This window comes from Myotis myotis, unplaced genomic scaffold (genome assembly GCF_014108235.1).
Source record: "Myotis myotis isolate mMyoMyo1 unplaced genomic scaffold, mMyoMyo1.p scaffold_m19_p_9, whole genome shotgun sequence".
Lineage (NCBI taxonomy): Eukaryota > Metazoa > Chordata > Mammalia > Chiroptera > Vespertilionidae > Myotis > Myotis myotis.
This window is the reverse complement of record NW_023416401.1, coordinates 86,771,396-86,843,148: the sequence shown is the minus strand read 5'-3', so window position 1 is coordinate 86,843,148 and position 71,753 is coordinate 86,771,396. Positions and strand designations below refer to the sequence as shown.

Below are 71,753 nucleotides of genomic sequence, written 5' to 3'. Positions count from 1 at the left end.
CTTGTGAACCATTAATCTGCAAGGGATGCCCTGTCTCCAGGCCACTGCCTCACAAACCGAGTTCAGCAAGGGCTGCCAGGGCATGCTCAGTTCTTCTTTGGATGGAACCATGGCGGCTGGTCTGTTTGATGAGAAAGTGCATTGGTTGGGGGCGTGTGTGAGAGCGAACTCCTGAGACTGGAAGGGCTGTCGAGTCTCTCTCTGCTACTGATGCGCTCCAGGCAAGCGCTCGACACCAGTGTCCCCGGCACTATCGCGTGGCCCTTTCCAGGGGTCTGGCTGAACTCGGTTTGTGAGGCAGTGACCTGGAGACAGGGCATCTCTTGCAGATTAATGGTTCACAAGGGTCATTACAGGTGCAGAGGCAGCTGCAGGGCACTGACTCCTCGCTCCATTGTTAGCCTGCACTGTCCACTGCCCGATGCCTCGTGCACACCAGGGTCTCCCCCAGCAGGCGGGCCATGCGCACTATTTGTTTTCTAGGCCATAGGTTAGTGGCTTGGGCTCTTTCTATTACGATGATAAGATGATGCTGATGGTAATATTGAAAGCACTTAACATTGTCATGGTGAATGACACTGATAGAGTCCCGATAATATGTGTCATCCTAGGTCAGTGATGGTGAACTTATGACACGCGTGTCAGAAGTGACAGGCGAACTCATCTTTTTTGGTTGATTTTTCTTTGTTAAATGGCATTTAAATATATAAAATAAATATCAAAAATATAAGTCTTTGTTTTACTATGGTTGCAAATATCAAAAAATTTCTATATGTGACACGGCACCAGAGTTAAGTTAGGGTTTTACAAAATGCTGACACTCCAAGCTCAAAAGGTTCGCCATCGCTGTCCTAGGTGCTTTGCATAAATTACCTTATTTGATCTTCATGACATTCTCAAGAGGTTGGTACTGTTGCTGGCCCCATTATATATTAAGAGAGGTTGTTACATAATTTGTTTGACTTGTTCAGACAGGCAAACGGAGTGGGTGGGGCTGAAATTCAAATATAAGTCCCTGCGACCCCAAGGTCTCAGTGTTTTTTGCTAACACTCACCAGAAGATATTTTTTTCCATTGATATTTTAGAGAGAGTAGAATGGAGGGAGGGAGTGGGAGAGAAACATTGATTTGAGAGAGACACGTTGATTGGTTGCCTTCCATACGCACCCCAACTGGGGCCAGGGGTCAAACCTGCAACCTAGGTACATGCTCTTGACTGGGAGTCGAACCCCTGACCCTCCAGTGCTCGGGCATGCTCTAAGCCAGGGGTGGGGAATGGCCAGCCTGCAGGCCATATAGGGCCCACAAAATTATTTGGTCTGGATCAGCCAAGGCAGGAGGGGTGACTTAATTAAACGTTTGACCACCTACAACAGGCTAACTTTTAAGCTGGTAATTTTGTATGGCCCTAGAACAGCTGTGGGCAAACTACAGCCCGAGGGCTAGATTCGGCCCGTTTGAAATGAATAAAACTAAGAAAAAAAAAGACCGTACCCTTTTATGTAATGATGTTTACTTTGAATTTATATTAGTTCACACAAACACTCCATCCATGCTTTAGTTCCAGCCCTCCAGTCCAGTTTAAGAACCCATTGTGGCCCTCGAGTCAAAAAGTTTGCCCACCCCTGCCCTAGAATGATGTTAAATACCCAAATGGCCCGTGGCAGAAAAAAGGTTCCCCACCCCTGCTCTAAACACCGGCGAGGCAAGTCTTGGCTGTTAATAATATGTTATAGTAGCTTTCAGTGTCACAAACGGAAGAGCCTTCAATCAATCAATCCTTTCCTTCCATGTTTTTCTTTTTTCTTGCTCCCTTTCTTTCTTCTTTCCTCTCTCCTTTTAACTGCAGAAACAATGAAAAATATCCTTTAATACCATCCTTGCCATTTTTATTTTTTTACCTGACTTTCCAAGTCTGCTTCTTTGTTTTTATCGTCCATGCCATCCGCATTCCCTGGTGTTTACTCTGTGCCAGGTGCCAGGGTGAATGACACCGATAAGAGTCCCGATAATTGTGTAGCAGCACGTCCTCACGCATTCTCGTTCTCTGGTATCCATTCACCAGGAATCATTTCCCCATCACTGTACTTTTCATAATGATCATTTTTAATGTCCTCATAATATTCCATCATATTAATGAACCATAATTACCTTCACTATTCCATTGTATTGAGCAATGAGGTCGTCTTCAATTATTTTCTGTTAGCGATAACAAGCACCTTTAGTCCTTTTCCAAAAAATAGCATAAATGTAAATGATTCTTCAAGGAATGTATTTATGCCTATAGGGTTATCCCTTTGTTACTTTTACTTGGGAAAAAAATTCCCTAGAGTTCAATTACTGGGGAAAAGGGAAAGTACATTTCCATTATTTCTCAGAAGTGTTAATAATGAAACGTTAGTATGTGCAGGTACTTTACACAAATATCTCAGGTAATTGATAGGGGGACTTATAATCTGGTAGATAGCGCACCTGAATTAATCTGAAAAATAATCATATTGTTTTAAATCTTAGAATACACATACTTATGTGAATAGGGGGTTAAATTTTTCTTAAGTTGTCTTTCAAGGCATGTGCAAAGCAATTGAGGAGGTGACTCAGCTGTGAATCCAGCAAGCAGAACTGATAAGCATGGTCAGACTGACCCGCCAGGAGTCAAAACATCATCTCATCGCTTGATGACTAAGTACAATAGCTGATATCTATGGACCTCCAGGGCTGCACGTAGCTGCATTCCGTTCCCAGCCTCACCCCCTCACCCTAGCCCCTTCCCCTTTATAATCCTGTCCCCTGCACTTTGCTGTAAGACAAGATTTGAATGCTTGTAAGCTCCCTGCCTTCTTGGTTGGCTGGTCTTCTCAATAAACACTTTATATGATTCAGCCTGCTTTCGTTATTGGACACAGTGACAGGCAGCCCAAGCCCACCTGGGAGTTTTCCCAGTAAACATAATCTTCACAAGAAACTTGAAGGGAAAGTAATTATCCCATAGTCATGATCTGGTACATAGAAGAGGCATCTTTTTCAAGGTTCAAAAGAGCCAAAATCCATTTTTTTAAAAAAAGTTATCTTTATTTTGGAGAGTATTACAGGTGTCCTCCATTTTCCCCCATTGTCCCTCTCCTCCCACTCCCACTCCCTCCCCAGGCCTTTAGGGCACTATAGTCTGAGTCCATGGGTTATGCATATCCTATCTAATAAAAGGATAATATGCAAATTAACCATTACTCTCTCACAAAGATGGCGATGCCCATAGCCACAAGATGGCAGCACCCAGTCCCCTCAGCCCTGCCACTGGATGTCTGGTCCCGCTGGGGGGGAGTGGCAGCCAAGTGGCGTGGCTGGATCCGCCCTTAGGCAATGAGCTCCAGCATCCCATGTGCCCCAGCCTGTGGAGGGGGGAGGGTGGGCAGGCAGACCTCTGGCCAGAGGCTGGCTGGGGCACAGTATGGTGGCATTGTTGCAGGCCAAGCAGAGGGAACCCTCCCTCCTATGCATGAATTTCATGCACCGGGCCTCTAGTCTTTAATAATAATAAAAGCATAATATGCTAATTAGATTGGACATCCTTCTGGACATCCTTCCGGATAAAGCTGGGGCTATGAGGGAAGTCTGGGTCCTGGGTGCCAAAGGGAAGCCAGTGCCGGCAGCTGGGACAAGGAAGGCCTACTCTTGCATGAATTTTGTGTGTTGGGCCTCTAATATGCATATTAAGTTCTTTGGTTAATTTCTTCTGATCTCCCTCCCCTCTGCCCTCTGAGATTTGTCAGTCTGTTACATGTTTCCATGTCTCTGGATTTATTTTATTCATCAATTGATTTTGTTCATTAGATTGCCCAGAAAAGGGAGATCATGTGCTATTTGTCTTTCTCTGACTGGCTTATTTTGCTTAGCATAGTATTCTCCAGGTCTCTCCATGCTGTCTCAAAGGATGAGAGTTCCTTCTTTTTCACAGGTGCATAGTATTCCAGTGTGTAAAGTACAAGCTTGACACAGTATCCAACCAGCTTATGTTTCTGGCATCACTCACTCATTTTCTTTATGAGCCAAGGGTAGAATTTCTTTAAACTGATGTTGGGAAGCAAGGCAGAATGTCTGCCTCAGAGATGTTTCTAACTCTATGTTCACCAGTTCATGCCTTCTGTGGTTGAACTAGTGTAATGGTTATAGGAGGTAATCCATGAGAACAATTTAAACACTCAATAAATGGTAGTCATTCATCATCATCATAACCATTATTGATTTGCTGTGATATTAAGGTCTCCATTCCTTACTTTGGTCTTTTTACTGGACATTGTGGTGAACCAGACACTTTGGGAACAGATTTGATGGAGTTACCAAGGGGTAAGACTGATCTCTCTCTCTCTCTCTCTCTCTCTCTCTCTCTCTCTCTCTCTCTCTCTCTCATTAAATGCCTTCTGAGAGTTGATGCAAGTTTATAGAATGTTCTAGGGATCACAAGAATCTGGGGTGCAATCAGGAAGTATGCTACATAGCATTTCTGATATTGCTAAAGAGGTCTTAGAATAAAGGGTTGTGAATCTCTCAGTCTCCAGAAAATTATTGTTAATTTCTTTTGTCAACCAAAGTAAATACTCACTTTTGTCTCCAATTTTGTATTTAAAATTTTGTCTTCCTTATTTTAAAAAAGGGCACTCAGTTGAATAAATTTCTGGCTCCCACAAAATTCATATTCTCTCCTGGAGTCCCGTATTGGGAAATGGACAAAACAAATCTCATTTGTCTCACCAATAAAACGGGGATAAAACTAGGACCTCCCTGAGAGGTTGCTCTGAACATGAACTAAGAAGGTACATGGGAAGCACTGAGGAGATAGTAGGCATTTGTAAAATGGTCACTTTCACTATTTGCTCATAATGTTGTAGGACAACTTCCTCACGCATAGTTTAGCTCAGCTGAGTTGCCAGGAAGATCTAGAGATTTTGGATTTAGGTAAAAAAATTTAATTACTTACTTAGTTAATGTATTTAGTCATTAATTTACTGCATATTTCCTGAGCACCGTATATGTTGGCCATGCACTGGGTCCTGGGATAAAGTAGTGAGCAAAGGGTCCCTGTACCGAACATTGAGGTGCCCGTTGGAAAGAAGGCTTACGAATGGCCTCCTCCTCTGGGTCACCTGGCTGAATGGGAACTGAGGTGTCACTGGGACTGGGTTTGGTGACTCCAGATGGCCCTGGGTGATTAACCTCAGGGACCAGTTGGGGCCCACAGGGCACTTTGAATTTCCTTGGTACTGAATGTTCATGAGTGTTCAGGATAACTCCAACTGATTTATGAGAATTATTTTGTTTGTTTGTTTTGTTTTGATGAGATTATTTAGGTCCTTCTCCACTAAATGAACATGAGTCTGCCATAATTATAGCCCCAAATGTTTTCAGTGTTAACTCTTCCTGCCAGGACGCTAGGGCTGGAAAACAGCCCGTTAAACGTTGGGACCCGGACAGAAGTGCTCAGTCTGACGGTGTCCCAGCTCCTCCTGTTTCTCAGATGACTTCCCAAGAGGTCAATTTATTCTGTTGTTTATAACAGCACCAGGGGCACCACTCTAAGGGAATATAGCTTGCATTGCGGAAAACCTACATGCTTGAATATACCTGCCATAGGAAAACAGTACAATGATTTTCTTTTGTCATTTCAGGAACAGTTTGTGGAACAGCCTGGCTTGGATTCCTTGGGGTGTTTGTGGGGACTTCAGCTTTTTTTTTTTTTAAATATATTTTTATTGATTTTTTACAGAGAGGAAGGGAGAGGGATAGAGAGTTAGAAACATTGATGAGAGAGAAACATCGATCAGCTGCCTCCTGCACACCTCCCACTGGGGATGTGCCTGCAACCAAGGTACATGCCCTTGACCGGAATCAAACCCGGGACCCTTCAGTCCACAGGCCGATGCTCTATCCACTGAGCCAAACCGGTTAGGGCAGCTTTTTTTTTTTTTTTTTAAAGTATATTTTATTGATTTTTTTTACAGAGAGAAAGGGAGAGGGATATAGAGTTAGAACCATCGATCAGCTGCCTCTTGCACACTCCCTACTGGGTATGTGCCCGCAACCAAGGTACGTACCCTTGGCTGGAATCTAACCTGGGACTCTTGAGTCCACAGGCCGACACTCTATCCACTGAGCCAAACTGATTAGGGTGGGATTTTAGCTGTTATCTGACAGTTCAGGGGAGCCCATGCAAGCACGGCTGTGAACTTGGCAATGAGGTTTCCCAGTTCCTGGTACCTGCCTGGCAATGTAACTGTTGCTTACCACTCATTTGTTCATTCATGGAATCTCGTGTTATTAAGTGAACTTGTACAGTGACGCTAGAGGAACGTCCAATGACATTACTCTCAACTTGATTCAGAGAGGCAGTAACACAGAGGCCAGGGTCGCCCTTCTCAGAATAACTTAAGGAGTCTGGTTAACATCAGAAGCAAAGAAAAATAACTGTATTTGAAATTTGACTCAGATCAGATTTGAAAAGTGGTTAAAAGATCAGATTCCAAAACCCCATGGGTTAAGGGCCATGTCCTAGATCTGGCATGCAACCATGTGTGTGACCTGAGTCTTTGCTTATCCTTTATACAGAATTGTGGTAATGGCCAGATTGAATGGGGAAAACTTAAGGCACTCTGGGCACAGAGGAAGACTTCAAAAATTTATTGTTGATTAGATTCCACATATAAGTGAGATCATATAGTATATTTCACTTAGCATAATACTCTACTGGCCCATCTATGCTGTCACAAAAGGCTGGGTGGAGGTGGGCAAAGGTGGTGAAAATAGGGACATCTGCAATAGTTAAACAATAAAAATAAAGTTAAAAGGCCCTAACCGGTTTGGCTCAGTGAATAGAGTGTCAGTCTGCGGACTGAAGGGTCCTAGGTTCGATTCCGGTCAAGGGCATGTACCTTGGTTGGGGGGTACAACCCCAGTAGGGAGTGTGCAGGAGGCAGCTGATCGATGTTTCTAACTCTATATCCCTCTCCCTTCCTCTCTGTAAAAAAAATCAATAAAATATATTAAAAAACAAAGTTAAAAGACCCCGAATATTGTGAACTTGGAAGTAGGAAAGGCAAATCCAGGAATACCCATAGGAAAAAAAATTATTGTTGAGTGAATGAGTGAAAAAAATGAAAGAAATAATGAATGAATGAATGAATGAATGAATGAATTAATTAATAAAAACAGTTTCTGGATACCTTTCACCAAATTGCATTGGTGACTAGACATACATTATAATCAGTGACTCTTACATTCAGTGTTGGCTTCATAATTGTGGGGCCCAGTGCAAAATGCAAGTGTGGTGCTCCTTGTTCAATAACTAAGAACTTGAAGATGGCGACACTGAGCATGTAGCCAAGGGCAGGCTCTGTGCCTGGGACTGTGGGTAATTCACTGCTCGCCCATGAGGCCCGCCTTGCTTCTTCTTCAACAGTGTCAATCATTGACTTATCCACTTTATGAATGTTTCCCACACTCCTTTGTAATCTTTGTCAAGACCTGCAAAACAACAGGTGTGATTAAAATCTTTGAAATGCCTGGTGTTCTGCTTTCAGTTTCGGTAGGAGATCTCTTCTGGGGAAAAAATGGAATTTTGTTTTATCTACATAGATGACATGGTTGGAAGAGAAAAAAGAATATGCACAATGTCATGATTCCTGCGCTCTCTTTTCATTTTCCCATATTATATAGTTTGGAAATGATTTCCATTTTTCTTACTAAGTAGTGCGTTATCTGCCTTGTAAAGGAGATCACAGCAGCCTGTGCTCATTGAAGGTGTAGGAGGCTTCATATACATTTCATTAATCTACAGCCCCAAAGAAGGATGTCTAATGACAAGAGGTTAACTTGGGACAAAGGCTAACTCTTTGTTCTCCTAATGATCACTTTCCCAGTGTGAATTGCTACCATTTCAAAAGGACAAGGACACTATTTTTCCTGCTCTTCCAGCAGCCAGATCTGCAGCAAGACATTTCAGTTGGTTAAGGCTGGAGCTAATGAGGCCAAGGTCAGGAGCCTGATCCCTATGTAGAGAAATTAGTTAACCGCAAAATGAAATCCAGACTACTCCTTCCACTTTAGGCAGCCACTCCACAATTCCTGACACAGGGGACATGTGGGGATATATGGATGAAATAACGAATTGGTCAGCTTGCAGGAATAGCAGATTCTGGTTGATGTGCTATAGCCCTTCTTCCCTATGCCTTTGGCAGACATCACTAATTGATTCGACAGCCTTTCCTCCTGAGCTCATACAGAGCCTCAGAATCCTTCTCAACACACTGTCCTAGTTCTGGGTTCAACCAGTTATGGCCGGTGGGGCTGAATCTGGCCCACCGCTTGTTTTTTAGAAACAAAGTTTTATTGAAACACAGCCCTGTTCATTAGTTTACATATCGTCTGTGGCTGATTTTGTACCATAAAAGCAGAGTTGAGAAGTTGTGACAGAGATCCAGTGGCTCACAGAGCCTAAAATACTTGTTCCCCAGCCTTTCACAGGACAAGTTTGCTGACTTCTGATCTAGGTGGTCTCCGAATCAGAACGAGTTGTCACCTATTTTTTATCCCTGGATTTAGAAGTGGTTATTCACTTTACAAAAATTTTTTTTTTTTTTAGAAAGAATGTCTCCCATAGAAGGAAACTCCCTTTAGCACATTTTCAAATCATTTAGAAATAATAAACTATTTACTTATTTGCTTTATTTATTGACTTTTAATGCAAAAATGATTTAAGAATTGGGAAACTTTGGGCTCGTTTTTAAAGAGCCATGATTTGTAAAAGAAATGAAAGGTCTTTGAGGTTTTACTGTGAGTTTTACTACTGGTCAGCTTATCCACTAATCTTTAATTAAATGAAGGGAGTGTCTATTGAAAAAATATGGAAGCCTGTGTCCTACTGAAGAAAGATCAATTTTTCCATTTGGTATGTAAACAGGATAGTGACTCATTTGTTATTTTGATTTTATCATGTGCTTTTAATGTTCCTTTCATGCATTCCGCATGGATCCAGAAGTTCTGCGATGCTGAAGCCTCTTCATTCACACCTTCTTCGATGTGCCTTCCCCAGACTTACTGTTTGACCTAACACTAGCACCCATGTAATTCCAGCTGATTGAAATGGCCTCAGAGTGTTTGGGTTAGTTGCCTAGGACAGACAGAAAAATCACGTACAAAATTAAAAACTCTCTTTTTTTTTTCTGAAGAAAAGTCCATCTAATAGTAGACCCTGGGTTGTGGAGTCCAAACCCTTTTTAATAGGTATTTTTTTTCCTTTGGCTAAGAAGAAAGTCTTTCTTAGGGTAATAGTATCCTTCATTTCCTTTAAGGAACCAGTCCCCTCCCCCAATAAAAGGAGCCCTGTTCTTTACTCCAAGGGGGGCCAGATCTAACCAATCTTGGACTCAAACACTCCTGGCCACAGCGACTGGTCCAGGGGAGACACATGATCCTTCATGGCCCATTTTGAGAGAATCACAGGACTTGTGAAGGAAGAACCAGCAAGGGAATCTATTTCTTACCATCTGTAACTTGCGATGATGTAAGTCTAGAGCCACTGGGGACCACAGTGTGAACCTGAGGGTGGGATCCAAGGCAGGGCAGAAAGGGAGAGAGAAGCCAAGTTCTGCTACCATCATGTGAGTCCTAGACATAGATGTCCAGCCTCCCTTGGATGTGTTAGTTATGTAATAAATTGTCTCTTTTGTTTAAGACAGTTCGAACTGGGGTTTCTGTCACTTACAATGAATAGCAATGCTGAATTCTCTAAGCAAAGATGGCCAGCTTTGTAGAAGTCGTGATCCTGGAAAGTAATTCCAGTATTATTCACCTTAGACTTGCCCTCTCTGTGGAGCTTCCGGAGTATTTCTGTTAAGTTTATTAGTCCTTTGGTGTCCCTCGTGAAAAGATCAAACTGAAAAAAGATGTGGAAATCCAATACAGTAATCAACACTATATAGTTTTTTAACTTGCTGGCAATTTTCTGTGGATCATTAAATCCCCCAAATATGAAACTCCTTCATTGATATGTGGATCATGTAAAACAGCCTTGAATGCAATTGCTATTTCCATGGTATCCAGATCCCTGAGGCCCCGGACAGAATTTGCGCTGGTCATAATAATTTTTCTGTGTCTACCTCTGGTTTAACTCTTTAGCATGGGGTGGTCCAGTGCATTTAATGAAATGATTTCTGTAACACTGTGTGTGTATGCACATGCAAACCCACAAATATTTTGTTTTCTTTTCCAGACTGACTTGGTGGCAGTCAGAAAGTGCCTTGTCACAGTTGTCAGTGCCAGCATCTGCACTGATATACCACCAGGTTGTTCGTTTTCAGAAGTCATTGCACTTTGGGGTCTTGGGAAAACCCAGAAGATAGATGATCAAGATGAATTGCTTTTGTAGCGACATGGGAATTTTGGACATCTTACAACACCCAGAGAGCCTCAAGGAAGGTGGGGCTACGCCGTAAAAGCTGTCCTATTTTAGGAGTTGTGGCAGTCATAAGACCACCGTTACCCAGCATGAGCCTGCATTCCTCCTCCATTTTGTCTCTATTAGGCACAGAGACTTCGTATTGTGCAATTAGAAATGGTGGCCAGGAAAGATGGGGTGCATCTCTTACCCATACATCTCTAACTCCTCTGCAGCTTCTTCCAGTCCTATTCTAATTTCTCGGTATCTTGTGAGAGTCTGTCTATAATCAGTGTGGCGGCTTTCTGATGTTTTCATCTGCCCAATACTTCTTTTGTCTTACTTTGGCAAGAGCATCTTTGCACATTGCCTCTTCCCACATTCCATCCACATGGATGACCCCACCCCACAAGGCCTTAGGATTGGTCACATGACCAAGTCCTGATCAATTAGCATATTTTATGCCTTTGGCCATGGAGATTGGGTCAAGGATAGACTTGCGTTCCAAATCAGTCCATTAAGTAAATCCAGGACTTCTCTTGAAACTATTGAGAAGGAAATTTACATTTTGATAGAAATGTAAGCATAGTGTTCTTATGTGCCATCTTGCTACCATCAGAAGACACCTGAGAACTGAGTCAATGCAAAGGAAAGTAGCACTGAGTCAGAGACTAGGTCATGATGACATTATTTGAATTCCTGGGTGTAGCTATTCCTGAAGTCAGCTTATCGCTCTAGGTTTTTCAGGTAGGTGAGTCAATAAATATTTTTTTCCTTAAACTAGTCTGAATTGGATTTCTGTCACTTGTGGCAACAAGAGCCCTGAGTTATACAAACAATCAGAGAACCAAGCTTTATTTGCTAGGGTCTCTCACCTGTGTCCAGCATCAATAAGTCGGCAAATGAAATACTCAGGATTACATAGACAGGAACTAGAGGAAATGTGAAAAGCAATTTAACACAAAAGGAGTAGAATAATTCCACAAAAGGGGGCTCCATTTAATAGGGAAGGAAATGAAATCAGAGTGCTGTAAATTGCTTACTTGGAGAGCAAGTGGAATTCTACAGAATAACTGGGGCACTCAGCATATAAACACATTCTTCCCAAAGATAGCCCAAGCTCAGGCTTTCACTGTGAATCTACGTTAGTGGATGCTTCATTGATGGGGCTTTCCAATTCCTTCAGTTGTTGCAATGGTTTGTTCTATTGGAGGTGCATCCAAATTGTCCTCAGGTAGCCTCCCACAGGGGGCTGGGAGCTCCTCTAAGGTGGGGACCATCCCTCACTTAACTTAGTTTACCAGCTGTATATGCAACACCATTTCTTAATGTTTGAGAGCAAGAGCGTGATAGCTAAAGAACCAAGTTCAAGACCCTCCTCTGTAACTTTGGGTAAGTGACTTAATTAGTCTGAGCCTCAGTTTTCTTCTCTATGAAATGCAGGTGGTATTAGCACCTACTTTGTGGGTCTTGGTAATAATTAACTTGGTAATAATTAACGGAGACAATTTACTCTTTCAGTCATAGGGGTGCTACATATACAGTTCTCAAACCATGACTGGCACAGAAGGATGCTCAATAAGAGAACTGAGGGCACTTACTTGAAGGCACTTGGTATTCCATTCACATCTTTGACTTTAACTCCACCATCTTTACCATTTTTTCTCAAATGTTAAAGATAATAAGCATTATAAATATTAACACAATAACATGCATTATTATTGGGATGACTTCTATTTTTTGAATTCCCAGTCTTTTCCAGGCACTACATCACACTCTTATGGGTTCTGTCTCATCAGGCACATTTGACAAATGAGGAAATGTTGGCTTAGAGAAGATGGAGATTTGTTGAAGGTCATACAGCCAAGCAGAGATTGGGTTCAAACCCAAGTCTATCTGATTTTAATGCCAGTGATTTTCCATGATGTAAGTTTTATATTCAAAATGTGACCCATTGTCTGGAATGTAAAATCCAGACTTACTGAATTAGAATTTGCCCCCAAAGGGGGCTTCTGTGCACACTGATTTTGTGAAGCTCTTTGTACCTGACCTTTCAACTCTGTGTCAATGTATCCACAAAATGTAAAATGTTTCAGTATTGCTTTTCAACATGACATGGGAGTTTGTTTGTTTTTTTGACATTTTCCAATTATTTTCAGATAGCAATGGGACTGTGCTTAAGATCATGTTTAAAGATATGAGTTTGATAGTTCATCCCCTATGGTCAACATTTCTTGATTTCCAAAAAAACTTCTCTTCTAATTGTTGGTGGCAAATGAGTTGAGGTGCTCTGGGGGCACTTGTCAGATGATGAAGTGGATTAAAAAATGAGTCTTTTGACCATTCCATGATGGATCCAGTTCTAGCATGTGGCTTATGGGCCAGAATTCTTGTCAGGTTCAGAATTACTTTAATGATGTGAAATTGGAGGTTATCGATTGAATCTAAATCTCTTCCCGCCCCCCAAATATAAAAACTTGTTGTTTGGAAAATTCCATGCCAATTGAAAATGCTCAGACGAAGGGAAAAAACACCCTTGATTTATAGGAACCATTTCTCCTTCCTGCTCCCCTATTGCTTTCTACTGTTGTAAGTTTTAAAGAGCATTCATGGCTTAAAGGCTTCTTGCACAGTTTGTCTCTTGAGTTTTCAGATGAAAAAAGGAAAAAGGGTAAGGAAAAAGTCACCACAAAGTATTGCATCTTAAGAAGAAGCTTCAGTCTGTTAAGGACGAGGCAGTGGGTGAGGAGGTGGATTGTGGGGTTTGACTCCTCACCCCACTTTTAACCAGGTGGACAGACTTGGACAGATGACTTAGTCTTTCCTTGCCCCTACCTCCCTTAACGTAGAATGAGCACAATACCACCTGCCTCTTAGTTGTCAGGGAGCTCAAAAGACTATGAAATGTGAGAGCACTCAGAAAGGCACTGAATAAATGTGAGACCTCAAGGTGCATCTCACATTGACTCACGGTGCGTCAGACCTCCAGGTCTGTCTACTCAAGTCCACCTACATTTATCAATTCCTGAAGGGTAACTGTCCCGAATCCAAGGGACAGATAACTGGCAGCAGCTCCCAAGTACACCAGTCACAGTTACATCGCAGACTCCCCGAGTTCAAATCCTGCCTCTGCCACTTACTTACCAACAAGTTTTCCAACTCTTGGGTTGGTGTCTTCATCTGTTTGTGGGAATGGTGGGACTTAGAGCGTTGCTGCGAGGATTCTACAAAAACACATGCAAAGCATAGGTGACATTGCCTTGTAAGTAGTGTGTACTCATCAACTGGCAGCTATCATCCTGACTGGTGTTTTTGTTATGAATTATATCCCCTTGTGAAATTTCTATCATAGCTCCTACACACCATCAATTCTCATGGAATGCAGTGTTAAAAAATGCCAACAAAATTTGGACATAAGATTAGAAATGAAAACAAGGCTTAGGGAACATATCACATTTTAATATTTTTGTAGATTAATTTTTAGTTAACTTTGGCATGGAAAATGGTGCTGATAGCAATAAAAGAAGAAATGGAAAATAATAAATGTCCACCAGTCAAAAAGAAAGCAATAAAATGTTCCACAAGGGTGGCGAAGCTGCTCACACGCCTTCAAATTGGCATCTTCTATTATCTCCTTAAACCATATCAACTGGCAAATGGAAAAATGTCACTTACAAACACAAAACAAATGGGGGGAAAACCCGAGAGCTACAAAATTAAGTCATCTAAAGCCAGGAGACAAATGTCTTGAATTCTAAAATTTTAGGAAATAGTTGAGCTGAAGATGAGTTGCATAATGTAACATACTGATAGGTAGCAATACATGCTGTAATGCAGTGGTTCTCAACCTTCTGGCCCGTTAAATACAGTTCCTCATGTTGTGACCCAACCATAAAATTATTTTTGTTGCTACTTCATAACTGTAATGTTGCTACTGTTATGAATCGTAATGTAAATATCTGATATGCAGGATGGTCTTAGGCGACCCCTGTGAAAGGGTCGTTCAACCGCCAGAGGGGTCGCGACCCACAGGTTGAGAACCATTGCTGTAATGAGACATAAAACAGGAAATAGGAATCAAAAGCTGACCCAGAGAAAGAACGAGTTTTGGGTAGAAGACTCAGGAATATCCTCTCTGAAGAAAGGATATGGAGATGCAGATGACACAAGGAAGTGAGTAAAGACAGTGGGGCTAAACAGCTTGCTAGGCAAAAGGAAATGCACATGCAAAGGCCCTGAGGTAGGATGATGCTTGGAGCCACTCAGGAGGCCAGGTTAGCAGCAGCAGAGTGAGCGACTGTGTGCGATAGTGAGAAGAGCTTGAGCCTGACAGTCAGACAAGCCTTTTTGGATGCTGAGTAATTTGGGAGAGTTATGGAATTTCTCAAAGGCTCTGTTTGTTTTTGTCTGTTGGTTTGTTTGTTTATCTTTTGACCTCCCCGACAACTAAGATGCAGGTGGTATTATGCTCATTTTACGTTAAGGGAGATAGAGGCAAGGAAAGACTAAGTCACCATATCACCAGCATGATTCTCGTCAATGAAATAATTTGTGGGACATGCCCGATAAAACTCTTGCAGGGTAGCAGGTGCCCCAAAAGTTATAGCTGAAAAACAAAACAAAATGGAAAAACCACAGATTTAGCAAGGGCAAATAGCTGAACTGACCTCGCATTCAGTTCCTCTGTGTTCATTTCATATTTACTATGTGCAATGTGTGTGGTCACAATGGTAGGTCCATGGATGTCTTTGTTCTCCAGAAGCTCTGTCTGGTGGAGGTGACAGATGCCTAGGAAAAAAGGACTTGGGTTCCACATGGGACTGCAAATTCTCTGAGGCTCCTGTTTCATAGGGTCACTTTAATTTTTTTTATTTAAAAAAATCCTCCCTTGAGGTTATGCTTTTCAGAGAGAGAGGAAGGAAGAGGGAGAGTAAAACATCAATGTGAGAGAGAAACATTGATCGGTTGCCTCACGCATGTGCCCTGTCCAAGGACTGAACCTGCAACGTAGGTGTGTGCCCCGATGGGGAATCTAACCTGGGATCTTTGAGTGCACAGGATGACGCTCTAACCACTGAAAAACATGGGCCAGGGCCCTTTAATTTCTGGACAGGGAGATCTTGCAAAAATGCTATTGTCATAGGACTCTGAATATAGGTCTTAATAGAATTTGTATTGATGGTTTAGGATTTGATAAGTAACCTTTTCATTTTTCTACCAGCAAAGAGGGGAGGGGAATCTGCCAATACTTCCCATTTCCAGGTTTATCATGGGGTTAGGTGAGAAAATCAGAGGCATTGTAATACCACAGACTTGGTGAGTAAACTAAAGGATATCTGGGTGACACTGGAGGAGGGAGCCAGCCGAAGACATTCTGCAGAGCAGTATTTAGTATTCATGAGTTTCTCCAGTGATCGGCTGATGCTCTTAATAAAAACAGCACATGTTACTGAGGCCAGGAAATACATTTAATTCTTTAAAGTAGCCTGGGACCATGCAAAGGATGAGAAATGTGCTTTGAAAATAAACGTTCCCAGAAGCTCTAAGCATAAGAACTGTCTTCTCAAATGTCCTCAAATGTGTTGCTGCTGTAGCAATAAAGTGGGGCTTTGAGGCAATATGACTGATTTTTAACAAACATTCCAAAATTAATACATGAAAAAAAATGCTATGCCTGCCAGAATAATCTTTGAGGGGAGCACAACCTCTACTCTTTGTCTCTTCACAGAGTGGTCACTGCATTTGGAGAATAGATGGGCTCTTGGCTCAGGCTGAATGAAACTGTGGGGGGTTTCAATGCATTTGCTGAGAGGGAAAGTCTGTAGGTTTTCTAAATTATCAAGGATAATTTAAAAATATTAAGAACGGTTAACTTAGAAGCTGAGCATTGTCAATGGTGGAATTTTTTTTTTCTTTGAAAGTAGACTTGATGTTTAGAAAGATCTGGAAGCCATTTACTAGTAGGATCTTCTCTGATGACCTGAACACCTGGCAGGAACCTAAACTCCCACATCTAATGGAACTCGAACCCTCCCAGCCATACTTAATTCTTTGACCACCTGTCCACCTGCTGTAGGTACATAGATGCTTTGAGGGGAAGATAGTAACAGATTTTGAGGGGTCTGCGGCTTACATAATCTGAGGGCATTCCATTTTTAAAAGTATACACAAATATCTTGCCTTTGTAAATGTTAACAACCATATGACCTCGCAAACTTATTAAGACCCTTACGAAAGCCTGGGATGGGGTCTCTCTGCAAGGAACCCCATCCAAGTTCAAGTGCCATGAACTTAAGATCCATGGCTTCATGGCACGCCCACCTCCACCTGGCAGGTGTCCACTCCCATCTTCAGCATCCAATTCTGCATTTTTTATTTAAAAAATACACCTCAAATGCATACATTTTTCTCCACAGTAAGTAGAGTTCTCTTGTCCCAGCTGCGATCCTTTTGCCTGGGTCACTGTAATAGGCTCCTTCCTGGTATCCTCAAGCCCACTTTTGTGCTTTGTCCCTTTTTTCAAAGAGCATGCTGAATGTCTGGTTGAAAATGTAAATCCGTGTTCCTCCCTCCCCAGCTTAAAATCCTGCAGCGTTTCCCTGTGCATTTACGAGAGTATCGTCCACCGGGATCTGAGTAGGAGTGTTCCCTAAAATTATTCTCTATTACTATGTCATGTTCATTGTCTTTGTAGCATTTGTCAGTGTGCAATTATCTACTTATCTGCTGGATTTTCTTGGTCACTTGTTATTGTTTGTCTCTCTGTTATGTTCTACGTGCCAAAATGTCAGGGAGCCTATCTGTTTAATTTGAATGCATACTCAGTTGAGCATAGCTGTTGATACATAACATACTAAGTGTTCTATTGAATAAAGAAGAGATTTAACAAGCTGAGTGTGGCTGTATTGTTCACAAACAAGGGTAGTCTGTAAGAAAAATGAGAGGTTTTCCAGGGTGAATGGCTGGACTGCTCTGAAAGCAATCCCCAGAGTGAAGATTCAATAATGACCTGACAAATGGTCTCACCCTTTGGAGGAAGTATGCAGCCTTTGTATGTGGCCACGTGGAAAAAACCCCACAAAACAAAACCCAGCACAGAGCCTGGCAGTGGATAGGTTTCGGTGTGTGGCAAAAAGTCAGCTTCCTGTCTCTACAGTCACACTGTTTATCATTTGAAGGGTTTTGAAAAGGGATGTGAAACAGGAAACCTGAGCCAGGGCATGTGTGGCAGAATAGAAGAAGGTTTGCAAGGGAGGATGAGTTCCATTGCAGTGAGAATAATATGTAACCCAGCTGGCATGGCTCAGTGGTTGAGTGTCAACCTATGAACCAGGAAGTCATGGTTCAATTTCTGGTTGGGGTATCTGCCTGGGTTGTGGGCTTGATCTCCGGTGTGGGGTGTGCAGGAGGCAGGCGATCAATGACACTCTTATCATTGATGTTTCTATCTCTCTCTCCCTCTCCCTTCTTCTCTGAAATTAATACAAGTATTTAAACACAGAATAATATGTAGTGTTTTTGAATGCTAACCACATGGTGGGCATTGTACTGGGTGCTTCATCCAATCTGTCACCAGCCCTAGGACATAGTAGCATTGCTTTCTCCGTTTTGTAGATGAAGATGCTGAGTCTTTGATAGCTTAAGGACCTTGTCTGAAGTCCCAGAGCTAAAGTCCCAGGGTCTAAAGTCACATTCTGCAGAACAATATTTAGTATTCATGGATTCAAGGAGCCAGATTTAACCTGCCACTCCCCATAAGTACTTCACTTCATATAAAGAAACTTACATCAGTTAAGTTAAAAAAGCTGAACAAATAACAAGCATGAGTTATCTTGGCTCCTTTCAATTTTTTGAAAAGTTCAGACACATCTTCCTCTCTCGGGAGGATAGGTAGGCATGGCCAATAAACCTAATTTATAAAGTCTACAAGTTCCCAGTTATCTCTTTGGAAACTTATTACTAACATAAAAATATCCTGCTCACCAAAATACTATTGCTCTCTTATTTCCAAAGCTGTTAACAAGAGAAATTGCTGCTATTTTAAGAACTTGCTTAAAACATTGTCAAGAATTGCTGCCTTCCTCTTCAACGTATAATTTTCTCATTATAAATATCCTTTGATTTTTTTCTCTCTCTTTCAAACTTTCTTCTGCTCTTGGAATGACACATTATTGATGCTGATGATAATGATGACAAACAGATTGAGTCACTGCTTCCAAAAAAGTCCAGAAGAAGGCTGAAAGTGAGTCAGGTACATCCAGTTATACACATTGACTTCATAAACTGTCAGAGAACCAAGGCCATTCACTTAAGATTCTCCAAGTGACCACATCTCTTTTCATGCCATTGGGCCAAGAAATCTTTGAACCAATGAATGCTCTGAGCATTTGAGTTTTGTTTAAGATTCCTTTATGAGTGATAGCATTGTGACTTGGGCATACCTTGATTTCTTATTTGGCTGTCTAAATTTAAAAACTCAAGTGGTGCCCTGGCCTGGTGGCTCAGTCAGTCGGAGCATTGTCCCATACACCGAAAGGTTGTGGGTTTGATTCCCAGTCAGGTCGTATACCTATGTTACATACAGGAGGCAACTGATTGATGTTTCTCTCTCTCTCTCTCTCTCTCTCTCTCTCTCTCTCTCTCTCTCTCTCTCCCCTTCCTCTCTCTCTAAAATCAATAAAAAACATCTTTGGGTGAGGATTAAAAAAAACATGCAAATGGTGACAAAAGCAACAACAAACAAAAGATTCTTTTTTTTTCTGGAGCTCCCATTGCTAGAGTCCCCTTATCAAAAGAGAGAATGAATGTAATATTTTCAAATGCAGCAGGCCTTATAGCTAGGGAAGCCCCAGCCCAACCGTCTGGCTTATAAAAAAGGAAGGTCTGGCAGATTAGCACCTCCAGAGGTTCCCTCAAGAGTCTTGTCTCTGTGTTTTTCTTGAGGACCATGGCTAAAGATTGCCTTAGGGCAGTGATGGCGAACCTATGACACGCGTGTCAGAGGTGACACGCGAACTCATTTTTTTGGTTGATTTTTCTTTGTTAAATGGCATTTAAATATATAAAATAAATATCAAAAATATAAGTCTTTGTTTTACTATGGTTGCAAATATCAAAAAATTTCTGTATGTGACTTGGAACCAGAGTTAAGTTAGGGTTTTTCAAAATGCTGACACGCCGAGCTCAAAAGGTTCGCCATCACTACCTTAGGGCGAAGGGTTGTGCCTAGGTACATGCCAAACCTTTGGTGCCTTATTAGTCAGTTTAACAATTGCCTTTGCTTCTTCGTCAAACATTGGTTGACTCTCTTTATGCCGGTCTGTTTCTGGGTTTTGTATGCTGCTCCATTGGTTCTTTCACCAATACTGCACTGTCCTGATTACTGCAGCTCTCTAGTAAGTCTTGAAATCAGTGTGAGTCTTCAGATTTGTTTGTCATCTTTAGTATTGTGTTGGCTAGGCTTTTGCCTTTCCACATAAACTTTAGAGTCAGTTTATCATGATCTATAAGCTAGCTTGCTGGAATTTTGATTGAATTACATTGAGTCTATAGATCAAGCTGTAGATAATTAACATCTTAACAACCTTGAACCTTTCAGTCCATGAACATGAAATATGTCTCCATTTATTTTGTTTTTCTTTGATACCTTTCATCAGAGTTTTGTAGGTTTGTTGTTGTCTCCCCCCCCCCCCCCCTTAAAGATCCTGTTTATATTTGGTTACATTGATCTGTAAGGATTTATTTTGGGTGCTATTGTAAATGGTATTGCTTTTGTAATTTCAAATTCTAGTTGTTTATTGCTGATATATAAGAAAGAAATTGGCCTTTGTATATTAACCTCATATCTGGAAATCTTTCTATTTGTACTTGCTTATTAGTTCCAGGAAGGTTTTTCTTTTTGTGTTTTTAGTTACTCCTTTCAGATTTTCTACATAGACAAGCATGTCATTTATAAATAAAGACAGTTTTAACTTATCTCTTTCTAATCTATATGCCTTTTATTTCCATTTCTTGTCTTATTGCATTAGCCAGGACTTGCTGTATGATATTGTATTGGGAGTGGTAAGAGAAGACAGTCTTGCTTTGTTCTCCATATTAGAGGTGAAAGCATCTATGCTGCTTTTCTCACTGAAGTATGATCTGAGTAGTAGATTTTTTGTAGATGTTCATGAATTTATTTTCCTTCTATCCCTAGTTTACTGAGAGTTTTTTTTATCACAAGTGGGTGTTGGATATTGTCACTTGCTTTGTGTCAAATTTATATGATTATATGATTTTTTTCTTTATCTGGTTAATGTGGTAGGTTACAACAATTGATTTTCAAATGTCAAACCAGATTTATATATCTGGAATAAATCCCACTTTGTTGTGAGATTTGTATTCATTGATGAATATGATGAATATGATTTGCTGATATTTGCTGAAGATTTTTGCAGATATTGGTCCATAGTTCCCCTTTCTTAAACTTCTTCATCTAGTTTTCATATTAGAATGTGGTAAGAAATGTTTCCTCTGTTTTTAATTTTTCAAATAAATTATAGAAACTTGATGTCATTTCTTCCTTTACTATTTTGTAGAATTCACCAGTGAGACCATATATGCCTGGTGCTTCCTTTCTTAGAAGATAATTAGTTTTTGATTCAATTAGTAGATGAAGGCATACTGAGTTTATCAATTTCTACTTGTGTAAATTCTGGAAGTTTGTACCTTTTAAGGATTTGGTCCACTTTATCTATGTTATCATATTTGTAGGCAAGTAGTTGTTCATAATAGGAAATCATATTTTTAACACATTTAATTTTAGATTGATGTTCAAATGTGTTTTGTAGTCTACATGCCAACTTTTTGTTCTTAAATTTTTACTTAGTCATCATGAAAAAAGAATAGGACTTGAATAAATGCTGATACAAAGGTGAAAAATGAAGAAATATTTAACAAAGATATTCAAAGTCCAAAGTGATGTGAGTTTTTTAAAAGGAGATCTCTATGAGGATACATATTATATTGGGAAATTAGTAAATTTTTGACCATAATCCTCTCTGACTCTGTTCTTATCAGTTAAGATAGAGGAATTTCCCTTCATTTAGAATATTTTTGAAAGAAACAGCCATAGGAAGAGGGCCCAGTTAATAACCTAGTTGTTATACAAGATGTAAATTTAGATTAGCTACTGGTCAATACTAATCCAGAATACCAATGAAAAAATGCAAATAGAGCCCAATGTAAAGGCAGTGTATTCCTTTTCAAATTCATCCAGCTTTTGTTCTTGACATCTTTGTAGCTGCACTTTGAACTCCATCTTTTCCATCTTGGTTAACCGTTCATGAAGTTTTCATTCTGGCATAAAATAACTCATGGAATTATCCATTCATCAAGAAATAGCTTAGCCAGAGAGAATTTGGCTTGGTGGAGTGTAATGGGAGGCATTTATTCCTTCCTCACTGTTATCTCTCCTTCATCCACGCCAGCCCACACTCATGGACTTATAAAGTTTTAACATGCACATGAAGAAGTTTATAAATAACATCAATTAGAAATAGTAGCTTGTATTTATTGAGTATGTGCCAGGCATCATGACACATTCTTTATGTGCTGCCTCATTTAACACTTACAACAACACTGAGATAGGTTTTGTATTATTATCTACTAGAGGCCCGGTGTAGGAAATTCTTGCACTTGGGGGTGGGAGGAGAGGTATCCCTCAGCCAGGCCTGTGCCCTCACAGTCCAGGAACCCTCGAGGGATGTCTGACTGATGGCTTTGAAGCTCCTCTTGCCATGGAGAGGAGGCTATTTTCCCTCTGAACCAGGGCTTGCTGTGTGACCTGTTTTGGCTAACAGAATGTGAGGAATGTGAGTATAGGTGGAAGGATGCATGGCCCTATTTCCCATCATTCTTAGTGACCCACCAGGATATTTCTAGTCCCACCCCAGCTACTTTGGGTTCTTCTTGGTCATGAGTACCTCCTTGAATTTTGCATCTTGGCACTTTATTTGCCTCATTTTAGCCCCAGCCCTCATCCACATTATTACTCGGCTCATAGTTTTATTGTTAACTGACTTAAAGTCTGTTTTCCACTTCCAAACTTCCAAGATAGTAGGACTGAGGGAGTAGAGTGTAGCAGCTACCAGGAGTTAGACTCCTGGGTTCCAGTCCAGCTTGCCCACATGCAGATTGTCTGCGCTTGGACTGATACTTAGCTCTCTGGACCATAGTTAGTTTCTCTAAAATGGCAGTAATTATCATTCTAATCCTATGAGTCTGAGAAGGAGGTTAAATGAGGGAATACATGTAATAGGCATATCACAGTAGCAGGCACAGTAAGTACTCAGACATTGCTAGTTATAATTTTTATTGTTATTACTACAACAGTTACTACCACTGTCACTAGTAAGCTATGATTCCTTCTTAGGGGGTCCTGGGAAGATTTAATGAGGTTATGTTAGCTTGGTGCTCAGTGGATGCTTGATAATTGGTTGTTATTAAGTTAAACACAAATGCCAGTGAAAAAGGGCCACACATTAAGCTTATTGTTATCTATTTTACAAAGCTGCCAAGTACAGGACATCCACGCATATAGGCAGTATTTCTGCTTCTGTTGCCCTGTCATCATCGTCATGCTAGTTAATATTCTTTGACACATTTACAGTGTGCCAAGCCCTCCACACATATTACTTCATTTAATCCTCAGGCCAATTCCAGAGGTAAATGCTACGATTATCGCCATTTTTCAGATGAGGAAACTAAGGTCAAGTTTAACACATTAACGGTCTTCCTCCAGTGCCTGTGCATTTAACCACTTTCTTGTCCAAATTATAAGCTCATCACCATGGATTGTTTACTAGGCACTTCTCTGAGACAAAGAGGAAGGGAGGGCCTTCGCATGGCGAGGGCGTGTGGAAGGAGGTAGGTCCAGAAGGTGACTATGATTTATCCAAATCCTAAGTCTTAACAATAGGCAGTTAAGTAAGCTAGTATCAGATACAAGACCTTTCCAAGTTTAACTTCATTCCAGTTAGTCTCATTGTAGCCCCTCCGTCATTCCACTTCTCATACAATGTATTTGATGGGATGGCCAAGTGAACCCTTGTGCCCTTTTGCTGTGGTTTACTTTGTTCTGGAAGAACAGTGCGTGCTGAGAAAGCCACAAAAGTTATTACCAAAAGTAATAAGAAGTAAAAGGTAATTATACATTGATATTAAATCTCTCTGATCCCCATTTTATTAGCTGCTAGGTTGCATAAATCAGAGGTGGAGTGATTACTGGGAATGTCGCTCATAGTTTGAGGCCCCAGATTTTAAGTTTCAGTCTGAAAAGCTTTCCAGTCCTGGCAAAATATAAACGGTCACCCCCATGACTTATTTCAGAGGTCGTGTGTGGATTGTATCGGTTCTGTGTGTGTCTTAATGCAAGGGCAGAACTGTGCTCTGTAAAAATTTCATAGCATAATTGATCTTTGAACTATAAATTACTGTCATTTCCTGAAATAATTTAGGGAAAGTAATTGTGGGGACAAGATGGTCTCAAGTAACACCTAGAACTTTCTACTCTGTGCCACCTTTCTGTAATTTCCTATTTATAGGTGAAATCTACACAGTGCTCAAGCTTGAAGGCACTCATAGACTTTAGAGAAGAATACATCCAGGCTCAGAAGTGCACAGTGATTTCCTGAAGTCATATAGACACAGAATCTCTTGTGTTCATTGATTCACTCACTCATTCACAAATATTACTGTCCACTGTGTATGAGGAACTTGTCCTGGGCCTCAGGGTCAATGCAGAATGAAACAGACCTGACCCCTGATTCATGGAAGTTGCCGACTAGTGGGGGAAATGGAAAATAAGCGAATAATCATACTAATAACATCTAATGTTTCTGATGAATCCTATGATTAAAAAGTGCAAAGGTGCCTGGCCAATGTGGCTCAGTGGTTGAGCATCGACCCATGTACCAGGAGGTTGCTGGTTTGATTCCTGATCAGGGCACATGCCCGGATTTCAGGCTCAATCCCCAGCAGGTGGCATGCAGGAGGTGGCCGGTTGATGTTGATGTTTCTTTCTCACTGATGTTTCCATCTCTCTCTCCTTTTCCTTTCCTCTCTCTTGAAAATCAACAAAAAACCATTTTTTTTTAAAAAAAGTGCAGCGTTAACATATATCTTCCTAGAAGTGGAGGATGAAGAAAGGCATTTGAACTGAATTCCAGAGCTGCACCACTCAATCTGGTAGTCCCTGGCCACATGTGGTTATTTAAAGTTAAACAAAGTTTAAATTTCAGTTCCTCAGTTGCATTAGCCACATTTTAAGAGCTCAGTGGCTACTGGCTGCCTTCTTGGACAGTGCAGATCTAGAACATTCCTATTATCATGGGACATTCTGTTGGACGGTGGTGCTTGCGAGAATGATTGGGATTTGACCAAGTGATGAGGGTGAGGGTTGTAGGATTAGAGACTATTTAATGTGCAGTTCCCTTGGGGGCCTGCGGGGAACTGTGGATGGAGAGGTAGGGGAGTCAGAAGCTCTGCAGTGCTGGGTCGAGCCTTGGTTTCTTCTATGGGCAACAGGAACAGCGCTTGGTTCTAAGCCGAGGAGGTTGCTCTTAGCCGTTGGAGGAGAGATGAAGGAATCAGGGGAACCACAGGGAATGAAGTCCAGCCCAGCAGGGCTCCTCTGAGCCAGCACTTACATCCCTGAAGCATGTTCTGGGGACTAAGTGAACACTGTGGCCCAGTTTGAGTGCTCTCATTTGTCACAAAGCTCTCCTTCACTTGCTAATGGACTACGTGTGCTGTCCATTCTCCCTTATCATCTCTGACCTCGTATTGGAGCTGTGCCTTGTGATTCTTCTACTATGACCTTGACCGCCTTTGCCAAGGCCAAGTCTACTTTCTAACCCCGTCAGGACTCTCCCAGCTGGCTTGGATAACGTCTGCCCTGATGTGGCTCCTGGAGTCTTTCACTCTCCATTCTTAAGCCCTTCACTCTCCATTCTTAAGCCCATCTTCAGAGATAACTTTTCCTCCTTGCTTATTTCCTGCTTTCATCTTGAGGGCAGAGGTCTGGACAATACGTAGATTGGAACTTAACAGACACGTACATTTGGATGAGTAGAAATCGGCAGAGGACACTGTTCGCATGCAGAGTTAACTTGTGTGCATGCCTTACAACACAGCAGGCTGAAGACCAAGATGTTAGCCACTGAGGGGTTTATGACCAAGGTGCTGACTTCCAGAATCTATTAATTCACCTGCTCATTTAACAACAAAATTATTGAATTCCTACTGTGTGCCAGGCACTTGCTCATACAAATATGAGCAAGACTGAGAAGATCACAGGGCTCATGGAGTTCACAAACTATCAGAAAATAGAATATTCTGGTTAATAGTAATTAAGACAATGAATAAGAAAAGCAAAACTAGTGGGTCTGGGAGGGGAGGGCAATCTGGGGTGGGGAAGGAGTTCCATGAGGAGGTGCTATTTAAGAATCCTGAGGAAATGTGGGAGTGGCCTGGGGAAAGGGGTGAGGTGGGCGTGGGGAGGCATCATTTCTGGCAGTGGCACGGGTGTGCACATAGGCCTGCATGGGAACAGTCAAGGGTGGATGTGAAGGGCTGCATGGACTCAGCTTGTGTGGCTGGACAAGGAGCGTGAAGAGCACAGAGGAGTGCGCCCTGTGCTAAGGTGGGGGTGATGAGTGGACATCGCAGGTCAGAGGAGGACTTGGGGTTTTACCTACCGGCAATGGGAAACTAATGAAACACTTTCATCAGGGGAATGGTACAGTCAAACATGAGTTTTTAAATGCCCTCTGGCACTGGTCAGGAGAATGGAAAAGGGGATCCCTGGATTCAGGGTGACCTGTTAGAAAGCCCTGCAGTCCCCCGGTGAGCAATGGTGGTTGGTGATGAACATGGAGAAGGGGAGGCCGGTCTTCTAGAAGAAATTCTAGGGAACCATTGAAATGTGCCCACTCCCACCTCTGGACAAGGCGATTCCCTGTTTCTGCCGACTTGTCATCATAGACTCAGATACTGTGTGTGAAACTATAGCAATGATGCCTTACTTATTCCAAAGAAAGTTACAATTTCAGAACTTTCTGCCTGGAGGAGAAATGAAAAGGGAACTTCAAGCACTTGAGAAGGAGGGGTGTTCAAGGTGGTGAAGTGAATATTGAACACCCAGGAGGGGATCTGAAAGAGCTTGATGACACTTTTCTCTCCCCTGTTTCATCTGTCAAACAGGCCACACCCTGAGACCAAAGCCAGATGACTTTGTAGATCCTCTTTATGAAGATATTTTCAACCATCTCCCTTAGAAAAGCCTGCCTTCTGTCGGGCTGAAGTTCAGGGGGTGGGTGTACACAGCAGATTTCTTCCAGGTTGTGCGTACATGTGCATGTGTGTACATTTGTGTGCATATATGTGTGCACGCGTGTGTATGTGAGAATATGCCCACACACATACAGATTCAACAGTTTGTACAGAACTTGAGAATAACTCCTGTGTGTTTGTTTTGTTCTGTTGACAGGTCAGTGTTTCCATAGCAATGTGAACTTGAGTTTTCAAGAGGCTGTTTTGAGGGGCTTTGGCAAACCAGGTGAAATCATTAATGGTGCACCACGAGTCCGGCTTCTTTGGTGCCGGCTTGTTATAAAGGAAGCTGTAGGTGGACTGGATTGATGGGCTTCAAAATGACACCTATAAGCCCCACAGACATCTGGAATGGAAACCATGTCCTTCCTTCCCTTCAATACTGTGGCTTGGCTCCTTCCCTGTGCTGCCCACATTGGGCACAGAGCAACAGGAGGTACAGGCAGCAAGGATTTGCTTCTTTGGGCAAAGATTTGGGGACTGCTGGGTTCACTATTGATTACATTTCATCATTCTAATTGTCTCTGTTAAGGGCATCCTTTCTCTCAACTCATTTGAGATGAAGTCCTTACCCCATTGCCCTCCAAAGGCCACTCTGTGCCCACGCAGGCCTTTCTTGTCACCGCACTGAGTCAGACTGGCCTCCTTATTCACACTTCCTTGTAAACATCTGGTGAGAGCTGAAAATACGAAAAGATCACTTGACAAATGTTCATTTCATGTCAATTACCTAAATGCAGATAGTTTATTTGCCCCTGTATCTTTTTACTCTTTTCTACTGGAAGCAAAATACAACCTTACTTATTACTACAGAGATTTTGTTGCCAGGGGCAGAAATCCAACTTGATCCACTCTGAATGTAAAAAAGATGTATGGGGTCTTTCGAGCAAGAGACATCTCTGGCCTGTCCCCAGGAGCCCAAGTCCCAACAATTCTGCCCACTGTGTGTTGATATCAGAGTCGCCAAGGAAAACACCACAGTCAAGCATGGATGGAACAAGCTTTCCTCACACGGAGAAGAGACACATACTAACTTCAGTAGTGGGTGTCAGTCCCCATGGCCACGGTCCCTCTCAGCAGCCTCCTCAGGGCCATTGGCGTGCATGCACCCATCTTGTGCTCCAGCTTGTTTGTTACAAAGGAGTCTGTAGGGAGACTGGATTGGTGGGCTTCTCACCACAGCAGTGGGGTTTCTGGGTGCCACATGACACACATGCTTAAGTAGAACAGAGGAGCACACACTGAGTTTGCAATGGAGAGAAAGTCCCACACAAGGAAATAAGCCTAGGACAGGCTGTGAAGACTTGTCTTGTGAAGGAAGTGCTTCAGGCCCAAGGACCATCCTTCTATGGCCTCGAGGGGGCTCAAAAGACCGCACTTCCCAATGGGCTCCATTTTGGCCAAGGCCTGATATGGAGGGGGACCCATGTATGTGAGCAGACAAAGGAAGAAAATTTTAATCTCTATTTATCTGTTTCTTGTCTGAGTTTCCGTAACTTGGCATCATTCTCTAACACTGCCGCCCAAGAAAACTTCCACCAGCTGGCCTCAGTTCCTGCTCACCCAGGTGCCCTGATGGCAAAGGCGGGATCCTTTTTCTTCTGCTTCCAAATATCAAATCCTCATGGGCTTACTCTGATGGGTTTTGCTTGGATCAATCATCATGGCCAAGAGCATGGAGCATCATGATGGGCATGGCCAGGGTAACAGGCCCTTTTTGGGGAATAGGAGGAAGGTACTATGATCAGCATTGCCCCTGTCAATCATGGCATTGAAATGGAATGAGAGCAGCTTTCCAGTGGACAGGCATGTGCTTGCATGTAAAAAGAAGATGATCACCATGCTCAGCAGGCATGACTTAATCCAAGGGCACCTCTCCCATCTTCAAAATCAAAAGCTATTCACACGGGGCTGAACATTAAGATCACCAAAGAAGCTTTAATATGGATTTCCAGGACTCCATCCTCAGAATATTTGATCCAGTGGTTCTGGGCTTGCCTGCTGAATCTATAACATTTTTAATGCTTTCTGGTTATCTCGATTAATATATTATTCTGAGAAACATGGTGCGAACAATTGCAGTAGGATGACAAAGTGTAGAATGACAGTCTTCCAAAAAGATTAAATTGAGCTACTGTATATTCAGTGTGTGATATTTAATTGCATTTAAATTCTCCAGAAATCATAGCTTATTTTTGGTAGATAATGCCTGCTTCTTCCCATGCTGATGGAGAGGCAGGAGGGGAATCAGGGCTCCAGATAAAAAAGTGGAGAAGGGTCATGGAAGTGTAAGGAAGGGGGAGTAGTGAAGGTGCACCATATTTTTGGCCATCTGCACTTGAACCCATTTCCATTTGGGGGGAATTACACATCTTTCAAGTCTTGTTGAGAGGAATAATCACCTCTCACTTTAGAAGCTGAAAATGCCAGGAACATACCTGTCCAGCCTCCCTTGCAGCTATGGCTGAGATGTAGGTCCCACCAATGAGATGGACCATCCTCAGACTTTAGCTTGTGAGGTTGTGACATTAAATAGCATGGCCTGTGGCTAAGAGGAGTGCACGATTACCTGGTTGGAGCAGAAACATCAGGAGATGGTTTGGATGTTTCTCTGAGACAGAGGGCAACACCTGAGGCTGGAGATTTTGCATGATTCAAGCGTTTTGATTGGCTGGATGGGTTTGATCCAGACCATATAAACAGTTGTGTAGTTTGGAATTAGCATATGTTATTTTCCATTCAGACTTCCATCAGCTGGCCTCATTTCCATATCCTGGCCCCCAACAATTTACTATGTAAATCTATGAGTTAGCTTGAGTTCTTGTAAAATGTAGAGCTCCAGTGGGTAATAAGAAAGTTACCACAAAGAAACCTCTCTATGACAGAGATCTTGAAATGCTTCTTTAAAATAAAACAATAAAAAATAAAGAGGATGCCAAGGTAGTTCTGGGGCTATGTGTAGTCCATGGCCATGCTTTAGAAAGCCCACAGCTATTTTTTTTAACATGTTCCTAATGTCTAAAAGTGGGGGTTTCACAAAAAAATCTGAATTTACTTTTCTATGGAAAAATAAAATACTCAGCATCACTAGGCTCACCTCATACAAGGTTTATTAGCAGCTGCTTGAGGGGTGAGGCATGGGGCTCCACCTTTCCACAGTTTTGACCTGCCGATGTCACCACCTATGGTCCCTGATTGGCCTCAGTATTCACCTGGACTCTTATCTGCAAGCAACCAATGCTGACTCTAATTTCAGTAAAAAAATTTATTGAAGTATATTCAGTGTTTCAAAGACTACCTTAAAGCAGAGGTTCTCAACCTGTGGGTCGCGACCCCTTTGGCGGTCAAACGACCCTTTCACAGGGGTCACCTAAGACCATCCTGCATATCAGATATTTATATTATGATTCATAACAGTAGCAACATTACAGTTATGAAGTAGCAACGAAAATAATTTTATGGTTGGGTCACAACATGAGGAACTGTATTTAAAGGGTCAGAAGGTTGAGAACCACTGCCTTAGAGTGTTGGAGAACTGGGTGAGAAGTGATGCAGGCAGGAATGACACCCCGGATCAGCTGGTGCTACAGAACTGAGACCCATGAGATGGCCGTGGCTCCTGAGCACACACCCCACAGCTTGCTGCACACACAGCATCCTCTCTGATGGGAGGTGCTGGTTACTGCCCAGAACCGCTGCACCCGTTGCTTCTTTTCCATAAAGGGTTCTTCAAGGTCTCTGCTCCTGCTCTGGAGTGGGTCTGTCTGTCTGCAGAGCTCGGTTCACATGATTGCACCCTAGCTGCAAGGGAAGCTGGAAAATGAGTGTGGTATTTTCAGCTTCCAGGGTGGGAGGCAGGCTCTGCTTCATAAGGTAAAAGAGTCCCCAGACATAGGACGGGGTTTCTGATATCGAGCAACCAGAAAGAATAGCAGGTATTCTGCAAAGGCACCTGAGGCTGCTACCCTCACTGAGTACACACTAAAGCCTAATTAAATATTGGTTGAATGGACCATAAGACTGGGAAATTTTGGAAAAAATTATAGAGAGAGGGTTAGAAAAGAAGAAAAGCTGAGGAAACGTGGAAGGCAAAAGGGAGAGAGTGTGAAAGGCAGCCATGAAGGGGAAAAATTCAAAGTCACTCATGCCTTAAAAAGCTTTGCTCTAAAGCACAGTCCATCTAGTTCCTCTTTCATTTTGCTTTTCTTATCTACTTTGCTTTATAAAGACACTACAAAGCCTGTGCAAAACCCTGTGCAAAAATGAAATTCATTTTTTCTCTTGTGGTCAGGAAATACTGGACCCAGCCCAGAAGTTGTTCAGCTCAGTCAATTGCCAACATACCAGCTGCCTAAGTGAGGAGTTGGTCTATTCAAGAAGTAGTTATTTAGCCAACAGACAGATGGCCAAGAAAGCCAAGTTAGTTGGTGTATTGTTTGCCACGTGGGAGGTGCACAGCCAGCTGCAATAGCCAGCAGCCAACAGATTCAGAAGCCATAGACCATGACTTTGGATTAGTTCCTGGAATCCTACAGGTACCCAACTGGTAGGTAAGGGAAGAGCAGGGAGGATTTTGCTTCACTGAGCCCACAGCCTGGTGAGGAAGAGGCATTCTCATAACCACAGTGGTAGATAAGAAAGTGGCTGGGCTGGTGGCATGGCCAAAAGCAAGGCACTCAGAACCCAGCGTGAAGAATGTGAAACAAGACACAGCTGTGAAAATAGTGAAAGCAAGGAAAAGCAAGGGCCACTTCCAGCACTTTCCCCAGAAAGGTATTAATTTCCGAAGTACAGGAGGCTGGCTTATTACACATCATAAATAATTACTAGTAGTGAGAGTCAGAGAACACGTACGCTAGTTTTTGAAACTATTTGTTGTTATAATTGGAAATATACTCAGAGGGGGTAGCCACAGTTAGAATCTGTGCCACACCACTTTATTCCTTGCTTCAGCAAACAGCCAGCAGGCCTGAACCAGGTGCCAGGCGCTGTCCTGGGACCGATCGTGGTGAGCACAGATCAGCCTACTCTGCCTGCGTGGGACTCTCAGCGGAGTGAGGAAGACACTCTTTGCCAAATAGCAAGACCAACGAATGTCACACTGAAGCTCTGGTGACACTAGAGACGGAAAGCACATAAAATTATGAGGAGACTGTAAGGTGATCTAACCACTTATTTAGTTATATGTGTAATATGTTCAATACATATTTTATTTAATATATATTTAATATGTATAGGGTATCCCAAAAATGTATACACACTTTGAATAATTATAAAGGCAGTGTTTATTAAAATACATTTCATTTTAAAAATTGAATTATCAGCTGTTAAAGGGGGACATTTTTGGGGGACACCCTGTATATTAAAATATATATACAAATATATATTTTAATATGTATATATTATGTGTGTATATTTGTGTGTATATATTTCAATATATATACAAACACACAAATGTTTTAATATACATAACTGTGTGTATTTGTGTGTGTATACATAGATACATAAATCCTGGGTTTATGGTCAATAGCTTTTATTAAAAATTCTATGATTTAAAGCCTGTCTCTTTTCTCTGCTATAAGTTTCATTTCCACTGGCAATCTACTGATATTAATAATGCCAGGAAAACAGTCAGTTTCTCCTCTGAATTTGTTGTCATCAACTCACGGAAAGTAGTCCGAACACACTAGAAGCCCCTTGCATTTTATTTCAGCCTTTCTCGTGTGGTCCAGGGGAAAGGCATTTAGACATGAACACATGTCCCTCCAGCAGATGCAACCCAGGCACCTGTTAGCAGAGTGTCCTTTGGTGGCAGCCTCTCAGACCCTCTGTCTCCTCATCTGTGAAATGGGAGTAATGGGATTTACCTCTCAGAGGAGTGGGGACAATAAAATGGGAGATGTTCTCAGCCACTGAGTTTCCCCAAGCAAAAGGGAAAAGGACAGTGGAGTTGGACTGTATCGAGGATTAGAGTCTAAAGTTGGTGCACAGGGAGAAGAAATCGCTCAGAGTCAGACTCACCCTGGAAAATCCTCTCAGAATTCTCACCGTGGCGTCCAACCCACCAGCTCGCGGGGAACCCACTGCAGCCAGTTCTTCCTCCAGAGTCCAAACATTGCTGTTTCTTCAGCTTGAGCACAAGATTAAGTGCTTGGCTTGCTTTGAGTGGCCATGTTGCAGGAAAACACTTCTCTTTAAACACTGGAATCACACTCAACGATGCAAGATGCTCCCGTGGGAGTGGCAGTGGCTGCTTGCCATCCCCATTCACCCCAGGCTTGCCCATGGCATGCAGTGGCCAGACTTACCTTTAGAACTGAAACTCCCTCTCTCCCAGCCCCCTGCTCCCCTTCCCTCCACAGCCCCACAAATGCACAATTAAACACAGGAAAGTTAAAAGTCTCCAGGACCCTCCAGCTGCCAAATAAGTAGCTGGATGGTCCCCAGGTCCTTAAGATTCCTCTGTCTGCTCCAAGCACCTCGAGCACGTAGCACCCATAGCGTCTTCCTCCCATCCCTGCCTGGCTTCCTGATTCCTTTGTTGCAGTGACAACTGTTCTGACCAACTGTTCTTGATTTTCCGTATAATTTTCACTTCGGAGAACCCATCGATTTCTGCTAAGTGCTGCTTTCAGACACTCTGAGTGATGACACCCAGTGACTAAGACAATGGGGATGAAAGAAATAAAAGGAAAACGAAACTCTTTGTCTACTTCTTGCAGGGAGCTCACAGACCTGCCTGGTGCCCGGGCTTCATTGGAGAGCTCAGCCTGTGGGATTTCTGGGACTAACTCACTGCAGCCTCCTCACTCTACTGCTCCTCCACCACCATGGCTGTGCCCACAAACTTGGCCCTGATGACTGCACTAGGAGTCGGAACCTTGCTTCTTTCTCACCCTTGGGCATGCTGCATCCTGCCCCATTACAGTGCCTGAGAGTTAGGTCATAGACATTGTTCCCCAATAGTTGGTGGGCCCCCAGGCACCACTCCCCTTTGGTCATTAATATGTTTCATAAATTAATTGCAACCTTTAATTACACACCTCCTGTGTGCCCAATACTGTGCGAAATGCCCTGCTTATAGTTCCCCAATCAAATCCCACAACCAGCTATGGACTGGGTATTATTTTTATGATTGCCAATTTCCTGGCTGAAGGAAGGTTTGTAACTTCCCCCAGGGTCATAAAGTAGGAGATGAAGCTGATTCTAAATACCTTGTGTATGTTTATTTTTAAAAATTTTTAAAATTGATCTTTAGAGAAGCAGGAAGAGTGAGGGTGAGAGATAGAAACATCAATGGGAGAGGTAGACATGCATCAGCTGCCTCCTACACACCCCCTACTGGGGATCGAGCCCCAAACCTTGATGTGTGCCCTGATGGGGAATTGAATCTGCAACCTTTTGGAACACTGTACGTCTCCCAACCAACTGAGCCATGCCAGCCAGGACCTAAATACCTGTTTTTAACCAAAGGGCCAGTGGGTCTGACTCCAGATGGACCCTTGGTGGATGCACGCCACCAGCAGCATCACTAAAACACTGTCTGCTTCAGCTTCAGCCGTGTGCTAGTACATACACAGATGCCCAGATCATGGGCAGAAGCGTCAGCTCAGGGTCTGCATTGATAATAGTCTTCCCAGCAGCTTCTTACAAGTGGGAACTGTTGGTTAGGTCCTTACATGCAGAGCTCCCTATGTATGCAACAGGAACTAAAGCGGTCGGGCACTCACCATGCCTCCGGCACTGGACTCAGGTCTAACACGGTTTATAAAGAGCCAAGTTGAATCTAAGATGCAATCAGAAATTTTGATATTACTCATGAGCTTTACCAGTTTCAATGTAATTTTTTTCTTAAATGCACTGTGAGGCTTTATACGCCTGGGCATTTTCCTAGCCTTTGAGTGAATGAGTTTTTAGAGCTGGATCAATATAACAAAAGAAAGAAAATTGCTCTTCAACCAATGCCACGTATGGGAAAGAACGTTAGTTCCTTTTTCTCTCCAAACTTTAATTAAGCTTAAATTATGAAAAAAAAAAAAAAAGTTCCATGTAGTAGATTCCTACTGAATGGTCTACTCAGAACCTCTTTCCTTTAAAATTGTTCTTTAAATGTGAATCACAATCCTATATAATAAAGAGGTAATATGCAAATTAACCCTCACGCCTGCACAAGATGGCTGCCTACAAACAGGCTGGCAGAGAGGTTAGTGAGGGATGACCATACAACTGAACAAGCAGGCTTTGTGGGGCGACCAAGATGGCAGGGTAGTTAGTGAGGGACAACAAAATGACTGAACAAGCAGGCTGTGTGGAAACCTCCTCCTTCTCTGTGCACAAGTTTTGTGCACCAGGCCTCTAGTGTAATATATAATTGCTGTGACCATTCAAATAGTAAATATCTTAAATTCAATTAATAGGATTTCCTTCCTTTCTATTGCATTCCTCTAAAATTGACAATTTGCTGTCTTGCTTTTCATATTTTTTCCCTCTGCTTAGTCAGATATCCATAGCTGAGCAGACCTACCTACAGACTATTAACATAGAGTCACACAATACAAATTGATTTGCATCTTTCCCTTTTCCACTTCAGCTCATACTGCTTGCACCACTTTTCCAGGAGTTGTCTTCCTCTCCTCCCCTCCCCGCCACCTGCTCCTATGACATACCTGGTTGCCAGGACTCGGTTGTCTGTGCATTGTATGCTGCTTCTCTGGTCGATGGGTGGGCACATCTGATGCCAGATACAGCAATGAGTCTCTTCCCTGGGGTTTTGGGGTATCCCCTGGGTGGATGGATCTATTTATTATATGTAACAATTGGGTGTGTGAGTTTCCATTGTATACTTTCTAGGCATCACAGAAAATTAGATTGCAGTAAGCAAAACAATAATGCAGATGTACCTAGGAGAGAAAGAAAGATAGAGGAGAGAGAGAGAGAGAGAGAGAGAGAGAGAGAGAGAGAGAGAGAGAGAGATGGACATAAAGATGGAGGTGGAGATACAGAGATAGAGAAAGGAGAGGCAATATTTTAGGTTCTCCACAAGACTTCATTCCATTCCCAAGGCTCGGTTCTGCTCCTGGACTTCCAATATATCCCCATATGCCCCATTGGCCTTCCATTCTTAGTAACTAAGGGTGAACAAAACATTCTAAGAACACATTTTTTTTTTTTTTTGGAGAAAATTTACTTTTCCTATCATACTTTTAGTGAGTCATTGGTATATTATTTCCCTTATGAGAAATAAGGGCAATGATGTTACTTTATTCAGTAAACCTTTTTTGGCATACCTACTCTCTGCTAAATTCTATGCTCCCCAAAAGTTGATAATCCATGGAGAATACAACAAAGAAATCAACACTTTCAGAAAATTGTGTTATATGTAATGTCTGGGAGGAGCACAGGTGTTCTGGGAAGGCCAAAAAGAGGCATCAAAATATATCTGCAACCCTAACCTGGAGGTCTAACTGTTCCCTGTGACCTTAGACACACCCCTTGTTGGTGATTGGAGGAGACTGTAGATGACTGTCTCCGACAATTTTTAAATTATAAAGTCAATTAAAAGTGGTTTCAAACTACAGCGGGAAGGCCGGGGAGGGTTGGGGGGCAGGGTAAGAGATCAATCAAAGGACTTGTATGCATGCATATAAGCATAACCAATGGACACAAGACACTGGGGGGTAGGGAGGCCGGGGGAAGGTCAAGGGGGAAAAAAAAGGAGACATATGTAATACTCTTTGTAATACTTTAAGCAATAAAACAAAATTTAAAAAATAAAATATTAAAATGTGAAAAAAAGTGTTTTTCAAACCATCCATGTACTTTTCCCCATAAATACCATCTTCATGCAAAGCAAGTCAGTCATGCAGCCATTCCCAAAGGGAGTTCTGAGGACTCACTCAACACTGCGCTGCAGCTGGACTCAAGCTCCTAACCCTCCCTCAAAGAAGAGCATTAACTGGGGTTGATCAGCATCACTCAGATATCCCGGGTAATCCAGTGACCCCGTGGGCACTGATGTGGCTACGGGAGTCTCGCTGCCCTTTCTCTCTCGATTTTCTACCTTCCGTACGACTCACCTGGGCTCTGTCTCTACATGATGCGTGGAGTCTTCTTTCATTCAACCCCAGGGTCATTTTCCAGGCAGGGTCCTTCGAGCTGAATACCTGGTGTGTCTGTCTTTGTTTTCCTAGGCACATTTTCTTTAGACACAGAAAACCACTCATGGATCCTTACTGTCTTGGGCTTGCTCGAGACTTGGTTTCTCTACTCAAACAAGCAGTTATGGAATTTACTGACCACAGGAGTATTGCTTTCCCATGCAAGACCAGGAAGGAAGACTCTTGGGGAAGGAAAGGGTGCGGAGGGTATACTGGGATGGTGGGAAGATGGATTATTGAGTATTTGACAATTCTGTAGTCAACAGAGCTTTCCCCCAAAACTTCTTCCAGCCTAAAATTGAACAGCCCAAGTGGTAGGACTAAACAGTTGTCCTGGAAAAGAAAGAAAGAGTGCTTAGCCCTACAAGTGAGAGGAATGACACCCAGCCCCAGGCCTTAAAAGACATTATCCAATGTGAGGAAATTGTCGCTGTTGTCAGGCAGACTGAAAGAAGCCTGCAGAGAGGTCCCAAGTGGGACAAGGGTTCAGGTGAAAGGCTGCTGGCCTCGGGTGGGGCATTAGCACCGGGGGTAGGGGATGGCTGTCAGAAGGCACCAGGTCACCTGTATGGTTGCAGCTTAGATTAGTGAAACTCAACATCGTAACAAATAACATGACCTGAGCACCTGCCAGTTAGAGCTGGTCCTGGCCCCATGGGCACAGAGTCTGAAGGCCTGTATGGCTCTAGGCACCAACTCTTTAGTTGCAAGATTATAGAGCAGTAGGGCAGGGGGTGAGGGTGGGTTGGGGGAGGGGGTGGGGGTAAGGGAGGACATACAAATACCAATGTTAACAGTTGGAACTGCAGTGTGGTGCTTATGGCTCAATGCCCCGCCCTCCTGGCTTCTGTTGGGATGGGGGTCTTGAATTCACGCTGATGAGGAGGTCCTCCATCCAGGCAGGGATAGGGAGCCACCCATGGCTGATGTTGCTCAACAAACACCCCTTCAGTGAATACTTAGTACATTTCTAAGAGCGCCGAATGGCTGACTGGGAGGCTGTTTTGACTGAAGATGCGCTGCCTGCCTGCCCTCTGGCAGCTGGACTTCTAGAAGGAACGTGGGAAGGGGTGACTTGACCCACAGCAGCACAGAGCTGGAGGGACTTTAATTAGTGGTCTTGCCCTCTCAGGAGGGGCTCAGTGCCTGGGCCAAGTTCACACAGCTGGTCACAGACAAGACAAGCCCTTCCTCCCAGTGGAGGCTGCGGAAGATCATGCTTGCCAGTCCTAGTGGCAGCAGGGTGGCACAGAGGCGGGGCGCCTCCAGAAGGGAGGAAAGTGCTGTATTTTCAGGAGTGGGTTGGCTTTTCTTAGGGGTACGGTTTTGGAAGACTTATTCTTGCTGAGTTAACTCCCTCTTCCACTCTTTTTTTCTGGCCTTGCCTGGGGTGGATTCGCTGTGTGAGTGGGGAGGTGCGCCCCTAGGCTCCCCGGGCTGCTCTTCCCTGAGCAGATGGGGTGGAACACCTCCTCCCAGTGGCCCTCACTGCCTTTGGTCCGCCCGAGGTTCCCCAGGCCCCAGCGCTCTCTGTGGGGCAAGTGTGGGCCAGGTGCGGTCGGGACTCCCGCAGGTTCCCGGGTCCCGGGAAGAGAGCCGCGCAGGAGCCTCTGCCTCCAATTCCGCTCCGCAGCCGGCTGGCAGCGCCCCGCTCCGTTCGGAGGGCGCTCGGCTTCGGAGTCCAGCGCAGGGAGGGGCGGGGAGAGCCGCAGCCCCTTCCACCCCCAGACCGAGGAGGGGCGAGCGGGCACCGAACTGGGGCCAGCACAGGGCTGCGGGCGCCCCTCCCTGCGCACACTCTCCTGGCGCCGCGCACTCCCCAGGGCCGAGTGGCCAAGGACTCTGGCACTGGAAGCCGGCGCACCCGCCTGCTTACGGATGCCTTAAGCGCCAGGCGGGAGCTGCTCAGATCGGGTCACCGGACTCCTTCTCCCCCTTTCCCCGGAGCCCACGGGCTGAGCTGGAAGCCAACGCCAGCCGACGCTGCGCTCCTATAAATAGCGCGCTCGCTCAGTCTTCGCGCTCTCCTGGTTGCGGAGGTTCAGAGAAAGTTGCGCGCAGGGACTCTGGGCGTGGGGCGTGCGGGTGCGGCACAGGCAGGAGAGGACCCTGCCAGCCCAGCCGCCCTGCACCTGGAACTAATCCTGCACATTTGCGCTTCCGAGCTGGGCATTTGGCTGGCGGCTGCCTACCTGCGGCATCCGAGCCACACCGAGCTGTGGGGAATTTTTGACCAAGCAAAAGTGGCAGCCGCCTGGGTCCCGGCCATGAATACAGCCTCGCCTACCTCTCCGCCGGGGAAACACCTTCCGCCGCTGTAATCCGTCCCTGCCGCTGGCCAGACGCGACAGGACCGCCTCGGCCCTGCTCCGCGCCCACCGCCCCGTGGCCTCTCTGAGCCCTCTTCGTTCTTCCTGATCCGCGGTTCACCAGGGGGTGCTTGGGTTTGGGGTGAGCATTTACTGCCAGTTTCCCCTTTCAGGCGTGAATGTGAGGGTTTGGAGACTTCTAGATGTCTGGCAACAAGGGGGGCGGGTGAAAGAGCCCCAGGCAGGGCTGACTCTGGGGCGGAGGAGGGTGAGGTAGGGGGTTCTGCATGAGCTCCTTAAAGGACAAAGGTAACCGAGCTGGCGAGAGAGCGCGAGGGAGACTCTGACTTCAAACCAGAGAATCGGTGGAAGTGAGAGCGCCGCCGCCGCTGTGCCTGCAGCGCTGTCTATCTAACGCCGGCATCTTCCGAGCCGGTCCCGGGGAGCAGGCGACGCAGGCGAGCCAAGCGCCAGCCGCTGCGGCTGCACTCGCGCTCACCATGGGCTCGGCGCGCCGGGCGCTGTCCGTGGTGCCGGCCGTGCTGCTGGCCCTCACGCTGCCCTCGCTGCCCGTCTGGGCGCAGAACGACACGGAGCCCATCGTGCTGGAGGGCAAATGCCTGGTGGTGTGTGACTCGAACCCGGCCACGGACTCCAAGGGCTCCTCTTCCTCCCCTCTGGGGATCTCGGTGCGGGCGGCCAACTCCAAGGTCGCCTTCTCTGCGGTGCGGAGCACCAACCACGAGCCCTCGGAGATGAGCAACAAGACGCGCATCATTTACTTCGATCAGGTCAGATCCCGAGGGATGTGGGGCACCGGGGGCAGGGGCGAGGATTGCCGAGTGGCTCAGACCTGGCTGCCTGCTAGGGCTGAGCTCATCTGATTGGGATGTGGGGGATCATTTAGGCACTCGCCTCTCCAAATATGCCTGGGACTGAAACTTCCAGTGTCTCTCCCACGCCAGCCCCTGCCGCCCCCATTCTCCCCTGGCCTCCGGGAAAGGCTGCTGGGCAGCGGGACAAAGGCTGGGAACACAGGGCTGGGCAGCAAGAGCTCAGGATAAGTTTAGCAGCAACAGGTCCAAGGAGCTGGTGGGAGTCTGGTGTCTGGACTTCGCAATCTCTTGGCCAGAGCCCGGCCCCTGCCTCTGACCCCTGTCTGTAGGTGCCCACAGGCCGTCCCGTGGGGCTCTCCACACGCAGGGTAAATGGTTTGCTTCTCCCAGGTGGGTGGGCACTCTGCAGAGATCTTGCAGGTGGCCGGAGAGGGTGCGCAGTGGCCAGGGCCGGTCTTGCTCACCTTTGGCCGCTGGGATCCCCACACACGTCGCAGGCGCCCTGCAGGGGAAGCCCTTCCCTGGCGCTGGCAGAAAAGTTGCGGAGGCGGAGGGAAAGGAATTGGGCAGCTGCGCGGAGCGGCAGAGGGAAGCCTGGAGGGCCACCGGCTCTCCCTTCCCGGCATGTCCTTTCAGAGAATTGCAAATTGCTGGGAAAGGACCGGCTTTGGGGCTGAGGGTAGGAGATGGCGGAGGAACTGATGAAATCCATGGCTGCTTTTCAGAGACTTGGAGCTCAGACGTTTGGCTAATGAAAACCCCCCAGGATATCAGCTCAGCGTTAGCGAGGAGTCATCACTGAAAACTGATTCCGGGGTTTTAATTTCCACCCTAAGTGCACCCAGAACCTTTTTATTTCAAAGTCACATGCGTAGCCCACAGTTGTGCAAAAAGCCACATGCGTGAGAGCGCAGGTGAAGAGGTACTGCCTTCGCAGGTGCTAGGGAAGCAATAAGGCGACAGTAGGTTCTGTATTAATGTTTCCTTAGCAATGCACTCTCCCGCTGGCCGGAGACAGACCAGGCGCCTCTGGGGCTTCCTATGGGATAGCCACAGTTCAGCAGCCCCTTCAGGAGTGCAGTGCTTTCGATCCTGACTGAAATCAAGGCTAGACCCTCCCCTGGTTTGCATTCCCGCGCATTAATTAAATGTTGGATGCTGTGGGCACTGCACTGTCCTGCACAGTGCATTCTTCCCAATGAACCATCCGTCAATTAGGAGAGGAGAAGGGCTTATTCCTCTGGTCAGGAGCCATGCGTCTTGGAGACAACAAGGCACATTCAGTGATAAATCTCCATGTGCCTGGATCTCTAATTACAGCGTCAACCTCCAGCCTTGTGTGCAGTCAACACTCACCAGCCGTTTCCCTTATTCCTAATGATGTATGCTGCTTGTATCGGACTCAGGAAGTCCCCACTAAGTTTCTCAAATCACTTGAAATGTGCTGGGAGAAATCTTTGTAAAGCGTCTGCTGGGGATTACTGTGTGGCTAGGGATTTGCTGTCGGAAGATCCTCGAAATCTGGTGCTGACTTAGAAGAATATGAAATCTCAGAATAACATTGTCCACATACATGCAGTTTAAGTCAGGGGTCGAGCCTGACCGTCACTATATTCTAGTGTAGTTCTCAGAGGTAAAAGTATGTCTTTCGGGAATTATGCTAAAGGGTTAATATTGGCATGAATGTGTTGTTTAAAAGAGATAGTAGCAGATTGCCTTTGATATAGGGGAAATGTGTCTTTTAGGGACATCTGTTTTTTTTGAATGCCACTTATAGATTTATCTCTTGAGGAGAAATGGAAGAAATCCTAGTTATTTTTCAACTCTCCCCCCCCTCCAACTCTCTTTCTTCTCTCTCTCTCTCTCTCTCTCTCTCTCTCTCTCTCTCTCTGAAAGGAAGGGACTTACCTATGAGATGTTTGCAAATTTGGTTTAAGAGGTCACTTGTTGAAATTCAAAGTTCATTTCGCAACCAGTAGATCCAGACTGAGCATCTTCGGAAACAAGATGCATTGCGGCTTTCTTTGGGAACAGTACCTGATTTCATGCTTCATTTTTGACCATTGAACTTTTTAAATAAAGAGCAGGTGGCTGATCAGAGGGTGACACGGCCAACCCTGGGAGGAGCAGGAGAAGGCCCCCTAGGTCACAGTTTGCTCTGATTCACGCTCTCCTCTGTGGCAGCCTGTAAAAGCTGAGTCATTGCCAAAATAGAATTAAGGCCTATATGGCACAGGGATGAAAAAACGGCCAAGGCTCTCAGGAGAGGTTTGGCGGAGACTCCGGGGAGGGCCGGTCTCCAGATCACTCTGTGCACCAGCTGCTCAGTGTCATGGATTACGGCACATGTGGAGGGGGCGCCCAGGCTCTGTGTGGTGTGTCCAGGGAGGACTGGAGGGAGCCCATGGATGCGGATTGGCTGTGTGGGAAACACCACCTCTGGACACTGGGAAGGCTTGCAGAGGGTGGGAATGTAAATACATGGCAGGTTCTTTTTATCTGACTCTCAAGTACAGCTGATAAATCCATAAGCCCTCACCTGTTACCTACATGTTCCCAGAGCCATCGGGCCCTGCTGGAAATTGAGGCATGAATACAAAGCTGTTACTTTATATTTTCCTCTACCATTTAGAAGACAGAAGATCCTTCCAATATACAAATCCATTTTTTTTCAAGTCGCTAAAGAGGAAAGGAATAGAACTCAATGTTTTATTCTCAATGGTTTCTTAAGCTAGTTGTGGATTAGGAAAATAAAAAAAAAGAAAGAAAAGGGAGGAAGGAAGGAAACATACTTACAGAAGAGAATATTATAATAATTTACTGTTATTTATTATTTTTACTTGTAGATCCTGGTAAATGTGGGTAATTTTTTCACACTGGAGTCTGTCTTTGTAGCACCAAGGAAAGGAATTTACAGTTTCAGTTTTCACGTAATTAAAGTCTACCAGAGCCAAACAATCCAGGTATGTGTTTTGACCTGTTCCCTTTCTATCCCCAAACAACAGTGTTTATTGGTTGTGGGTTATGTATTTATCCAAATATGTGCTGTCACTATAAAAATAAACAACCATCCACAGTAGTTTATTTTTAAAACATTTAACTTCTAATCTTCTCCTTTATAGCCTCTATTAAGGCATGGGACAAGAAGCATATAGAAAAAATAAACAATTGAACTTGTTACCTTAATAACAACCAACTATTTACAAAACATGGCTTTGGATAAATGGTAATGAATGGAGGCTTGACTTGGGGTGGTGAACACACAATACCGTGTACAGATGATGTGTTATGGAATTGTGCAACTGAAACCTGTATAATTTTGTTAACCAGTGTCACCCCAATAAATTCAATGAAAAGGAAAAAAAAAAGCATGGCTTAGTAAAAACTCAGTGACACAAATCTCTTTATAAGATCTTGATTTCATTTAGTGCAGGTGTAAAATTATTTCAACTTGTAGGGATAGAACTTGTAAGACCAGTAGAGTTTTACAAGTGCTTACTAAATAAAAACAAATTTGCTATCATTGTTAAGAATTAGGAGAAACAGTTTACTAGTAAGAATACATTTATGAGTAACTAACAATGATTTGATACACTTTTTAAGTAAGTGGGTGCTACGTTTATGCTTTAGTTTACCTTGAGTTACTCTGATCCTGGTGAATTCTTACCAATTGCAACTTCACAGTTAACAATACATTTTGTGTTGTGCTTTCTAAGTAATGGGCTTGAGCTTACACGCAAAGGCAACCATGGCCCTAGTTCCTATAATGTTTAGGTGTGAGAACACCCAATGACACCAATACATGTCTATGGAATTCTAGGAACATGTTATCTTTTGCTCAATGTTTGTACTGTATGCTATGTCCATGTGAAAGATAGATTCACTCATCTACCACTTTTACATTTCCTAGTGAATGGATAAATTGATCAACCTCAGATTTAATGTATTCACTATTTTTTTTAACGTAAAAAGAATGAACAGCTAGAAAACAAATTCACTGCCATAGGAAAGCTTTTCCAAACCTCACTGTTTAGAAGTTAGTGTAATGTTTAATACAGTCTGATCAAAATTGTAATATGAAGAAAAGCGAATACATGCTGAGATTATTTGTTAATAATTTTGAGCTTATTAATTATTAATTCTTTGCTAATTAGTCATCATTGAAATCTTCAATGGTAGTGGTGATTATTATTTTAAATGCATGTTTCTTATCAAGGAAAACAGAAGAAGAAACCACAGTGCACACACAGTCCCTGATTTAAGATGCTTTTCAGCAGTATGCATGTCACCGCTGCATAGAGACCTGCCCAGAAGTTGGTAGAACTTAGCTATGTCTGGTTTATCAGGGTGAAGGGTGCTGGGCCTCCTTTTACTAACACACTGGGAAGCTACAGGCTTGCGTCCTTACGGAAAGATCGCTAATGAATCTCAGAGGTAAATAAAGTAGTGAGCTTAAGTTACAGGTGACGGGTAGCCGGTTTTCACATGGCTAGGCTGCTCTCCACAGATGGTACTCTTTTGTAGGCATTTAAGGACATTTCTATGGAAGAAACTCAAGTTTACTTTGAACAGCCCTCACCCCTAGCTTAGCAGCATACTAAGTCTAACCACTGCACTTGGCTGATTTGAAAGGAAAGGGATATATTTACTAAACATCAGGTATTTCCCCTTGAGCATTATTTGTTATCCCTAGCAGATTTTTTGACTTTAAGGAGAGCTTAGTGAGTTTTTCTTTCCTCGTAGGTTAACCTGATGTTAAATGGAAAACCGGTAATATCTGCCTTTGCTGGGGACAAAGATGTTACTCGCGAAGCCGCCACCAATGGAGTCTTGCTCTACTTGGATAAGGAGGATAAGGTTTACCTAAAACTAGAGAAAGGTAACCTGGTCGGAGGCTGGCAGTATTCCACGTTCTCGGGCTTCCTGGTGTTCCCCCTATAGAATCCATTTCTCCGTGGCGTTCACCAGGTGAGGGGCGGCTCACCACTGAGTTATTGGAAGATCATTTTCTCATCCTCGGAGTGATGTCTTATTGGTTTCATGGGTCAGTATGGATTCTTTTTCAGGATCCCAGGCCTGTCCAGACCAATCCAGCTTTACCGATTACTTTTGCGTGCCTGCGCTCCCTATGTGTGGATCAGGACTCGGCAGACAATTCCTATCTGTGCGTCCGTGTAACCGTTATAGACTATCTGCAGATTCCTTCTGAATTTAATTTCCTGGAATTACTGAATTCGTTGCAGATGTGGAATTTTATCTATTTGTTTTTAAAAGACTGGCAAGTGGGTCTAAGAATGAGAAGATGCAAGAGTTCTGACTTCAATCAACGGTTAGTGCGAAGCTGCCAAAGAGCTTACCTGTGTTGGTACATTGGTCACGCGTGTTCTTATTCCTTTGGACTCGGTTTGTTTTGTTCAGTGTAGGTACCTGGGAGTTGTTTTGCGGTGACTGGTTTTGTGTTTTCTCTACCAATAGGGTAATGAATGGCTTGCCCGCAAACTTACCCTATGAGATCCCCAACATGAATTCCCTTGAAAAAAAGAATGCTTCATAGTTTTATTTTAATTATATATGTGAAAGAGTCATATTTTCCAAATTATATTTTCTAATAGGAAGAATAGGTCGTAAATCTGACAAGGAAAATGTTGCTTATCTGAGTTCTACCTGCTCAACCCCCAAACTTCCCCAAACCGCTCTCCTCCACCGGAAATCTTATACTTTGTTGCTCGACTTTAATTAACATGATTGATGATAATCACTTTATTAAACACCTAAGGGATTTTTTCCCTTAGCCATGACCACTTTATTAACAGGTGATGGGATGCCCTTGTTTTTAATTATACCTATGTTTCCAACCTTCTGTTGTGTTTGAAGTATCATCTGGTTTTGCCTTAACTCCTTGAATTGTATATATTTATCTGTTTAGCTGATATGAAATCCAAATATCCCATATCTAAACTTAGTGCAATATCTTATTTTGTCTTTTGTACAGATCATATGAATTCATAAAATTATTTATGTCTCTGTTATAGAATAAAGGTTAATATATGTTAGTTGAATTTTGTCCATTCGTTTTGGAAATGTGTATTCTGCTGAGTTTATTTCCCCTCTCTCTCTCCAATCTTTTCCCCCTTCCTTTTCCCCTCCCATTCTTCCTTTCATTTCTTTTTCCTGGAGTTGAATGAAAACTTTCTGGATTTTTAGGGACAGTCCCCTGAATTGGCATGTGGGACCTTTACTGTGTTTAACCTGTCCAACCAGGAGCTGTGAGCTTGCCGGCAGAGGGCCCATGAACTTGGCAACTCTTTTGCCAGAGGATTTATTGTTAGGAAGTTATGTTTAAAAAAATCCCCTAACCCTAGCCGGCTTGGCTCAGTGGATAGAGCATTGGCCTGCAGACTGAAGAGTCTCGGGTTTGATTCCGGTCAAGGGCATATACCTGGGTTGCAGGCTCAATCCCCGGTGGGGAGTGTGCAGGAGGCAGCCGATCAATGATTCTCTCTCATCATTGATGTTTCTATCTCTCTCTCCCTCTCCCTTCCTCTCTGAAATCTATCTATCTATCGATCTATCTATCCCCTAAAATATCACGAGATGCTTAGTAAAAGAATGACTGGTGATGAGTAGAAAGAACTATATTCTCCAACTGAGGACTTGAGGGAAGAGTTCTCCCCTTTTCTCAATGCTTAGAGACAAGCAGACACCTTGGGCTGCTTTTCAGGGGGGACTGTTATCGCAGGTGTCTCTTCTGGAGATCTGGCTCCATTTCCTGGTCTGTTGTCAATGAACACAGTTTTGGGAGGCCCCCTTCTGAAGCTGGGGGCAGCGAGGAGGGTGTTATGGGTCCTGTGGGAGAAAACACGCAGACAGGTCCTCCAGTAAAATGGTGATTCCTCACCAAGTCAGCATATTCATTCATCACAGGAAGTCTCCTCCTTCCCCAAGACCAATTATCTGGCGATGTTGGTGATGGATCCTCGCCGTTTTGCTTGGCAAGATATCCCTCAGCTGACTCTCAGTTAAAAACCGTCCCTCTGTTGTGATCATGAAAGATAATGGATTTTATCTCGGTGTGAGTGGCTGGCTGTGAAAGTGGACCTGTCCTAAGGTAGGCTCTGCCACAGTCTGTGTTCAGAGCTCCTGTCTGTACGTGGCAGCTGAGCAGCTCGTGCTGGAATGAGTGTGTCATTCGTCATCATTTTAGCAGAATGGCTTGAGTATTGGAATTACCAATAGATACCTGCAATGGATGGACAGTTTGGTGTGTAACAAAACAGACCAATGTGGAAACGGCTGTTATAAACATGCCTGTGGCCATCCTTTGGGGCTTGCCCTTAACCTTCCTGATTTTTCGTGAATGTAAAAGAACACCGGCAGAAGGCTTGCCTTTAATTCCTAAGCCCCACTGTATATATTTTGTTGCAGAAAACATTCAACACCTTCAAGACAAAACCTATATGAAAAGGCACTAAAATGGTGGCTATCAAATGTGAGGGTGTCTGCAACAGGGGACCCCAGTGGAGGGATGAGATTGCTGATGAACAAAGCCGGAATGAAAGCCATACATGCCTACCCCAAAGTAGGTGTAGGAAGTAAGAGTTACCCAGAGCATAGTGGCTGGACAGACGAGACCGAAGTGAGGAACATGGCTACAGGGACAGAATGGCAGCCAGGGGAGCGTGGATTTTGGAGAGGAGACGATGGAATTCCACTACCTTCATTTACAAGCTCTGTGACCTTGGTGGACAGGTTTCTGCACCTCTCAGAGCATCAGTGAGTGGTTTCATATGTAAACAGAAATGGTTGTGAGGATTAAAGAAGACATGTGCAGTGCCTGGCACATAGTAGGGACTCAGCTAAGGGCCTGTGGTTATTACCACACTTTAAAGCCTTCACGCAGGCAAATACGGCAGAGGGAAGATAAAAAGTTGGCCCAAGGAAGGCATGGAAAGTGAGTTGGGGTGGGACTGGTTGGAGGCGGGAGGCAGAGCTGTCAGAAGTATTTCCAGAAATGGAGCCAGATGCTCTGCGTATTCCATGGCTTGAAAAATAGTTTTCAGAAACTGCTCGGTCCACAAAAATGCTAATTGAACGCAGTATTTGCATTGGCCCTGTCCACATTCATCAATGCCAGCGCCATCGCTTCCTGGATGCTCCCATCTCCTTTGACTGCTCCTTGATCTATTGATCAACAAAGGCGAGCGTGGCCTGTAGCAAGCACTTTCTCCAACAGAATCCTGGGAAAGTAACACTGAGGGAAACACAGAGCCTCTACCTCAGATTTCACTGAGCCAACTGTTTTTTTGGGGGAGGGGGGGAGATGAGGAGGGTTCCTCATGATCCCAGGTTCTGCTAGAGCCTGATTCTCTCATTAAAATTTAATTTCAATTTTTTCTTTTCAAATGTAGGCTGTGTTCTCATTTCCTCTTGGTTCTTGGTCTTCTTTTGGTCTCTAGTTTTAGCAAGTTAGTGCTTTAAATCTCCAAGTAAACATCTTTAACTGCTATTGATTAAATTTTCCTTATAATACGTCCTATGCTTTGCTAGGTGCCGAGTTTATAGAAGTGGGGACATCTGCCCTTTCCAGGTCTCCCTGAAGGTCAAACAGCTACAGTCTTCTCAAGAGCCCAGTGGTCTGAACGCCTGGCTCTGTCTCTCCTTCTGACTGAGGGTACTAGGATTTATCAGTCCGCCTCCACCATGTAACTACCTGCTCCAGAACCGTGGCATTCTATTGGTTACAGCAGGGTCCCCAAATTGGTTGATCTAATGATCATAGAGAAAAAATGAAAACCAAGAAAGTTGGCTGCAATGTAAGTGGTTCACACTCAGAGCTGTGGAGCTGCAGCTGAATTCTTGTCCTATGTGGTCTTGCAGGGTGGGAGCTGGGATTGAAGAGGCTCGTTTCCAAATAGTTTACTTTGTTCCCTCCAACCCAGGCAGACCTTTAATGTGGGTGTCAAATCTCTTAGAATAAAAAAGATGCTTTTCTTTGGCCCCCTCTGGCCATTCTGTGGAAAACAACTTTGAGAAGCCGGTCCTGAAGTTGTCCTTTGTCATCTTCTCAAACTAATGGGCAAAGAATTGTCTGGAAACTTGAGGAAAGGCAGATTCTGATGTCTCAGGTCTGGGGTGGGGCCCTAGAGCTACATTTCTAAGGAGCCCCAGAGGATGCCGGTGGTGCTGGCCTGGGGACCACACATAGGAGAGTGAGACCTTCCATCACAGTTTCCTAAAGCCTGTCACTCAAAGTATGGCTATGGAGCAGTGGTGTCCACCTCACGGGGGGCTGGGGGGTGGGGGATGGGGGGAGGAGCAGGAAGTTAGACTCATCCAGACCCACTGAGTCAGAACCCGCACTTTAACCAAATCTTTTTGCTGCTCCGTGACGTCTTAGCACAGTAAGGTTGACAAAGCTCTGTCTTTGATTGAAACCCAAGAGCCACCTGTGTCAGAACCACCTGTGCTGGGTTTCAGGCAGCTGAGTTTTGGTCCTTCCTGGTTCAGGGAGGGCACTGCCTCTGCAGGGACCAGGAGAACAGTGCTCCTGTCCCCCTTCCTGTTTTGAACTCAGCGAGCCAACCACAGTGAGCCGGGACTTTCCTGCAAGTAAGCAGGAGCTGGTTCTGTGATGGCTGAGGCTGGAGGGATGCTGCCAGTGTGTGAGAGGGAGGACCCCAGGAAAACGTACCTAGGGAAAAGGTGGGGACCCTGGCAGGAAAGTGAAGGTAGGTCACCCACGGAGAGGGGTTGTCTTGTGAAGAAGGAAAGCCCCTAGTGGCGCTCCTCACCTTGCTAGCACGTGCTCCAAAATGAAGATGCAGTTACTCCTCGCTTTTCTCTGTAATGAAATGATGCTTCTCCAGGGACCGAGATGCTTCTGTTGAGGTACACTTGGCATTCAGCTTCTGAAGACATTGCTCAACTCAGTGAGGTGTGTGTGTGTGTGTGTGTGTGTGTGTGTGTGTGTGTGTGTGTGGAGAGAGAGAGAGATAGATAGAGAGAGAGAGAGAGAGAGAGAGAGAGAGAGAGAGAGAGAGAATATTCAGAAGGATCGAGGATACCATCAATTTCTAGCAGGCCAGTCAGTGCATTTAAAATTCATCTAGGGGCAGAAGCCTTTCTTAAAATGTTTTGGTCCAACTGATGATATTGACAATGAGAAAGTACATTGCTATAGGGACTGAGCCAAGGAGGTCTTCATTTCTCATTTTCACCTGGAGAAGGGGAGTTTTGACCTCTGATTTTGCAGGACCGGTAGTTTTAGAAGAAGCCCGAGGGCATGGGCCTGGCAGTTCCTGGGGAAGTGGGTCTTGGCAAGTAACCCCTCTGTGCTCACAGTTTAGGGGGAGAGAGGTGGGCTGTCCCTCTTCCTCTGTCTCTCCTTTCTTTTTCTTTTTGGCTTCCATGTCAAGATACAGTCAATAAAAGGAAGAAAATGTAGGGAAACGGATGCAGGTTGAGTGGCTATTTCCACATTACTCTTTCCCCTCAGGACAAGAGGAGAACATGGCTTAAAGTGACCTAGCGCACGAAAGAGAAGGGGAATGGACAAGCCAGCACAGGCCGGGGCCCTGTCAGGATGGGAGTCTAGTGACCCGCGCAGCCAATGAGGCTGAAGATCATGGCGTTGGAAACTAGTGCTGGTGGGTGTGGACATGACCGGTGACAAGGGCCAAGGCTGTATCGTCAGGCTAGGGTGTCGTCATACAGGAAAGAGGGCTGGTACCATTGGCCAAGGAATTGAAGGGACGCATCCACACTGGACACTCACGTCAGAACATACGTCTGGGCCCGAGTGAGATGACACCATCTCTGTTCTATACCCTGTCCCCCATTGTTTTGACTGCCCCGTTATCCTGTTTAACCAATGACTGTGGCCAGTCTGGGTGGTCCAGCCCTGGGGATGGGATTTGGGTTCTTGGATCATGTTCTGTGTTTCCAAAGACGGATCTAGCTCCCTTTGTAAGTTGTGCGGGGTCTTTCTTCTACCTCCCTGAGCTTTCTGGAAACACCTAAGTGGGGATGAGTGTTTCTTTTAAAGTATCTTGGCTTTTACTATGAGTCTTAGCTTTTTAACACCACAGTGAAATGAGTCATGATTTTTCTTATGTGATGCAAACAAAAATGGAGCAACGACTAGCAGGAGAAGCATTTGATACAAGTAATAACGTTCAAGGATAAGAAAGTTCCACAAAACACAGCGGAAAAAACGACTGATACAGTTTCATTGGTATCTGACATGCCAGTTAAATGGAAAGGACTACAATCGATTCTGGTTTCGGTTTGAGTTGTTTTCCCTCCTCTCTGAGTGTCACAGTCAGGTCCCTGCAGGCGGGATTCTGTTTCACAATCAGGGATTTCGGCTCCTCTTCATGAGGGCGACTGTGGACAGGGGCAGCGTCAGGAAGCATAGAGTCTGCCCTTCCGTTCCTAGGCTGGCCCGATGGAAGGAAACATGCTGCCACAGGGCCTGGGAACTTCTCTCTGGGGAGAGAAATGCCTCCCAGTTCAGTAATTCCAGGAAGCTCGGAAGGAGGCCACATTCAGCTGTCTGCCCCCCATCCCCCAGGAGAGGTCATCAGAACAGGAGGTCCCAGGGGCTGTGAGAATTAGGGCCAACGTCAGAGCGCCTGGGGAGGTCTCCGGGGAGATAGGACTTTGTCCTTTGCCAGCTCATGAGATGAGGCATAAGTATCCATAAAGGGAGCCCATAAGAGCCATTAGAAAGTCCTATTTTGCAAGATTTCCTTTTCTTTGAATTGGTTGTTAAATTAAAGAAAAAACATCAAGTCCTCCTTTACTACTAGAAATTGTCACCATACATGAGTTGAAGTTGGCAATTTTGTTCATGATTTTCAGAAAGGTAGAGGTGGCAACCTTCTCTCAGGGTTTGGGTGCACCCATTCTTTACTGATTAAACAGACATGCTTATTGTGGACCTACTGTGTGCACTGTACATTCTGTAAACTGCATCTGCTCTTTCGTCTTTCCTACAAGTTCAAAACCTCTTTGCAGACGCTTCTTCACTTTCCGAGTGGAAATCCCTTGGCTGGAAGCAGAGCGGTGTTCACGTGCATGGAGCCAAACGAGCTGCATGTGGGGCAATGCAACCTGCTCCAGGGACGCCTTGTGACAGTGACGAGTGGCACAGGGTGCCCTGGACAGTATGGGGCCGCGCCCTGCGCTATCCCAGGGGGCCCCTTCTGTCACAGACACCCCAGCACTGTTTATCTATCCGTTACTGGGGTTTTCTAGCAGAAGGCCACACTAACACAATAAACCTGCGTGACAAGCTTCTGACAGATGGAAGTACCTTGCATAAGGAGCTCTTCGTCCTCATTTGCACAAAAGTGCTCCAAAGGTCAGCGGTGGGCTTCCCTGCGACCTGTCATGTCTTATTTCTAAGGAATGTCTGTGGTTATGGGAAGGGAGGGCTCAGGCGTGCATACTATGGTCTGCGGGAGACGATTGGGTGCCCCAGCTCCGCTAAGTCTGCCTGGCGCCCTGGCCTCTGACCCAGTCCCGGTAAGTCCCTGCCTGGCACCCTGGCCTCTGACCCAGTCCCGGGAAGTCCCCATTGACACCTAGAACTGGAGGTGAGGGGCTCTTTCTCCATGAGGTGCAGCTGTACCTTCTGAGCCAATAAACCAGCTTCCTGAAAAGTTGAGCAGGTGAAGCGTGAACCCAGAGGCTGAGGTTTGCGAGGAAAACCCTTCTTCAGGATCTCTTGTAACTCAACCATATTTCCGTCTTCGTCCCACCCCCTACGGGACTGGCTGGTGGGACTCTCTCTCAGTCTTTCCTGCTCCCTCCCCGACACCTCCCACCCCGCCGCTTCCCCATGGATTTGGACAACATCTGGGGCTTATGAGTTGGGTAGGGGAGAGGCCTGCTTGGTCATGGGTTCATGTGGATTTTGGTGAGGCGGCTGGAAGTCTCATGGGCCATTTGCTGTCTGCTTGTGCTTCTCTTGAGAAAATGAGTGAAAGGGAGGGAGGAGGAGGAGGAGGAAGAGGAGGAGTTCACTCTGTCTGGTTATCCTCATGGCACCTGTCTGGTGACTGAGCCACAAGCAGGTGTGGCGAGGGCAGGCAGCCCTGCTGGGTTCTCAGGACTGTGCACCCGCTCCGGACATCCCACCCTGGGACTTCCTGTCTGGCCTAAGCTTTGGGACGCACCCCAGGCTGCCTGCTGGGTGCACATGCACCTCCTTTCCCTGCTGGAGTCTGGGCGCCCAGGCCTGGGACGAGGGGGTAAGTGGCCTTGGAGACCCTGCCTTTCAGAAAACAACTTCCGAGGAGCAGCTGAGAGGACCTCCCGCATCATCTCGGGAAACAGAACTTCTAGAAGAATCTGGCTCACGCGTCCTGGTTTCCCTGGGCAGGCATTTGGTCTTCTCTCTGTTTCTTGGCTGAAACTGCAGAGGCCGAAGGGCGCTCCTCCAGGACCTGCTTGGGGGTCCCAAGCAGCTCTGCCCTTGATGCTGCAGGTTCTGGGAAAGTCACGCCTCAGCGACCTCAGAAGGCAGTGTCCTCTCTGCTTGCCTCCTGGAGGAGTCAGATGCTCTTACGGACATTTTTTCCATTGATTTCTAGAAAGAGTGGAAGGGAGTGGGGAGAGAGAGAAGCATTGATGTGAGAGAAACATTGATTGATTGCCTCCCGCATGCACCCCTTCCAAGGGCCAGGGATCGAGCTTGCCACCAAGGCATGTGCCGTGACTGGAATCAAACCTGGGACCCTTCAGTCTGAGGCCAACACTCTATCCACTGAGCCAAACTGGCTAGGGCTCTTACAGTGTTTTTGGACTTTGCTGTGCATAGGGACCCCCTGGGATGCTTGTTAAAAATGTTACGATGTCTTTCTCATCAGCAGACTTTCTGGTTTGATAAGCCTGGGCGGGACTCAGGAAATGTGCATTCTTGATCAGCACCACGGGGGATTCTGATGTTGTGGTGTCTGTACCACCTTTGAGTAGTAAGTAAAAATACTGCTGGGGCTGTGCATGCTCACGTGGAGAAGCTGGTCTTGGTGCGAAGTTAGGAGTGACTGACCCATCACTGCCCGTTGTCTTTCTAATGTGGCCACTAAGTCTGAGCCGAGTGGATGAGTCTGGAAGTGGGAGGTTGCTCTTTAAGTTCCCAACTTAGAAAGTCACATTTTAAAAAATAGTTTTCACAGTGGTTTTATTTTTTCCCTTTGTATGTTTTCTGAATGACCGAATGAATGCATGTTTGTTTAAAAAATTGCAAACGATGCTGCCTCGTGTAGGGTAACACCGAATGATCTCTCAGCCTGCGCGTCCACTCGGGTCCCTGGCTCACTGGGGTCCCTGGGATGCGGGTGGGAGCCCATGCCTGTCCAGGTGCAGTCTCTCCAGCTGATTCCAATGCTCTGGAGAGACTTTCAATATTGCTATCATTGAATCCCAAACAAATATTTGATTTCAACCCATCTCTGCACTGAAAATTCATAAACATGCCTGCCCCTAATTCCAGGTAGGAATCCTTAAAAACAGGCCCTGGTGCCGTCAACAGAAGCCCCGGTGCTGATTCCTGGTGTGCGGGCACCAGAGCGCCTGCTTCTAAAGCAGCTTTGGGCCAGCAGCCAGGCGCCTCTGTCCCCAGCGCCTCTGGGTGCGAGTGAGGGGACAAGACCTGGGGCTCCCTGACAGTCCCCAGCCCTCCATCCCGGGGAGTAGACTGAATGGAGGTCCTGAGCGAGCACCCGGCCTCCTGGCTGCCTGTGCACAGGACATTCTTGGTGGTACCCGCCTCCATGGAAAGCCCTCTCTCTGGGCTGCCCGTGGTTCATGCTGTAATACACACAGCAGCCTGCTCATTGCAACCGTCAGCATCACAGGGGCTTCTCCTGGGGATTCTGGAGGTGCCTTTTGAGCACCAGGCAGAATGAGGGAAGCCCTGGATGCAGAGCCACCTGGTCTGGTGGGTTACCCCGCCCCAACCCTGCTGCCCGTGAAGCTGGGAGCTGTGCAAGACTGTAGCCAAGAAGGAAGATGCTGGGAGAAGCCACAAGTCACTAAAAACTGCCAAGCCATGAGGTTCTCTTTGCACCACGTTCTCATCACAAAAGGCACCCCCATTCAAGGCTGTGAATTTTAGGTGATTCAGGAGATACAACCACGGAATTTCTAGACCTAATCTCACTACTTAGAGATGATCACCATTAACATTGCATAACATTGCAGGTGTGTGTGTGTGAGTGTGAGCACATTTCTTTAAAAAAAACACCACACAAAATTGCAGTCATGCCATTCAGCTCTGTATCTTTCTTATTCTTAATATATCATTAATATTTTAATTTTTAAAATAACTTTGCATTTTTTCTGTTATTTTTAAGCAATAAAAACTTATAAAAGTTGCCTGTGCGGTACTGAGTTCTTTTTCCCAAACCATTTGAAGGTAAGTGTGTCCCTTCATCCCCACCCCCAAATATTTTAGTATGTATTTCTTACCAACAAGGAAATTCTCCTACATAGCTATTATACCACCCTAAAAACAGGAAATCAGTAACTACCATCTAATAATCCTCAGATCTCGTTCAAGGTCTCACCAAGTGTTCCAGTAACGTCTTGCACAGCGAAAGGTCCCAGGTCAAAGTCATACATCACATTCTGTTGTCAGGACCCTTCAGACCCCTTTAGTCCAGTATGTGTCCTCAGTCTGTGGCCGAGTCTTGTGAAGGCCACGGGCTGGTGTTTTATTTTGCAGCACGTCCCTCCCTTTGGGTGTGTCTGAGGCCTCCTGACGACTGATTTTAGGTTATGCATCTCTGCCAGGGACATCACAGCAGTGATTCTGCCATGCCTTCTAGCAGGGGGCACACACTTTTATGTTGTTCCATCGCCAATAATGTTCCCTCTGACTGTTAATCTACTAACTGATCAGTCCTTCTGTGTATAACCAATCTCTGGTTTCTACCATTGCCCTTCCCTGCACGGATGCCCTCCTTACCTCACTCGGGATCCAACATCTCCTGCTGGACAGCCCCCATCTCCCCACACCAATGTAGAGGCCTTTCTCGCCCCACCTGGATTCCCCACCTGACATGGGGTTGCTTCCCCATGGAAAATCTCTCCTTACCCATTTGGGCTTCAACATTGCAAGGCAGGTGGCCTGCCCACCTGAATACCTTCCTTCCTCATCTTGAGCACCCATAATGCTCTCTCTCTCACCTATCTTATATATATATATATATACTGCCTAATACTCATTACATGGTTAATTTATCTACCGACTTGTTTTATCTTTTGCCTGTCTCCTTCTTTTGACTGTAACTCCCATCATGGAGTGAGTGTTTCTCTCATCACTGCAAGTCTTGACCTAGTAGGGGCTCAGTAAGTACCCACTGATTGACAGTATACTAAAGCCCTTTGCCCACGTTCACAGGGTCATGTTCTCCTCATCAGGTGGCCTTTGAGGATGAGGTTGGCCATTGAGCCTTTGCAGGAGATCTCTTGCAGCCACCATTCTCATGGCCCAGAAGATAATTCTGGTTCTTCTCCCTGGTAGGCACGTGGTAGACCACATGCTAAGTACATGTTGAGTGACATGCCAATACAATGAGAGCAGACGTGATGGGTGTCTCTAACATGAAGTCACCTTCAAAGCCCATGTGCGATATGCTTTGTTCCCATCTCATTCCTGTGATGACCATGGAAAAACCTACTACGTCTCCCTCAGTCTAGGAACCGAGTCATGATAACACCGCCCCCTGCTGGCCTGTGATGGGCATGTAGTGTGAGAAAGAAACCCCCCAATGTGTTAAGCTTTGAGATTCATATTTTATTGTTGCCGTCATGCACCGGAGACTATGTCCATGAACCACAACTTCAAGAGAGCAGCAACAATATGACACCTTACTTCCCAGGAACATTTCACTTCCACTTGCAAGAAAGAGTTTGCAGATGGGAGAGCAGAATAAGGGCTCTGACCTTCGTAGGAGGGAGAAGCTAAGGAGCAAGGGTGAACTGACCCCCGAAAATCACTTCAACAAAGCAGTGCCACAAAACTCTACAAAACATGCACCCGAGACCCCGCAGCACAGGCAGGTGATGGGCCAGTGACCCGCCATGCCTCTCATTTCCTCCTCTAATTTCTGTGATTATCAATACGATGAAGTGTGGCCAGGTCGTTAAGATCCCTCCTGGAAGGCTGACCCAAGGCTCCTGGCATATCTCTGTCCACACTGCGCCCAAGTGATAAATGACTGAATCGTCCTTCCCGCGACCTGGCTCAGGGGCCAAGGGTCATGCCTCCTGCCGGGGGCTCATTATACTGGCTCTCCTGCTTTGAATCCCATCTTCTTGGTTCCTCTCATGTATTCTCTTGTTTATCAGCGGGCCGTTACCGGACTGGGGAGGGGACAGATGGCCATGACAGGGCTGCGTGAGGGTGGGAACGCCCAGCTGCTGTTGAATGAGAATCTGCTCCAGGACTACGTTCTCGAGACCCGGGCAGTGCGTCGTTTTCCTTCTCTGAGCATCAGGCCTTTTCTCCAAAATCAAAGACACCCATTTTCTAATCAGTGGAGTGAGAACCGCGGATCCATTTTCTTCCTCAAGCTCTCTCATCCGACATCGAAGGTAAACCCAACCAGTGCCGGACCAGCAGCTGGGGCAGGTACCAATGACCAGAGCAGCGTTTACTGGCGTCCACGTGTTCCTGTTAAAATTCAGATTCCTCCCCCATGGGTCTGGGGTGGGGCCCGAGAGTTCCCAACTTAGATCCCCTGATAAGGTGCTGATTCACTGAGACCAGGAAGAGAGAGGCGCGCTCGGCCCTGGGCCTGCTCCAATGGAGTCGCCATCCCGAGGAGAAGGCGGGGAAGCCAGGAACTGGAGACGGACCACGGGGCGGAGGCGGCAGGGGAGTGAGCACTGGGTGAGGCCTTCACACACTGCCCTCGGGCATCAGATGTTAAGGGGGCATCTCTAACAGTGATATCACTACATTCTCAGGAAGTGGACGCTGAGACAGAGTTTGGGGCATAAAATATCTGAGAGATCAGCATATGGAAAGGCAGGGAGGGAAGCAGGAGTGGGCACACGCTGCCCTTTCCTTCAGCAAATATAATTATTGCTCGCCTGACCTGAGTGCTGGGAGGCAGGGGTGAACAGGAGCTTACAGCTGCTGGGATTGCAAGGTGTGACCCGCCTGCCAGGGAGGAAGGCCCGCCTCCACCTGCTCTGACAAGTCATGGCCGGGGCAGGAAGTGTGTCCCTGAGACAAACATCACTAAGACACTGTGTGTGCCCGTGCATGTGCGCATGCGTGTTTGTGTGTACATGTGTGCAGGTAAGTGACTGGCGAAGTTATTTGGGCTGGAAAGTGGTCTAAGTCAAGCATCTGACATGGCCGATTCCAAATGTAGTTTGGGGGCCTGAGATGAAACCATACAGACTGGAAAGGGCCTTGTAAGGTGACCTTGACTCAGCCGGATCCTCTGCCCAGAAATAGCGGGTGTTACTTTCTGGACCATGATTGGCAAGTGAGGTCCTGAGTTTCCCCAACTCCTTCTGCTGCCTCGAGTGTTTGTACAACCCAGCGTTGACTCTTCCTTCCTCCCCAGAACCCCGAAGTCATACATTTTTAATTGGAGTTTTCCAGCCAAAGAGCAGACTGGCTGCTGCCCAACTTCTGGGTGAAGATGTCGAGAGAGAAAACCTCACCTTCTGTCCTGCTGGCAGCAGATGAAAACAAACCACCCTCTCCCTCTCCCAGCTGCTTTCTCTCCAACACGGCGACTCTATTTCAAGTGCTGGCTCCTTCACGGTTTTAAGCCAAGGAATAGAATTCAATGGCTTCGGCTTTGTCTTTCTCTGGCTGGGAATGCTTCTAGAACTTACACCCCCCTGGGCTCCATTTCCCACGTCTGGTTCCTGGCAAATTCAGCTTAAAAATGCTGTTGTGTTGTTGTTGTCTTGTGTGTGCGTGTGTTGGGGGGTGTTAAGGCTCCCCCAAAAGCAATAGTTGAAACCACAGTTGATAACTTTTATTTCCAATTCCTTAAAGTCATCTTTAAAAGGAACTAAAGCCTGCCACCTACACAGCACCCCCATAGGGACAGCCTTTCTCTGGCTCAGTTTGGTAATTCAATTGTGATACGTAAAGTGTGCAGTCGTAGCAAAAGAGAGAGGAGGAAATAAAAGCGAAAAGGAGGCAGGGAAACGCCGCCAGCAGCTGTCATCTATCTTGTGAGAAGTAAAAAGTGCTTACCTGTGCCAGATAGTGGATCCCACCTGCCTTATTAAGTAAGTGCAGCCCTTCACGCAGGGAAGGGGCCTTTGGAATAGCTGGGAAATCTTGCAGGCTTGGAAACGGAATAAAGATTGATTTATGGGGAGGTTCTCTCATATGTGTGTTTTTCTTCCCACTGACACAAAGAACAGTAGCCAGGGCACAAGATTCATTTTAAAGACTGAGGGGAGGAATTGGGTGTTGTGACTCTGGGTGTCTTATGCATCTTCCTTTTAAATGCAGGACCACGGGGTTCATCGTAGAGCCAGAAGTTTGATGGTGTGGACATTGCGGGGCTGTTTCAAGGAATGGCGCTCATGTACGTCAAGGGCCTGGCCTGCAGCCTGTCACACAGTAGGTGTTCAAAAATGGTAGCTATTTTGTCTAATTAAGGATTTGCATCTGCGTTTTCACTTTGTTAATCCTCACCTGAGGGTATTTTTACCTTAAGATTTTTTAGAGAGAGTGGAAGAGGGAGGGAACGACAGAGAGAAACACATCAATTGGTTGCCTCTGGCACATGTCCCAACCAGGGCCTGGGCCGGGGAGGCGCCTGCAACCAAGGTACAAGCCCTTGATGGGAATCGAACCCGGGACACTTTGGTCCAGAGGCTGACACTCTACTCACTGAGCCAAACCTGCCGGGCTGTGCTTTTTACTTTGTGTTGTAATCTGCCTTGAACCAAGGAAATTTAAGATTGCCCTGTTAGTCATGGTCATTGCGATTGCAAATTGTACAAACCCAAATCAAACTGGTTTAATTTAAAAAACAACAACAACAACTCATCTCAAGAAACTAAAACGTTTGTGGGGTAGTTGGCCTCAGGTATGGCTGGATCTAGTTTCTTAAGTAATAGCAACCGGGTTCTTTTTTTTATCTCTTGGATCTAATTGCATGTTATTGGCTTTATTCTAGTAAGGCTCCCTCTAGTGGTGGCCCCAAGCAATTTCAGGCTCCATTCTTCAGCTTGACTCCTTCCCTGGTACTGAACCAGCCAGCCGCTCAGCGTCCCTAGAAGGAGTAGGGCCCCTATGACCTCATTTAACCTTAATTACTTTTTAAAGGCACTATTTTCAAATACAGGCACATTGGGGACTAGGCTTCAACCTATGAATTTGGGGGGCACATAATTCAGTCCAGAACAGATGGCATGCTGGGTGGAGACCCCTTGGTCCATTTCAGGGGGGATATGTTAAAATGTCGGGCTCACTGAGAAATGCATCCCTTCCAAAGTGTGGCTCCCGGAGCACGGATGCCACAGAACAGACCAAGACCAACATGGGCCAGACAGGTGGCGTGCCTCTCGGCAGGAATCTCTTAGCTGCTTTCCTTTTCTGTCCTGCAGGAGGCATGGCTGTGGAGAGGCGTTGCTCACTATAATAAAAGCAGCAGAGCCAGTGCCGTGATCCATGGAAGCGGGCCTTTGCCCTTGCTGAGTGATGGAGAGACAGTAAGGAGTGGTGTGGACTGGGGCACATCGGCCTTCATGCCGTCCGAGAGGATGAGCCACCCTGTAGAAACGTGGACTTCTTGCTGTCAGACACTCTGAGTTCCCCTCGCCACCCCCACCCCCCTTCCCAAGAAATATTGGAAATCTGGATTTACGTTTTTGGTGAAACCTCTTGGTTTGTAGATATTGGTAACATTCAAAAATGTTCAAAATTCTCGTGGGCCACATGAAACAGATTTCGAGGTTTCTGGGCCACAAGCTTCTTCAAGATAGAGTTCTGAGCCGCACTGATTAGGGACACAGTTGATGCTGTACCCAGTGTGCAGGTTTAAAGGCTTCATCCGCAAGGAAACGATCGAGGAGCACTGAGTAAACTCACCTTTAGTTGGAGGTAACCTTGCATATCTGCAACCTTTCAAGCCACACCTTCCTCCCGGGCCTTGGTGCCCCCAGGCCCCCGGGGGCAGGTGTGGCTGGACCAGTGTCTACCGGTGGGTGGGCCCGGCACCAGGCTCTAGAGACGGCACCATTCAAACTTGGCCTCCTCCTCCCAGGGAGGAGGGACTCCCCTCTATCCTCCATGGCAGGGGATCCCTCTGGCCTACCATTGTACTGAGGGCGTTGCTGGACAGGACGTCATTGGCTACCCCAAAGGGTGGTGAGGCCTTCTGACCCAGTCTGGGAGTGGGCCCTGGGGAAGGCCGCTGCTGAGGGTGCTTCCAGCAGTCAGAGCAAGCGGCCTCCCGGCTGTGGGCCGACGGCCCCCTGGTCCCTGCTGGTGGCGTGGAGGGGAGAAGCGGCCCCTCGCGGGAGGGCTGGCCCCCCAGCTGCCATCACCTCCCTCCACGGCGTCTTGGTGGCGCTTCAAGCTTTGGTCCTGGCATCCGGCTTCCTCCGCATCTCCTCTCGGCCTCTGCCCGCTTGCACCCTCTCCTTTATCCCCCCACATCGGGGAGGACCTGCGGCTCACGGCCCGTGTCCAGGGGGGCCTCGAAGGAGGAGCCTCCGCCCGGAGCTGACCCTGCAATCGCACAGCTGAGAGGGGCCCACCTCCGGTCTGCACCCCACAGGCCTCGCTCACCTCACCTCGGAGACCCTGTGCCTTTCTTTCCCCTCATAGGTGCATTACCCAGCTGACCAAGAGGGGCTTCCATCACCCATCAAACCTGGACTCGGAATCAGTAACAGGCAGCTTTTCCCTGAGCGCAGGCAGAGTCCTGTCCTAAGAAAACACTCCTCCCTTCAGTTTCACTCCGTCCTGGGGGAGGAAAGCGCCGCGGCCCACAGCCGTCAATGTGGTTAAAGACAGAAAAGCACGTTCTCTACATCAAAGCGCCGCTGCGTTTCTTTCCTCCCACGCCGCGTGAGTCGCCTGAAAGGGTTGAACACGTAGGATTGGGAGTCACACCCTGGATTTTAATCCCAGCCCAGCCGTTTATTAGCAACACGACTTTGACAAATTCAGGAACTATCACATGTCAGTTTCTCAGTCTGCTAACTGCCTGTGCGTCTACTTCATAGAGATGCTGAGGGGACCGATGGAATAGGTGATGCTCACAGAGCACATTAGGGAACCCGTGTGTTGGCCACAAAGTCCCTGCAAACATTGCTTGACAGGCGTCCTCACATGGAAGGCTGTGCTCTGTGCTCTGCAAACAGGACTGGCCCCAGTGCATCTAGTCCCTGCCCTCAGCTGCTGTCTGACTGGCGGGGGAAGGGGAAGATTAAATCAGCACCAATAGAGCTGGACAAGTGTCCTGTAGGGGGGACGCTGATGTTTGGCTGGTAAAGGTTGGAGTCTGCAATCTAGTGGGGAGTCCTGGACAGCTTCCTGGAGGAAGTGGCCTTTACTCTGCTTCCTCAGGGCTGAGTGCGGGAGTGGGGTTCGGGGCGGGGTGGGAGGTGGGAATAGTCCAGGCAGAGGGCAGACACTGTGACCACATCTAGGGGGCAGAACCCATTGTGTTTTATTGTCACTTAAACCAACAGGGACTTTTACTTTTGTTTCACTTTAAATAAAACTGCTCATCACAGGTGATTCTAGCGTGTGGTGGGCCAGGGCCTTTCAGTAGCGCTCTTTGGCGTGAGGTTTGGAGCCAGCGCTGGAGTGACATCAGCATATCTAAGAGAAATCCTCCTGGGAGAGTTGGGAGAAGTCATTAATATAGCCGAGAGGAAGGAAAGGACATTTCTAAGCAATTTCCAATTTCAGATCCCAATTTCTGCTCGCAGTATTTTGACCTTTCTGTTCTATTTATTTAAAAAATTAAATTTTCGACTGAATTCAGTCCTTCACAATGGGAACTCTATTACTGCTGACCTGAGTCCAAACATGATTCAGTCCTCGGCCCCTTTTCTGGAAGTTGATGTGACAGTAATGCAGAGCCTGCTCTGCATCTGCTGTGGGTGATCCACAGAGGGGCCCGTCAGCCCCAGCACCCCCATCCCGCCAAACCACTGTGTCCCCCACTCTGAAATAGCAGCGATGCCAAGGGGAGCATTTTGGAACTTGCGCCCACCCACTGTGGTTGTGGGCTGGTGCAGACAAGCCAGGCGCCAGCAAAGGTCTGAAGTTAACTTCAGGTCCCAGAATTGGGGGCAGCAAGTCTTTCTGGGCTTCCAAGCTAGGTGCCAGTTGGCCTGGATGTCGGAAAGCAAAGTGCCCGTAGTTAGATGCCCAGGAGATGAGAGGAAAACCTCCGCATTGCAGGGCTACGGGGCAAGGAGCACTGTCAGAGGGGGATGTTCATTTGTTTCTTCATTCGTGAAGAGACCTACTACGTGCAGGAGTAGGTGTACAGAAATGATTGAAACAGACAAAAGTCTCTGCCCTCACGAAGCTCCTGCTCCGGTCGGGTGACATGGATAAACGGAATGTGTGTGGGAGCAGTGAGGCAGGGAAGGGGCGGGGCAGCACGCTCCCTGAGTGCCTATGCATGTCTGTGTGTGCAGCTTCAATCAGCGTGATCAAGGAGCATGTGGAAAGCTAAGGTGTGATCACAGACTTGCAGGTGTCAGGGGAGGAGCCACGGTGGAAGAGCTTCCCAGACAGCGTGTACAGCAAGTGCAAAGGCCCTGAGGTAGGGACACTCGTGGAGGATTGAAACCAGCAAGGAGGTCTGTCAGGTGTGGGTGAGCAGTCGTGGAGGGGAGGTGGGGGGACTTCTCTGGGATGTGGGAGGGTTTGGGGCAGAGGAGAGGTTTGCTCAAGTTCACGATGAGAGAAATTATGGAGAGTCTATGCCATGGAAGGCACCACACAGCTTCAGAGTGAAAGTGATAGGTTTGTGTGTTGTGTGCTGACTTGCTTACATGGCTGGTTCATTCATTTTTTGAAGAATATTTGTTTGGCCACTAGAAAGAAGGCCTTGTACCAATAGGTGGAGAGGAAATGGTCACTGAAGCCCGGCTAGCTCTGACCTGGTGGAGCTTACAGTCTAGCAGAGGAGCCAGAATAGAAATGAGGAGGCTATAAAACAAGCAAATAGCCCTGGCTGGCGTGGCTCAGTTGGTTGGGTACCGTCCAGTGCACCACAGGGTTTCTGGTTAGATTCCTGGTTAGGACACATGCCTGGGTTTTGGGCTCCATCCCCGATAGTGGGGAGGGAGTATATGCAGAAGGCAGCCAATTGATGTTTCTCTCTCTCTTCCTCTCTTTTCCTCTTTCTCTAAAAATCAATTAAAAATTTAAAAAACAAATAAACAAAAGTAATTCCACTCTGTGGTATGCTAGTATACCCAAATGGTTGAAAATAGGTGTTCGTACAAAAATTGTGCATGAATGTTTATAGCAGCACTGTTCACAGTAGCTAAAGGCAGAACGCACTCAGCTAGCTGTCTATCAAATGGATAAGAAAATAGGGCATGTACATTGGATGGAATTTATATATCCTGCTACCATGTGAATGAATCTTCAACATCATGCAAATGGGAGGAGACAGACGCAGAAGGCCAGAGACGGTATCACTCCGTGTGTATGAAATCCGTGTGTATGAAATGTCTGCACAGGCAAATCCTTAGAAACAAGCAGATTAGTGACTGTCAGGGGCTGGGCCGAGGGCAGTGGGTGGCTGCTTAGTAGGTTCTGGTTTCCTTTCGGGGAGATGGAGACGCATTGGAACTACGTGAGGGTGATGGTTGCACAGCATTGTGAATGCACCAAATGCCACCAATCTCACACTTTAAAATGGTTCCTTTCATGTTATGCAACTTTACCTCAATTAAAGAAAACGAAGTACAGCATTGTGCCCCGAAGTAGAGATTTTGTTAAGTGCTCTGAAGGAAATGAAAACATGATGTGATCCCAAGAGGGATGGCTGGAGGGGTGGGGGGGTGCGTTAAGGCAGGTGATATGGCCAGGGAAGGCATCCAGGATATATTGTCCCGAGAAAAACAGTGTTTCCACTCCTCAATGGACACGGTCATTTGCATACAAATGGAAGCTTGCTAGATGAATAAGCAGGGACAACAGAGCTTGTTTGGGGTGGGTGGGGGGAGTGGGGGTAGGGGAGGAGATAGGGATCTGATCGGGGTCAGAGGAGGGAAGTTTACCTTTTATTTCTGTAGATCTCTTCGCTTTATTGTTAGAGAACTGTTTCTTATGGACAAATATTAAGCACCCACACAAACAGCAGAGTAGTGTGAATCCTGGTGTCACGGTTGCTCAGCTCCGGCAATCTCCATTCATCGCCAGCCGTGTTTCACCCGTGTCCTCACCAAATCCCCATAACATTTTGAAGCAAATCCCATTTTGCTTATACATATTCTAGTATGTCCCTCTAAGAGGTAAGGGTGACAGTAGCGCGGTTAACAATGCTAGTTATACTTTTATTGTATATGTATTTGCAGTTTTAATATTTGATGAAAATTTATTTTTTAATGTTGTTTAAAGGGAAGTGGGATTATCTTTTTTCTGAACGTGGTCGGCAGAGGCACCGAATGCAGTCACTCACTGGCACGCTCCCCACTGCACGCCTCGGTGCTGCGGTGGAGAACATGGCATTCGGCGGCAGCTAATGCTGGTTCAAACCTCACCTCTCCCACTGGCTCTCTCTGTGACCTTGGACAAAATCCTGATCCTGTGTGAGCTGCAGTTTCCTCATGTAAACTGAGCCTGATGAGCACCTAGCTCATTGCGAGAATGAGATGAAACATTGCAAGAAAGGATGATGGCCTTGAGCATGGTGGTGAGACACACTGCACGCTCTCTAAAGACTCACTTCGTTTGGTAACTGGCTGTCCTGGACCATTCTGGTGGCAAGTTTGGATTCTGGGGCCCATATCCCTAGCCACTAACTGGGTAACTTTTTGTTAAGGGATTGACAGGTGCCTATAAGGCGTTTAACTCAAACTATGGTAGTTACAATAACTACCGTATACTTAGTATGTAACACTTCTGCATCAGAAAGTGTAGATGGACCCCAGTTGTGGATGGAAGAGCATAAAGTTTCACAAAGATGTTGAGGTTCAATTCCCACAAATAGCACTGTCAGATTGAAAAATAAGGACAACATTCACCTTTGACTGGAATCTACGCTTCAACTCATAGAGATAGAAGCGGAGAGAGGGTCTCGCTGATGCCGGTAGCATCCTAACCAGCTCTCCTTCCCTTGGGGGTGAGGGTCAGCCTAGGCAGTAAATGCAAGGACCTTTTTCTGTGGCTTTGACAGGCAAAGGATGGGGGGACAGGGCTGAAACATCTGGGATTCTGTTGAACAGTAAACTTCAGGACAAGTTTATCGTGTTCCTTTCTTCCAGCATTGTCTCTTTTATGGGGATTACTTGTCCATTGGAGGATAATAACATTACCATTAGAGGGATGTCTTTAGTGGGAAGATGGGAGGAAGCACTCGTACTGAGGCAGAGCGCTCATGCAGAAAAGAATTAGCTGTTGCCATAACTGTTGTTGTGATTGTGATCTGTTTATGGATGGCTGTGATGCTGGCAGAGAGCAATACGCATCTAATGAAAATACAAATGAGAAGGGGTGAGAGTTTAGAGAAGAAAGGGTCTGCTTCCAACTTGAATATGGATGGCAAAGGTCTCAAGGAAAGGAAATTAAAAATGATTCTAAGAGGAGGTGGAATTTCAAGTGACTCGTGAATGAAGGCACGCATTTGGACATGTGATGAGGAGGAGAAGTTGGAAGAAACCAGGGTGAACAGAATGTCTGGGATGCGTGTCAGAAGCGTGGCTTAGCCGAGGTGAGTTGCAAGAATTAAAGTGGGGACTACAGATCATGGCTGAGTCACAGAGGCCTTCAAGGAAGGTCGAGAGCTACAGGATTTCAGTTCTGGGTCAGTGCTTCATAAACTTCTGTCTTCATACACCTGATGGGGGGCATTCACATCTCCCCTCCCTATGGGAGGAGCCAGGGCTTTGAGTGATCCTAGGTAATTTCATTCTTTTTTCTATTCAAGGGGACATAACAGATGACAAATGAGAGAAAATGACATTTTTATAAGGATGGATCCCATGTGATTCATTGTAAATAAGTTAATCAATCCCACATTTTGGGATTCTAATGCTAATTTACAGCCAATCAATTGCCGCTGGTTAAGGTGATGATCACAGGGCCTGACTGCATGGGTTGGATTCCCAACTCCCCTCCTTACCACCTGGATGATGTTGAATGTACTAGCCCCACTCTGAGTCTTTGCCCTCATCTGCCAAATGGGGAGAAAATACTGTGTCGCTGGGCTGTTGGGAGGATTAGATGGGGTATTGCACGTGACATGCTTGGCATAGAGTACGGGCTACAAAGTGTTAGGTATTACAGCTGTGCGCCACCTTACGGGGGTGAAAGCCATTGCTCTCAGCTGAAGGATTTCGGGCAGGATGATGGCAAGATCAAAGGTGCAGAGTGGGCAAGCAGCCCAGACCAGTCTGAGAGCATGGGCTCCGGAGCCAGCAGTGTTCGGATCCTGACCTTACTACTCACTGGCTGTGCAGCTTTGGGCAAGTAGAATAAAATCTCTAATTCTCAGTTTCCTTCCTTATGTAAAATGAATACAGTCATAATAGCACCTACTTCACAGACTGGTGTTGAGGGTTTAGTGAAATGGTGCCTGTGAAGCCTCAGTCATAGTCTCTAGGGCAGCGGTTCTCAACCTGTGGGTCGCGACCACTTTGGGGGTGGAACGACCCTTTCACAGGGGTCGCCTAAGACCATTGGAAAACATATATAATTACATATTGTTTTTATGATTAATCACTATCCTTTAATTATGTTCAATTTGTAACAATGAAAATACATCCTGCATATCAGATATTTACATTACGATTCATAACAGTAGCAGAATTACAGTTATGAAGTAGCAACGAAAATAATTTTATCTTTGGGGGTCACCACAACATGAGGAACTGTATTAAAGGGTCACGGCATTAGGAAGGTTGAGAACCACGGCTCTAGGGAGTCTATTACCACAAACAAATTACCACAAACGTTGCAGCTTAAAACAACACACGGTTGCTATCTTTCAGTTTCTGTAGGAACCATCTATCTGGGTCCTCTGCAAGGCTGCAGCCAGGGTGTCAGCCAGGGCTTGGTTTCATCTGAACGCTTGACTGGGGAAAGACACACTTCCAAATTCACATGGTTGTGACAGAATTTAGTGTTTTGCCGGCTGTCAGCTGGACAGCACCCTGAGCTCTCAGCTAGTGGTTGAATGGAGGCCACCCTCAAGGCCTTGACACATGGACCTCTCCTGTATGACCACATGCTTCATCAAGGTCAGCCAGGAGAGTCTCCTCCAACGTGGGCCTTGCCATCTTACATGAGGTAATGGCAGCCATGTGGTCATGTCGTTCTGTCGCCTTTGCCATATTCTGTTGGTTAAAAGCAGTTCCCAGATCATGCCTGCACTTGGAGATGGTGTGCACACACTGGCTAGAAATGATGGTTTAGTCAGACTCAGTTCTGGTTTTTATGAGAAGATTCCTGACGAACAATCTCTCATCCACGAGCACCTCTGATTGTTTTTACGAGCCACCTATTTTCTTGACAATAAACTCTAAATGTTTAGTATCTGGGCTGTCCATCCAACTTTTCTGAGCTTGCAGTCAACTGGAGATAACCCTGAAGGTGAAAGGGGTGTGGGCAATTGTTGAATGGCCCCAATGCCTCATTTCTCCCCGTATTCATGCCTTTTGCAGCAACTTTGCAATTCTTTCCTCCAAAAGGTCAGAGCCCATTTCCCTGCCCTTGACCTTGGGTCTGCCCATTGATTTTCTTTGGCAAGTGGAATGTTAGTGGACATGGTGCAAGCAGAGTTCTGAAAATGCTTACCTGGTTTGACTGGCCTTCTGGCATTTCAGCCATGAAAATAACACATCTGAGCTGGCCTGCTGGTCCAGGAGGAGAGGGAAGGACAGGTGGACAGAGTCAAACTGCCCTCCTCCATTCTGGTCTTGTGGGGGTGAGCTCAGCTGAGGTCAGTAGAGTCACCAAGCAGAGCCATGATCCACACAAATGTAAGAATAAATGATTACTGGTTTGTTACGTGGAGTCACTGTGGGTGTGGTCAACTGGTCCAAGTGGTAAGGAGAAATAAACGGGAATGTCACTACTTATTCTTCCACTCACTCCACTAAGGATTAAATGTGTGCTCTGTGGGAAGGCAGGGGTCTTGAGTAAGACCAGTTATGACTAAGCCAAGACACAGTCCCTAACCTCCTGCTCATTCACCACCACCCAAATTTCAGAGTTACCACCAACATGGAGAAGACCAGTCTTGAGTGAGATCCTTGCATGCCATCCCACGCTTTCTCTTTGTGGCTGTTTAGTCAGGGTGTGTCTGATCGCAATGAAAGAAACTCAATTAAATTGACTTAAGCACAAGGAAAAAGGATTTTCAGACTCGTGTGGCCGAAAAGACTAACTCAGGGCTCAGCTGCAATCAGGAGCCATGAGGACTCAGCCAAGTCCACATGACCCTGCTGCTGCTGGGCTGTTCCCCATGCTCAGCCTGACTCAGCTCTCAGGGGCCTTTAGGCAGAACATTCCCACTACAGTCTTGTCACTGGAAAGATGTGTTGCCTGCTCATCTTAGAACTAATCACAGAGGTGGGTGGCAACGCCTGGCATGTGTGTAATCCTAAAGCCTGGGAAGGGTGGGGTCAACCCACTGAACTGCACTGCCTACGAGGTGGCTCTCCAAAATAGAAGAAAAACAAAGTGCGAGGGGGGTGCTGCTATTATCAAAAGAGAAAGTGGTGTTAGAGATGCAAGACCAATACAAGTCCACCAGAGTGGAACGTATCACACATTTAATTATGCAAAGTTAGTTATGTATTTTCCTTTAGTATATTCATCTTTCCCAGTAGACTGCAGGCCCCTAGGAAGGTAGACTGTGCATCTATTTTGCTCAGCTCTAAATATCCAGTGTCTTATACTGGCTGATACTTAATAGGAGGCCAATAAATATTTCTTGAATGCATAAATGAAGCTTATGGTCTGTTGGGAGAAGATTAAGGTAAAACATGGTCAAACTCAATGAGCTAAGTCAGATTTTAGATGGCAAGAAAGGCAGAAAATTATGTTTATAGTATTAAAGAATATACTAGAATGGGCTTTATATATGAGCATTTAAGGGTCTATAAACTTTGATTAAAAGCATAGCAGCAACAAAAAGCATTCTCCTCCATATCTCCCTCTTCATCTTGGTATTCCAGCTTGTGGGATACACAAAATGAATGTTCTGAGATTACTGGGATTTGTGTGTGTACGCCTATGCCCACACCCAGGCACAGAGAGACAAGTGGTGTAGAGGATAGTGTACACCCACCTGGAGAACAGCTGAGTTCATTTTTCATCTAGTCTTTTCAGCCCACTCTTGTTTATTATGTTTGTTGTGATGAGCCAACATTTTTCGTCTTTAGAGTGAGCAGCCACTGTAAACAGCACAAAAGCTGGGCTGGCAGGAGTCCTGGAGAGCTGGTGGCTTCCAGGGCATGGAGGAGCTGAGATTAAGAGGGGAAGGCTGCCATTTGCATTGGGAAGATTTTGGGGAGTGAGAATCTGGGTTCTCTTGTCCAGGGGTGGGGGTAGGGTGGGAAGAGATATCTTGAAAATCAGAGTACCTCAAAAGAAACAAAAAATGACAACAAAGCACCATCTTCCCATGTCTGCTTCCATCACTTCCTTCATAGAATCAAACCAGTCCCAGGGCAGACAAGCCACATTTTAAATAGATTTACTAGAAAATCCATTCTCCAAATAGAAATTATATAGATTCTTATGCTCTTAAAAACAATATTCTGTCTTCAAAATTGCTCCCCACTCGGAGATGTGCAGCATCATGTGGTGCAAAGCCCTCGGCAGTATCAGGCTTGCCGCTCAGCAGGGAGCTGCCACACTGAACTCCACTTCAGCGGGTGGTAAGGGCGCATTAAAGGGACAGGTTCTGCCGCCCTGGCTGGGTAGCTCAGTGGGTTAGAGTGTTGGCTGGATATGCCAAGGTTGCAGGTTTTGTCCCTGGTCAGAGCATATACAAGAATCAACCAACAAATGCAAAAATAGGTGGAACAACAAATTGAGTTTCTTCCCCTCTCAAAAAATCAATAAAAACAAACAAACAAACAAACAAACAAACAAACAAACAAACAAGGCAGGTTCTGGAGCTGGAGTCGAACCCAGCACTCCCTCTTACTCTATGAATGATCTTGGCCAGCTACTTCATCTCTCGTGCCTCAGTTTCCTCATCTGCAAAATAGTAATAATAGTAACAACACATATATCATAGAATCATCAAAAGGATTGAATCAGTTAATACAATAAAGCACTGCATCTTTTTCTTTTTATTGTGTAGGCGGGAGAGAGAGAAAGAGAGAGAGAGAGAAAGAGAGAGAGAGAGAGAGAGAGAGAGAGAGAGAATTTTAATTGTGTAGCTGATACTGCCAGAGATTCTAATGAATGCATTTCTGCCAGGAACAAGCGTGTCAT

General features: G+C 45.6%; 1 protein-coding gene across 2 annotated transcripts; it reads left to right on the top strand.

Moving 5' to 3' along the window:
• Nucleotides 1-38,671: 38,671 nt before the first annotated feature.
• On the top strand, nt 38,672-46,119 carry CBLN4 (cerebellin 4 precursor). Of its 2 annotated transcripts, XM_036322842.1 has the most exons (4): nt 38,672-40,054; nt 42,946-43,062; nt 44,843-45,067; nt 45,166-46,119. In XM_036322842.1, the coding sequence occupies exons 1-3, from the start codon at nt 39,764-39,766 to the stop codon at nt 45,038-45,040; spliced, it is 606 nt and encodes a 201-aa protein (XP_036178735.1). In that variant the 5' UTR covers nt 38,672-39,763; the 3' UTR covers nt 45,041-45,067; nt 45,166-46,119. The 2 variants fall into 2 exon arrangements, with proteins under 2 accessions (XP_036178735.1, XP_036178734.1); XM_036322841.1 differs by having other exon boundaries at nt 44,843-46,119.
• The last annotated feature ends 25,634 nt before the right edge of the window (nt 46,120-71,753 follow it).

Coding starts and splice junctions, on each gene's coding strand:
- CBLN4 (XM_036322842.1), top strand. CDS start 39,764: ATGGGCTCGGCGCGCCGGGCGCTGTCCGTGGTGCCGGCCGTGCTGCTG. Junction 40,055..42,945: donor GCATCATTTACTTCGATCAG/GTCAGATCCCGA, acceptor TTTTACTTGTAG/ATCCTGGTAAATGTGGGTAA. Junction 43,063..44,842: donor ACCAGAGCCAAACAATCCAG/GTATGTGTTTTG, acceptor CTTTCCTCGTAG/GTTAACCTGATGTTAAATGG.